Genomic DNA, 67495 nt, shown 5'->3' on the forward strand with positions numbered 1-67495 from the left:
ATTGGGACTGTCTAAAGTGCTGTCCGATTGGCGCCGGAGCAAAAATGGCGTGAAAAAGAAACGGTTACTTACACAGCAGTAAGCCTCGGGTTGGTGTTACCACAATAAAAGGGTGTTCCTATAAAAACTTAGGAACGTCAGACTACTTTTTAAGTTTTGAGCCATGCCTTTAAATTGTAAAGACGCAGTTTTCTGTTATATTACCTAGTTATGTTGTGTTATTAATTCTTAACCCGGATATAACCCATCCTATATACCTAAGTCTTTGAAAATAGACGATCTTGCCTAAATGTAAAAAAAAAAACAAAACAAATTAAATCTAAGTAATTTCTCAAGACAATTAACAGCTCTACAATAAGAAGTGAAAATGGACTAAAATAACCCGTTTATTCTTAGAATTAGCGACAAAGTACATGAGCATTGAGAAAAGAAAGAAAATTGTACCAACATTTAGGGATATTTCAAAATTCGTTGCGTTAACCCCTCGCTCGTCCGATCGTCGGACATTTAGACAGATCCCTGATTGGGTTCTCTGTATTTTCTGCTTTGTACAGACGGACAAAAGCGGACGAAGAAAACTGGAACTGCCAGGTACTGGCGTGAAGCGTTTCAATGGAAATTGTGTTTCCATTCTCTCGGGAGTCGTGTACTAATTTCAATGGTTCGTGCTTACATTGGCAGTAACGTTTGATGTGTATTAGATAGAACACTATGTGCGGTTCTTTTCACATTTTCGCCCGTTTCAATGTTCACCCATTTCTCGGTGTAGTGCAGTACGTCAGCTGTTACTACTAAAATTGTTCGGGGAATGGTATATTTATAGTTTAGTCGGCAATAAAATGCTTCGCTACGTAGAGAGAAATAGAAACGCAGTTCCTCTTGAACTTATAATGAATATGGTGAAATATTGTAAAGAACGAATAGTTAGAGACTTGTTGATTACATAACCTATTTACTCAATAGTAATTAGATTTCATCACGATTTATATTTGCATAATTACAGGGTAGAAGAGTCCACTTGAGCATAATTACAGGGTAGATGAGTCCACTTGAGCAGCAGCCATGTTTGGGCTGTAGCCTTCAATTGCTAATTCTAAGGCTTAGACAGATTGCATTGTTGAAAATAATTTAGAAATAATAACTAAAATAATACATAATATAGAGAAAAAAAACCGCTTCGTTATAATTATAAGATGGAAATAAAATTGAAAGCCTTTTTTGAAACACCTTTACACACTTTTTTACGACTATGTTTAAAATGACAACAATAATTTCAGTCAGACTCTAAAAAGATTCTGAAACAATTAATAACCATAAACCGCTGATGGAACAGGGAACAGTAACACTAAAATCCCATTTTTAAAGATTATGTCTTTTGTCTCGCACCAAAACACTGGAATTTTCTCATACATCACAATGGTCCGAAACATTAAAGAAATGAAACTCGTTAATTAAAGGATAATGGAGTGGCCCTTAATTATTAATTAATTATCGGTACACGTCGACGGCAGAGCTGAGAGACAATGGCCCACTCCCATTTGTGATGAGTGCTCATTGTTGTTAGTGAAAAGATTTCCGCGACCGAAAGAGAGGGAAATGATTAATAGTTGCCGATAATTGAACTATTCGAGTGGTATCGATTAGGAAGGATCGATTATGGATTGTTTCTCCGCTGTGACCGCACTACGGGGACAATTGCAGCCAATAGGAACAATGCTTTTACTTTTTTCTTTGCAAACGCCACGCGCCACAAGCCGCAACCTTTCCGGACAATAGTTTTTTGTTAGAGATAATGACGTTTTAGGATTTGGTAGAAGTCGACCTTTTTGTTTGATTGCGGTTTGTCGTTGACTGCAGGTTCGTCTACAGTTATAAATGAAGTATAATCCTGTTGCGTTTACCGTCTTTCAAAGTCGAAGAAAAGTTAGTAAGCATGCCTTGCCTTCAACTTAAATCTTTTGTAAATACGTATTGCACAACTACATATGAAAACTCTCCTGTCCTAACTCGGGTACCTAACACCTCATACTGGTTAACTGAGTTACGTTACCATCAAAATAATATAATAACACCCAAACAAATCAAAACATTTAAATTGAACACGGCATTTCAAACAAATCTCAACTTTGAGAATTATAATAAGCCATCATTATAACTGAGTTAGTCACATGCCCCCGCAGACTATTATCCGCGGCCGAAACATTTCACGGGCCAACACACACGGTAATGTAAACCCAAAAACTTATTGAATAGGAAATCAGGGATCCAATAAAATGCTGTCAAACCCAACGTATGTGACGAGACAGGTGTACTACAAACGTAATCTTTACTTTTCTTTTCGGATGACATGGGTGCTGGGATTATTTTATAATATAATAAAGGAGCCGTGACGTCATGTCGTTCCTTTGTTTACAAGGGAGTATTGTTATTATAGTTCTTTATTATTATTACTCGTAATGTTATTCGAGGTTTTGTAATGAGGTTGCGTTGTCTTCTGTTTATTTAATTTGTATCTAAAAGTAAACGATGTTTAAATCTAAGTTAACGTAGGTAGGTATGTTGAAATAATGTATTTGATTATAATTATTTACCTTGAAATTATTTAGTAATAATAGCAACTGCAAGTGGATTCTAGTAAGAACCTGGTAGTTAGATCTTTTAGATCGGATTAGGTATCTACCCAACGAGGTGAAGGTACTTATATGTAATTTAGCGTTTTGTAACAACTGTCTGCTATCACCGGACATTGCAGTATTTATTACAATTAAGTCTTAGCAGTTTATTTTATTTTGGGGATAGAAAACGATACACCTACGTTTTTATTTAAAATAAAAGTTTTACTACTACATTGAGGAGTTTAAACAATACATTGCTTTAGTTCTACATGATACAGAGATATTTCAAATTTCGTTAATTCGATGGACCAGACAAAAGTCATGAGGTCTTTCTACCTAAGTCCTTTTTAACCCATTAAAAAGTACATAATATTGAACTACTACACTTGTGTACTAATAATACCAGTCCAGATAGCCTATTGTGGATTTTGACACTGATAGAGCAATTTTGAAGACAGTGGTGAGAAAACAGCAATCCATTGAAGTAGTAAAGAATAAAATAATTAAATCAACCCTGACTGAATAAAAACTAAGCAAAACAGAATATCTTATAGCAGTTTACGGAAATTATTTAGAATTTATTTGCGGCTTAAAAGGCTCGGTTGCAGGTATGAAAAGACACTTGACATTGCTTTGTTATGACAGAATAATGCTGCTACCTTCTAAAATTACCCAGATTCAGGGGATTTAACGAAGAAAAATTGATTGTGACGAAAAGCCGTAAACCATTCATCAACATTTCTCAAAGAGTAGAGAATTTAATCATACTTCTAACCGTTTTTTGAAAAGGACGTGGCATGGTACTGTTGTTTTATCCATAATTTATTGTCTGATTTATTAACTACACACAATGGAAATTAAGATTTTGCGAATGGCAACCCAACAGACCTATCTGTCAAAAACATGTGAATGAATCAAGGCGGAGTTTGCTTTGTGAATGTAGGACGAAAGTAAAAATGTTTCAAAGTCCCGTTAGATGTTATTGGTGTCTCAGAAGTGTTTACAATCACAACACGTAGCGGTCATTACCTTATAGAACACTCAGCATCATGGACGACTTAGACGTTAATATAATTGATTTTATTTTCCTGAGCCTCGCGTTCGCTGTAACATTTACCGGTGTTATCATTAATAATTACGAGAAATATGTGCCAGCGTTCATTATTAAGAGTTACCGATATGGGAGCTTCGCTTACCAAGGCACTGAAGCTAATTTCGTGCAAGCTATCGAGATCCCGAAGGCTTATTACAGACATTTTTATTTATTTTCGACGCTATTCAGTAGTTTGACTTTGTTCTACATGTTTATGGTGTATTTCTTTGAGGTAACCGTAAGTTATCCCGTTCACTTCGTGTTGAAGTTGCTGTTACAGGAAAATGAACCCTCAGGTGAGTAGATTTAAGAATTATTGTTAATTAAACTTATTTGAAACTACTATAGTCAGTCAGTTAAGTTATCCTAGATAATATTCTAGTCGTATCTACAGATTTGAAAGTAAACCGCGGTAACTTTAACTAGCCTGACATACTTTTACATCTATTTATAGCCTTAATTATATATTTAGTTATGATACTCTTGTTAGATAAATATTTACTGTCTTGCACTAATGATTCCTTTTTTATTGCTTTCAATATGTTTTGCATCATATTCTTATCAGAGGACTTACATGCTTATGAGTGTGTGTAATGTGAGTTGGAATTTTTAATTGGAAGTGGTCTTTGATTTGTTAAAACTAAGTGTTATTGTCTTATCCTCTAAATCCCTACCTTTGAAACAGAGAGAGTGGCACAAGTAAATTTAAAATCCCAAAAAATGTCTTCTAGTCCCACAGCCAAAACAGTGAGGTAAACCTATCAGATGATAGGAGGATTAAATTCTTTACTGCTGGAGTCATTTAAAGATAAAAAAAAATAACAACCTTGGGGTTCAAAGAGACAGATGGAAGACTGAGGAGGTACTTGCCCAAGCTTGTTTCAAGCTGCTCATAAACTATTAGCTATCAATAGCACATTTAAATCTTTCATAAGACTATACCAATTAGTATGTACCAAACATACCAACAGCCATTTGTATTCAATCAGTTTGGTCTAACAAGGACAGGTGTTGTTAATGTTTATAGGTGCTTGTGTAGAAAATAATAAGGTACATTGCATAAAGCATCTTTTATTAAATAGTAATAAAAAAAAACTAAAGGTGCAAAAAGGCTAAAGAAAAACAGAAAACTGGGTGAAAAATAAATCTAAGAGAGGGTATATATATATATTATATATTTATTATGAAATACGGCCTGAAGACAAATATGTACAGACAGCAAAGCCTATGTAAAAACTACATAAAAGTCTCAATGATTTTTTTTATAAAATAAACATGCATGAGTATCCGATTACCAAATATTTATATTTTAACCATGTTTAAGACTTTTTCAAGAAGTATTAAGCTGTGTTGTGAAGGTCTATTTGGCTTTACTATAATAAACACTTCACACATTTGAATACTTATCTAATTATTTACTGAATTAAACAGTCTTCATTTTTTGTTAATGTATTTGTTAACTACCACAACTTCTAGGAATCTATTATTTAAATATTATCTCAATGTACATAGCATCAGAATTATAATATTGTTAAAGAACTTATAATAAAAACCTGATTTGTCATTCAAGAAAATTCATATACATAATTAAATTGTATGAAAAAAATAAAATTTGCATAAACCTATTAAACATATTGACCCAACACAAAGAATTAATAATAATAGTATTTACTCATATCATACTTGGCTTCGAAATTGGATGAGTTAAAATACTTTGATGATTCATACTACTTACATAGAATGTACAATGTGTCCCAGAAATGAAAGCCAAGCTTCCAAAAATTTCATTTTATTAAAACTTTTTACTTATATATTATTATTTTTTTCAGTTTCAGTATCTGCAGCTTTATTAGCTCTGTCCTTACTGACAATACAATGCGTAAGGAGGTTCTACGAGACATACTACCTGCAAGTGTTTGCCAAGTCCAGTAAGATGAACCTGAGCCACTATTTGGCCGGCATCATACACTACTTCGCATGTGTTATAGCTGTGGTTGGACAAGCGCCTCTGTTTTGCGGTGAGTTTACAAAAAAGTAACATTAGTAATGAATATGAATCTTATGTGTTGAGCATAAGGTTTAAGATGATGCGTATGTATTCAGTTTAAGTATTAATAAATACTTGATACAGTATGTTATGAATAGTAAGTTATAGGTTTTATAGTGTAATTCATTAAACTTAAAATTCATTTAACTTAAATCAAGGAAAATAATATTACTTTACCAATAATGCTTGAAAAATTTGAAAAATAAAAATTGCAAAGTTAAAAATCGTATTTTTTACTGTGAGACTACGTACTAAGATTTCCTTAACAATATTTTATGACGATGTAAATCCTGAAAAACTTTATACCTACATAACATAAAGAATGTTCCTATCCAAAAATTCCAGGTCACCAAAACCGCAACAGCATAGTATGGAACGACTACCGTACCACCATCCTGGCTATCCCATGCTCCGTAATCTTCCTTGCTATGTGGTACGAACAGTACAGGACCAACATTATCTTCGCCAATCTCCGGAAGGACAAGAAGTCTGGGGAGGTGGTGACAGAAGAACACAAGATACCCCACGGAAGGATGTTTGAACATGTCTCCAGCCCGCACAGAATGTGTGAGATTGTCTTGTACACGGTCCTGTTGATGCTGGTTCCAACGAAGACTTTCTTCTGTATTTATTTGTGGGTTTTAGGAAATCAGGTGAGGATATTTGTGTATTAATTTGGCTATAATACTTTTTCGTACAGAGAGTCTATTGCCTTTAAAGCACAATGTGAAAAAGAGACGCCGTTGCGAATTGGATCACGCTGTCACGCTTTAAAAAAATCGTAGTTAGCAATTGGGCTCTGTATAAACTAGGTTTCTATATAGAGTACCAGTCTTGTGCTAATGATAACCATTAAAAAAGAAGTCGATCTAAGCGCTCTGTCTCTCTAACCCTTGTCCTTCAGAGCATTCCGGAATACATTTTGAATTGAATTCACGCAATGGTAATTAATTTGCAACGGTTTTTGGCAGTAGTAGTAGTTAAGTTGGAATCAAATAAGCTTATTTCCTTAATAAATTGAGCAATCAAAGAAAAAAGTGTTAGAAACATCGGATGCTATAAATAATAATCATTTTTCCTGCAGTTTCTATTGAAATGTAGTCGAATGGCCCATTTCATGTTCATGATTTAGCACCTATGCAATGATGTTAATGGATTAATTTTGCTAATGCTTTCAAATGCAAACGTACCTACAAAATATTCATTATCGACCTAGCCTTTTCCCAACTATGTTGGGGTCGGCTACCAGTCTAACCGGTTTAAGCTAAGTACCAGTGTTTTACAAGGAGCGATCTGACCTCCTCAACCCAGTTACCTAGGCAACACGATACCCCTTTAGACTGATTGTCACACTTTTTAGTACCTACAAAATATTACTTATCCGAATTTCAATTGAAATCGATCGTGTATTAATAAATTGAACTTCTGTTTCAGATTCAAACTGCGATTCAAGCTCATGAATGGTACAAAAAGACATTTGACAAATACCCCTCGAACAGATTCGCGATTTTCCCGCGCTTATTGTAATGGCGCATAGTTTAAATTAAGAAGACTGAAGCATTTATTTTCTCTGTATTTATTGGAATTAGAAATATAAGTGTTAAATTATTGATTTGTAATTTTAAATTAAATAACGAAAATGTTTCGGCACTTTTGTGTAAGAAAATGAATTACCTAACTATATTCTGAGGCTAACTTTTTTTCAACCTTAACACATTATTTAAGAGCTAACTATATTATGGATCGAATTTAATAGATGTATTTTTATTAATAAGGCTTTTATTTTACCCTAATTTTACTTTAAAATATAGATGGACTTTTAAATGAGAATGGCGGTGGTCGTATAGCATAATTTTGTTGTTGTTTAGTATAAGAATTTGTTTCATTTATTTAGGTAACTGTGCCATTCCTACTCCTGCAAATACAGATTATTACGTGGTGGTAATTAATTATTAGTTATATTGATAAAAAGATTTGAATAAAGGGAACAAATTCCTAAACTAAACGGAATAATGTTTCGAAAAATCATTTAAACAACTTTTTCGTCTGAGCTTTTAAAAATCTATGAATTATAAATGGCTTATTTATCATATTAACTACGAATTAAAACGCGTAAATATCCCCAACATTAACTTTTATCAGCGGTACAAAATTCCAATACAAGACTTTTCTTTACACTTAAAGGTTACCCTCAGGTTGGAGGGCAAAAAACGAAACACGAAATAATAAATAAAAACACGTTTATTGACCAACTGAGGAACATCAGACACTCATTTATTATGTAAAACAATTGCACGTACACTATAACCTCACACACACGTCGGTCTTCTTATTAACTACTATTCGATACCTCTCACTTGAATAGGAAGCTGTGGAGAAAAAATAATAATATTTAGATTTTTGTGATACTATTAGCACTTATTTTACACTACTTACGATTTCAGAAAATTACGCTCAGATTTTCCTGAATTCATAAAATTAACTAGAACTAACCATAACATCAATTGCAATGTAACACGAAGTCATACATTTTGGACACTGACTAAGTAATTTTCTATAACTATGTATTTTGTGCTCTTATCAGTTTAGTTCATATCAGCGAACCTATACTAATAAGTACTCCAAAAGCAATCTTGAGAGTCAGTAAGTACGTAGTACCTTGAGCAGTTATTTAATTCGGTTTTAATTTGATTGCTGAAGGTCGCGATATTCAATCACCTTTTCCTATTTTAGCATCATGAACCTTGGTACCCAACAATTCGACAATTAATATCCTTGTACAGAAAGTAAGTACTTACCTATAAGGATATCCCTGCGTCTTAGCCCTGAACACGGACAGCAATAGGGAGAAGAAGACACAGACTAATATCAGTCCGACTATAGACTGGAACCTGCGTCGCTTGCCCTCGGCCTGGGAGCGGACCACCTCAGTGTTCTTGACGCCGCCAGCCGCCTCGATCATAAGGATCATACCGACTACCACAGCGCCATCTGTGTGAAGCTCAGGATATTGTTGGATATAGAATTATAATGGAGTATTACCAGCCCATGAATGTCCTATAGCTGGGCAAGGAACGCTTTATATAAAAAAAGCATTGAAGTTCCAGGGCTCAAACGCAACGTGCCATGTTGCACGACACATCGCCGTGACATAAAATCTCACAAAAACAATATGGAACACAGAAGTAATCATGTCTCGTTGTGATAAACATCTTTGAATTGGTGTACTTACGAAATAAGCCAGGGTAAGCTTAGTAACACACAAACATGCCTTATACTTGTAGTTCCTGTAAAACCAATATCGAAATTGAACTCTATACCATCAAACACTAAAACTATTTTTAAAGGATACTCAAAATAGCCACAATGTAGCTCTCCAGCACAAACTGTCCGTGAGACCCTCCATTAATGTAAACCGGTCCATTCTTAGTTCTATGGAAGAAGGGTGGCCCTCGGATGTGGTTCCACATCTGCCCGGAGACCAGGGCGAAACAGAAGAAGACGGCGGCAACAGCCCACATCTGCTTGTTGTAGAGGAACTCCAAATTGTTCCTCCGAAGGTACAGGAAACCAGCGACTAAGATGAACAGCATAAAGAATGCCACTGCACCCGAGTAGTTTGGCGGACGGAATACTCTTATCTGGGGAAAAAAAGTAATATTTTTAATCACCCTTTTTTATTACACATGACATTAAATTCTTAGCGCACATTCAGAATAAAAGTAGGTATAGTGAGAAGATTGTTGTTAAATTGTAGATTGTACAAAGATTCTTTTTATAAAAAACTCCTTGGATACAACACTACTGCATTTTTAGTGTAGTATCAATAGAAAAGAGTATTTTAGTAAAATATCACACAAAATATTTAAAAAATTTATTCACCTGAACATCAGTTCTATCTTGAATCCATTTGGCAATGGCCTCAGCATGAATTCCTGCTCTCTCAAAGTCCATAGAATCAGCAGGCTTAGGCTTGCCTTTGGCTGGGAAGTGCATAATAACTGGTGCTGTGTTTAGACGCAGCTGAAAATATACAATCAGGAAGTTGAAAACATAATACCTTATGTTTTTGCATAAATAATTATAATCACACAATCCAATATTTTTTCATATTTGGTTATGAAATTCAAGGTATATAAAACAATTTAAATGCTTCCTTATATTTTGGCAAATAAAAAAAAAGTTATACTAACAAATTTTAATATTTTGATTGTTTTTAATGGCTACCCTGTAAAATAAGCTTTTTAGGTTTCTGTACCCTAATACTGGGTAAAATGGAACCCTAATACCGAGGTTTTGGTGTCCATCCATCTGTCTCTCCTGACTGGAAGAGTTTACATTACGCACCTAATTTTAAATTGGGTGCATATTGGACTATATCACTCAAAGCCTATTAAAATATGCTGTACTTTTTGATGAATGTTGAATTTTTTGATTATTGGACACAAAATGTTTCTAGTATAATGTCCTGTTTTTAGTATCATACATGTTTGTAAACACAAAAATACTGCTTTGCTAACATCAACAAAATTCCTTTCTAGTTATTTACTAATTCAGGATACATAACAGGACCTGTTTCTCAATCACAGTAAACTTTAGTTCGCTATGACCTGAGCTTGCTAAGCTCAACTACACACAATATAATTGTAAATACAAGTCTGAAGTTTTCTTACTTAACTTACCATTTGGAAGATATCGGAACCCTCATCAAAATCAACCATACCGAAAAACAGCTTGTTGTTATAAGCTGGTGAGAATCTGAATGAGTTGGCTACAATCAGGTACTCATCATACACATGCTGGCAAATGGCACAGCGTCTTGATGGAGCCATCGCTGTAAACATTACAACAAAGGAATAGTCCCTGGGTGGAGATTTTACATAGTCCTTAAATTTGTTAAGGTTTAAGGGTACTATTGACTTCTTTGCTGTCATGTCTGTAAGCTGTTGGACTTTGTCTTCCAGCTGAAATTAGAAACAATTTTATGATAAAAAGACTGGCCACTTAATTTTTGGTTATGCAAACATTTCGTTAACAATTGCAGTTGAGTTTATCAGGTTCTAGTCTTTCTTTTGGCGACAAAAATCTTTGTTTTGCGTAATTATCTGTAAATAGAAGAACCTTTCACAAATGAACAGTACTATTGAAGGATTATGGTCTCATGTTTTCAATTAAAATTGAATTGTTGTTAAGTCCTTGACAACTACAAATCAAAATGTATTTGTATGTACAGGTAGGTCAGTACCACAAATATTACAGTAATAGTTGACCGATTAATAGTTAGATACCGATTATGTATAAACATGCGTAATCTAATTAGAAGTGCATGTTAAGTTGTTTTGGATAACAATCTTAAAGAACTTTGGTGTCAAATATATAAAATTCATTTAGAAGAAATCTATGGGTATTCGAGTAGGCATTATAATAGAAAAGTGCCGGTACGCTTCTTGAAGTGTTTTACTGAAACTTACCCCTTTCCCTCGAGTCTGAGCCTCTCCTTCATAGTAAGTAAGGATTATGGTAAGAAATAATAAGAGTTTAAATTTCATTGCTAAAAGTTATTTATTATCGCTAGTTCTCAAATAAAGTAAAAGGTAAATCGGAAATATTTAGTCTAGGTTGACGTCTGCCACCTCAAAACAAATGTCAAATCTACAGAAATGAGTGACGTGTACCATAACTAGTGTTCATAAAGCACGTTTATTCAATTTTAATCAAAGTTTTGTTCAGATTTTTTGTAAATTATGTTATCAGCTATTATGCTGAATGATTAGGCTATTTAACTAGCCACCTAGCTAACTACTAATTTTTGCTCTGGAATAGTTTAACACGATATTTTTTTTTAGATTGTTGTACCTATAAGTTAAAAAAAGTAGATACTCTCGTAATTTTCTTAACTTATTTCTCTAGGTCCCAATATTTTAACCGCATCTATACACGTGCATAGGAATTCCACATAATTAAAAGATCTACAGCGACTACAATGTAATCTATACTCCTAATATATAAAGCTGAAGAGTTTGTTTGTTTGAACGCGCTAATCTCAGGAACTACTGGTCCAAATTGAAAAAAATCTTTTTGCGTTGAATAGACCATTCATCGAGGAAGGCTTTAGACTATAAACCACCACGCTGCGACTAATAGGAGCGAAGATAAAATGAAAAATATGAAACATCAGGGCAGGTTTAAATCATTACTTATATCTTCTAACCACGGGGACGAAGTCGCGGGCAACAGCTAGTTAATATTAGATAGGATTAGGTGTATAGCCATCTTTATCCTCGGGTATTTAATTAATTACCAAATTTTCTCTGAACGTTGTCGTATTGCAGACCTAGTATTCACACTACGTTTTAAGAAATACTCCCTTCCCATCTTCCACTTCCTATTACAAGTCGGGGAGAAAATACAACGAAAATTTATACTCTTGGAACCTTAATGGTTTATGAAGATTCCAAGACTCCATTATTATTATATTTCATCGGTTCTTTTTTAAGGCGGGAAATTTTCAGCAGCCACTTGACCTTAAAACGATTTTCAACCGCGATGCAGGATTCTCATCTTTCTTGATGCGACACACGCTTATCGGCTTCCACGTTAAAAACGAGCCATGTCTGGGCTAGTGCGGCATTCAATGAGTTAAATCATTCCGTAGATTATTGCTACTGATAAACTGACAAATCAATATCTGTAGCCTCTTAAAAAGCATCTCAACAGCTGCAGCTGTGCAAGGGTTTGAGAACTTTGTTATCTTATATTGGTTATTTGGGTGCTCTTTAGTGGGTGGGTTTTGCGGTTTTTGTGGGTGGTCTAGAAAACAGTTGCATAAAGCCTGCATCAGTATCAGCAGCTTTAGCCTCGAATAGATTTCATTAGTAAATCAAAAGGGAGCTCCTAATCCTAATGGATATCATCCAGATACAGCATCAGTTTAGATCCATGTCAGCAGGGCCGGATCTAGAGGCCCAGGGGCCCCGAGGCAACAAAGGAGTGGGGGCCCCCTTGGTTCAAGTTGCGAAATTTACCACTGAAGAGCAGCGACTACAGTTACTACAAGGCACCACGTGCTGCTAATCGGCTCGAGCAACCTCGCTTGATTCCACCTATTTGCAGTGTCCGTTTTGATTAAGGAGCAACATCAAAATTAAATCATTTCATGATTACAATTCAGTAGTATTTCGCAGAAGAATTCTAGATTTCGCAGCAAATATACAACAAGTTATACAAAAAGGTACTCAAGAGATTTATTCTATTGTATGTGAGAGTCTAATGATATAGGTATTCGAATGATCATGGGCTGGGTCCTAGGATTCTTATTTCGCGAATTCCCAGTGTGGTCCCTCAGTTCACACGCACATCCCGATTCTGCTATTTACAGCGGTGCTGTTTGTAGGAACAAAATAGCAAATATTTTATATGAGAGCATTTCTTTGGCTCCTCAAGCCTGCCGTTCCAATTAAGTTTGATTGTAGCCACCTGATATCTTCACGGATACTAAATGATTCGATCTTTTCATTCATTTCGATAACTCGTAGTGTGAAGACCTCTACCACTGACCTTTCGATGTGAAAAAAATCTTGTTTCACATCGAAAGGTCTGCCCGTAAATCAAATCTTGTTGTTACTAGATAGTGTGACGTGACAGTGACATGTAGACATAGCGTGTGACGGGGTCATCAACATCATAATACTTACGCTTTGTAACAGAATGGTTCCTTAGCATCCTAAGTTAATCCTTAGTGTTGAGACCCACTCCTTTCATAGTAGTAGCGAAGTGTTACCTTTAGGTGAGCTTCGAGAAGCGAGAAAGGAGTTCAAGATCGAGCAGAAAGTTACAAAATTTCTTATTTGAGCCCTTTTGCGTTATGTTAATTGTGTATCAATAATTTCTTCAAACTGCTTTGAAATCTGTTTCCTTTACAAAAAAAACTTATTGGAGACTTAAACCCAAGATGTATTTGAATTTATTAATGAAATATTAATCAAAGACTTCAAAGCAGCACATTGTACCCGTTCAGAGTATAAATACTGGTAAAACAAAAGAATGGTCTAAGAGTGAAACAATTGATTCATAATTTACATTAGTTGTTTTCAAAATATTTTATTAACACAATTCATTCAATAACACCAAAGATTATAACATTCTCTAACATGAAACCTAAAATAAAATACAATTTTACCTATATGTATTTTACTTACCAATTTATAATCATTCAAACATCATTTCGACTATGAGGTATACAGAATAAATATTTTTTGAAATATTTTTTTTTCACATTATAAGTCGTCAGAAATGTAATAATACTATTCAATATTTATTTATTATAATAAAGTTATAATTTGATTGCGATAGTAGCTATATAATGTCATGAAAGCATTCGCCTTCCGAATAGTTTGTTTATATTGCTCGCATGAAGATCGAAAAGGAAAATAAAACACACAGTATAATCAAGTAGAAACAAAATAATATGGAATGTACAAACCATGTTTATTTACTGATTCCTGGCAATACAATGTTTGTGACTCGCTTTTGAATTTATCAATAGCCACTCGAAAGAGGATAACATTTACAGGCCCATAACAGTATGATAAGGACACAATATATATATCCACTATAACACTGAAAGCTATATAGCATGGTACATAAGCCAGTTAACCTTAACATTCTCAGCGATAGAAATCGGTACACAGTACCCTGGGGGTTTAACGGTTTCATAAATTATTAAGATAACTTGTTTGGACTTAAATTTCTACTCTAACTGTACATTAGTTTCGCCTTAACGCTAAAATAATCTAAAAGTGATATCGTCGGATGGTACGAAGATACGTTCGCGAGGGGGTGTAAACGCGCAAATAATCTGATATGTCGATAGGTGAAACAAAATCATCTCCTGTCACCGAAAATCAAAATAAAAATGCGGTAATAAATTAAGAAATAAATTACGCCGTCATCGCACGGTAGCGTTTATATTATAAAACCATGATTGGGATTCGAAAATAGTGATCGTTATATTTATAAAATTGAAATAGAAAAATTATTTATACAGTTCGCGTCTCTAGGCGCGGTGCGGCCGCAGCATCGAGGCGGCACCGGGCCGGAGATATGCGAAAACATATAAATGATTAACGTTCAAGTAATCAACAAGTACTATACAAGGTGTTATGAGGTGCTCCGAGGCCCTATGCGGGTCGTTTCGCTACCGGCGACGACTTCCCTGTGCGCGACTGAGTGACTGAGCAGATTCTGTAGCATAGAAACTCGGAGCACGGGCGACGGGAGTAAGAGTGTGCTTAATGCGTTTACTGTTTCGTGTAAAGGTAGATGGCGACGATGAGACCGTAAAGACCCAATACTTCGGCGAAAATGAGGATAAGAATCATTCCGACGAATAACCTGGGCTGTTGCGCGGTACCACGGACACCAGCGTCACCAACGATGCCTATGGCGAAACCGGCCGCTAGACCGGAGAATCCTACAGCGAGACCAGCTCCCAGGTGGATGAAGCCCCTGTAAGTACAAACAGCGAAAATGAGTACATGTTGTTGAAAAATAGGCAATTTACATTGTTAAGGTGAATCCAAAAAATAAACTTGACGACATTTTGTATACAAATAATAACAGCAAATTAAAGTTTTACTGATAATCATGTGATAACCAAAGTACGTTCTGAAAACGAGTGTGTCCAACCTACTAAACATTTTATCACATTGTGACATTAATACTGACAAACATTTAATTTGTACATGATACAAGCCGACGTTGTACAAAAAAATAGTCTCGAGGTCAATAGCTATGAGCGTACTACGTCAGTGTCGAAAGCAATTATGAAATGAAAAATTTCCCGAACGTTCAAATAATGCGCAACTACCATGGATGTAATTATCCTTAATCATTCTCAACAGTGGCGTGACTTCGCCTCGAATTGGAATAGATTTTTCCAAGCTATGTGGGAACTGATTAATATAGGTTAAGCTCAATATAATACGTCTGACGTCACCGGTGTGCCCAAGAAGTAGGACAATAAGTAATGAATATGGATTTCTGACAGAAAGCTTTACGTACACCGAAGGAGCTACGGATAAATGAACTTGTGGAATTGCAATATAAAAATCTTGTAAGAGTTATACGAGTATATTGAATAAATTTTGGCTTATCAATTTGATTGATCGTTTGTTATCTACAGAGAGTGGATTCTTCCATATCTCTGAAACCCAAAATGGATAAATATGTTTGTAGTATGGAAAGATCGTTTTATAGGCTAGCTCATACTCATGATATTATTGAATCCTTGCACACACTACACAGTATTTACTCAACTGTGAGAAAGCTTTACAGAAAGGCATCTAAATTTATTAACAGTATAAAAAGAAAGCAGGTTATGCAGAATACTTATGAAATAAAACCAGATCAAATGTTGAACTAAGTTAAATTAAAATAAAAATAACGTCGAGAAACCGTGGACGACGCAGACACCGAAGCTATATATTTGCCTATTGGGGACATAATAGACCAGACTAAGTGAGCTAGACTGCGTCGGGAAGATCCTGGCACCAGGCCAAGATATGTAATACTAAAAACTAGGATACCGATATTGACCAATAAGTTGTCGAGCGCAATGTCTGTTGTGAGAACTATTTACGTAATATTTCGTCTCGATTCAACATTGGTTTGACGCAGCACTGAAATATGTATCAATGAATGAGCTACTTTGGTCTTGTACTGGAATGTATTTCGTAGGCCAAAATACACGCTATTAAAAGTACGCAAATATACGATAGGCTACCGATTATTCCTACAACAAAAATTCTAGGAACAAGCAACTCAACATTTTTCTGTCACAGTTATATTGTATCAAAAGCAACAATGCTTTACTATGAATAGCCTTGCTTATGTAACCTTGTTGAAGTCTAACAGGAAACCAGTGAACCATTGATGTTCGCAAAAAGTGACACTCAATAAAATATTATTTTTGTATTTTTCAGTGCAGGCAATACAAATAAAGTAAGTGTTTATTATTTAAGATCAGGTAGGTGCACCTTACTTTAAAATTATTGGTAAGTCATACCAATAAATAAAATGTCTAAAATATAATTATTGCAAAGCAATATTCAGTGTGTTAGCAACTTGTTCATCAAATACTTTAAAATGTTTTGACATTCTAGAGTCTCAAGTCTAGCGAGTAATTGTACTTACTTGTAGAGGGTGTAGTTGTTGGAGGGTGAGTCCAGGGACCCGGCAATCAGGACAGCTACGACCAGCCCGTAGATGGCAATGATACCCGCCATGACAACGGGAATGATGGACTTCATGATGAGTTCAGGCCGCATCACCGACATGGCGGCAATACCGGTACCTGACTTGGCGGTTCCATAGGCAGCTCCCAGCGCTGGAACATTCAAAGTTCATTTATGAGTGTTGGATGAAAGTTATGAATCATAATGAATGTCTGAGTGTTCAAGTAGCATGTGTTTGTTGGATTTTTATGAAAACTGAATAACCCTGTTATAATAAATTAGCTTCTGTATGAGATCCTATTAATTTAAGAGTAACTATAGGCTTCATAGGCAAAATTCGAAGCAGGTACCCACCCTCATTTTATATTCAAGTAAGTTGAGGGTACCTTTATTCCTTCTCCCCAGGGAGATTGTAGATTCTGCAGCCTCTGTGTACATCCTAACTTTAGGAGGATTAACATTTTTCTTACTCTGTTACTAAGTATGAGGATTTCTTTGTGATTTTAAAGTTGTTCTACTAATTAAACCGAGACCAATCTTTATTCATTAATCATTGTTGTTGCAGAAGTATAATCCTATAGTTAGCTTTAGTTGCAAGATAAAACTTTGATTGCAATGCCACACCCACTACAGATTTGACCTTATTTAGGAAAAATTCAATATTCAGAAAGAATCACAGAGCAGAGTAGGCATATAAAATGGAAAATCCTTATTATCAATTAAGTCACATGATTAGATTTATAAGTACTTGATATAAATCATGTTTTTCATTGCAATTTCGATATTAAAACATTCCATTACATTCTTTGTGCTTTATGCAGGATGCTGAATGTAATAATTAGAATGCAATATAAAGGATGTTAACATTTTATGTTAAGTTGGCAAGTCAATGACATAACCTATATCCTTCAAGTGTCATGTGATCTGATCATTCACACTTTTCCTTGTGATGTTGTACTACACAACTCCATTGTTACTGGTGTTGTAATTATAAAGTATTGATTGTTATCTTTATAAAAACCTATACAAGTTGCATGTACTTGTAGTGGTCACATGCCTTGAAAGCGGATTTTTTCTTCAAGTTGTAATGTTAACTGAATTATATCATGTATTGAAGTTATATTAGAGCATGATTGAATAATATTTAACTTAGTACTGGTTAAGTAAGGACATGAACAGATGACTGGAACAGATGACTGGATCACATGATTGCTAAGTTGGTCATGTGATGATCAAAAATCATACATTTTAGATATTTTGATACTTTTTACTTGAGATCATTCCTGATAATCCCATTGTAATCTTTAAAAGTGTTCTGGACATACCATATTGAAGTAACATTCAAACTTAGTATAAGACTAGTACTTCAATACTAGTCTTGTGAAATTAATGAATTCTTCATGTTTCATTACTGCCAAGTACACAAATAATGGGTAATAACATTCTACATGCCGAAAAGTATGAGTTGTTAGCATAATCATCGGTTAACGTGAGGTTATCATCTCACCCTTACTTGTGGATTTATCAGATCCATGTCTTACAAGCCTTCAAATACTCAAGCAATGAACCCTGCTCATGTTAATTTGTAAGAACCTTCCGTTGAAGTCGATTCAGCCATTAAAACAGTGCTACCAACCGAAAGTGACTGCCTATCAATCACATGACTAATGATTCACATTATGTTCTCAAAAAACAACGCCCCGAAAACCATCCCTTTACATTACCCGAATCATCAAATTGAATCATTCCGTCATGTAGATATATCTACATATTTATGTTGGGATAACGTAAAGAACAAGGTGCGGCTACTACTATAATTAGTGCTCCTAAAATAACCAGATTTGAACTGATTTAATAGAGCAACATCATAAAAATTGTTTACTGCTTGCATTCCCTACATTCTATGATTGAATCTTAAATGCCCGTAACCCACATTGAAAGATCGATAATCGTTCAAGACAGCCATTTCTACAGTAATGGACCACATAAAATACTTACCGCTAAAGATGATAGCAGACGCCGCCCCCATAACTCCAAAGAAGGGTCCGTAAATCGGGTTTTCGGCCGACATTTTGTAGGTTTATTGAGGGAGTATTTACAGGTCCCAAAAACTGTGATGACTATCTGCACACACTCACTCCACGGAACTACTTTTGCACAGACAAATATGGCCCAAGCTTTGCAGACTCGATAGAATGGGTCATATGACGATTGATGTTCAAGGCAGTGCTCGATATGACCTAAGTTCTGATTGGTTTTGCTACGTCACATCCGAAATGCGCGACCAATCCTGAGCTAAAGATCTGCCTGCGCTATGACGTAGAACATTGATGTGGATCGCTGGCCAGCACTTTCCTTGTGCGCATGTACTGTTTAATCTTTTCACAACTTTTAATGTTTCCACCTTACTTGAAAAAGATTTTACATTAAAGATCCCCCAATTTGTTTGATCTAAAGAAAAGTCAAAAAAGTATTTTAAGGCTAAAACTTCTCACGTTAAGTACAAATATACATTTATTTATAAAAAAGTATTCTTTTATCGATCTAGATTTAATGGTGCCAGACTTAAGAAGCTACTAAATGGTATATTTTTAGAACAGTGTGTTGTACATGGCATATTATATTAACTAGCGTTATGGAGAAGACTTTACGTTGATGTTATAATTATTATTGAGGGCAATATTGTATGCACTCATATAACTCTTGCAACATCCAGCAAAGTTTCTTTAGCTTATGTTGAGTCCGAGACTGTAACCATTTTTAATGGATCTTACGTTCCATAATTAGTTTAAATTCAGATCATGCTTGTACTGCGGTAGAACTGATATCTATAATATATAATTGGAAATTATAAGAATTTTGCTATTTCAAAGATTCGTAGGACCCGATGCAAATGAAAGTTAGAAAACGAATAAAGCTAAAAAAACCATCTCACAAGACATAAGGCCTATTGATCAAGTCGACAATCAATAGTATTTTCACACGTAAAGTTGACATTCCTATTTTTTCCATCTTGACAATCATTAAGTTATAACAGTTACGTTCACCAGTCCTACACACAAGAATTCCGTGGCTGTGTGATTTTACTCAATTTTGTTATTTTCGACCGATGTACAATTACAAATTATAAAAGTAGATCCCCGATATCAGCATAAAAAACGATAGGCAGATGTACCTAAGTTTTCGTTAGTAGTGAAATATTTTCCTTGAAGTTGTCATAAAACACATTGCATAAAAATATACATAGTAAACATAACACATTGATTGATTGCATGAAAACAGAATACAAAACAAATATCAAGACTCTGCTAAAATGACGTTGATAAAAGGCGGTTGATATTTGAATTTGGTAATGTTAGAAAAGACCTTTGAAAAGTGGTATTACTTAACTGTCAAAAGTTGGTACTGTTTCTATACATTTCCGAATCCTTTGGATTTAATATTTCAATTTCTTGATGTTTCCGAACGTTGTCAGCTGTCAACCACGTCTTGTCACATGGTTTGGTCTGATGTTTTGTCTCTTTCTGTCTTTAGACGTTTTACATATTTCTGGTTCATTGCAATGCTAAAATTTAAATTGATTTGCGAACCGTAAGTTTATTATGACAGGAGCTGTCAAACCTCACGTTGCCCGGTTGCCCATGCTGCTTGGTCGCAAGTTCAATAGTGTTTCAAAACAAAATAATCATTATTCTGTAATGTGGTGAGAGGTATGAGTGGCTGAATATATGAATATATCTTTAAAGAGTGTACTGCATTAACCCATTCACAATGAAGTTTCATTACAAGGTAATTAAGTAAACTATTTAATAAAGTAGACTTGTTTTGTAGTTTTATTTTTCATCAAACAAAATATGTTTCTTTAAAAAGAGAATTGTTCGATAGTTCTTTTATGTATGTTTATTATTGTTTTTAAAGACTTTGACAACTAACGTAGTGTAGTTCAAGTAAATTATTGAGTTTCTCATTTCATTATCATCATAGAAACACTTGTTATTGTCAACATAACCTTTTTATTTTCAGTTTCAAAATTTACTCGGCACGGTGTACAGAAAGGGAGACATACTGTTTTCGAACGATGGAAACAGTGTTATAAGTCCTGTGGGAAATAAAATTACTGTATACAACCTTAAACAGTAAGTACTCATACTCTTTTAAAATAACATGAAAAACAAATAATAAATTATATTAGATATCACTTAGTTCATGTTGATCAGAAATACAATTGCATAACAGAGAAGTGATCCATTACCTACTGTGACTAAGTCGGAATAGCATTAGGTCAACCGAAGAAATTCATTTTTAATAACTAATATTAATTATACAAAAACTTAAGTTTATTAATAGTAAGAACTTAACTAAATAGTAAGAAAGATGTACCAAATAAATATGCTTAAGAATATTATGTAAAAGATAAACGTTATAATTTAAAATAGTACAATAAAATTGAATTACTCATAGATTGTTAAAAAAAAAAAACATAGTACAAAATAAATTAGGATAGATAAAACTAATATAACCATTAATTAAAGGAAATTATATACAAATACGCAATTCACAACATTAAAATATATCATAATACATATGTCATAAATTTACTTAATAAATAGCATTATCCTCCTCTCTCCTGCTTTTGCTGTGCCAGACAGGGTCCATAATGAGCTGTGAACCTAGTTATAATTTACCACCTATGTAACATTATGGTATGCAATAAAGATTTACTTACTTACTTACTTACTAAGAGACAAGTTTATGTATGATGAAATAAAATTATAAATAAACATGTGTTACTTTTTTAAACTAACACAGTACCAAAATTGGTCTATCATCTGTTGCCAAGCCTCTGCAGCCTTACACTTATAAAGAAAGAACAAGATAATCACTATACTTCCCACTTAATTTGCACAAGCACAATAATAAAACATAAAGAACTAGCTTAGGAAATAATAAAAAAACATGGCAATATTATTATAAAAGAAAACTATTTTCAAATTAAAGTAAAAAATTCAAAAATTTTATATTTCATGAAAATTAACACTGTAAAAAAATCATTTATAACCAATTGTAAGTTTCCAAAGTGTCTGAAATGTATATTGGCTACTTCTTTTATTTTTTTAGGAACAAAAGTAACACATTGGCTTTTGAAAGCTGCTATAACTACACTGCCATTGACGTGTCCCCAAATGGATCTACACTCATAGCTGTTAATGAAAGTAAGTGCATCTTAAGTATTTTGAAATTATATGTTTACTAGCTGCTGCCCGCAACTTCGTCCGCATGGTTAGTAGAAATTGTGACTATAACTTGAGATTTAAACTATCCTATCTCTCAAGTTGGATCGAACTGCACATGGTGTGCGAATTTTATTATAATCGGTTTAGTGGTTTAGGAGTCCATTGAGGACAAACATTGTGACACGAGATTTATATATATTAAGATATTGAACAAGAAGTTTTCAATATGATATGCTATATATGCTTCTTCTTCTAACCATACACTAATGTGTTACCATTCTTAAAAATGTTTCTATATTCAATGATATGTTTAATTGTAAGTTTGCATTAAGTAAGACCATGGGTGTGTTGTTTCCTACAAATGCTTGTTTCTATAACATTAAAAACAAGCATTTGTACTAAACATTAAATTCATCTAAATCATCATCATTCACTAAGTTTATCTCATTAGTATGATGTATCTTATAACTAGTTAGATTAAGGGATGTGCAAAACAATATAAGCCATCATTTTAAAGACCTGGAAGTAAAAAAAACATATACATATCCTTGCTTATTATAAACATCTTTTATCTTGTTCTAGAGGGAGAGGCACAGATGATCAGTCTTCTAACATGTACTGTGATACACAAGTATAAGTTTAAGCAAGAAGTCAATGCTGTCAAGTTCAGTCCCGATGGCAAATACTTTGCGGCTTGCTGTGATGATACAGGTACTGTGTTTTATTTCTATGCTGTTCTTTCAAATTTTTTTGATTATATACATTATAGAGTGAAAATAAAATATTTAGTAAATGTAAATGAAATTAAATGTAAAGTAATGGTAATTTGTAAGTGAAAAATAGTTGCAATTCTGTGCCAGGCCCAGAACATATTATTTTTCTAGTTATAAATGCAAAGCGAAAGTGCACAATTTTTCGTTTATTTTCGTAATTTGTATAAACATACATGGAGAAATATTTGATTTCATTTCGAAAAAAAAATGGTGAGCTACAAAGCGACAGTCCTGTGTCTTATCCATAAGTTTAGTATACCATGAATTGATTATTTATTCCAGTATTCATAATGACTGCACCCTGCACATTCACCGGCGAGTTCCGTTCCTTTATTATGAAGAGAGTCTTCAAGAAATCCAGAGATCAAGTCACTTGCTTAGACTGGTCATCATGTTCCAAACTCCTTGCTGTCGGCTCCAAAGACACTACAACAAAAATATACACAGTAGACTACCTAGACAACCTCAATATGTACTCCATGGGTGGTCACACAGACAAAGTTGTTGGCGTTTTCTTTGAGAAAAAGAGTTTGGACTTGATAACTGTGAGTAGGAACGGCCAGGTGTGTTTATGGGAGGCTAATATTGATATTGACGATCTGGTCGTGTCGGACGTTCAGATATCTCATAGAAAGAAGCGGAGGTTACAGAAGAAGGAGGAAAGTGAGGATGAAATTGATGAGAAGGCGGTTATTGAGAAGGATAAGGAATATGTAAGTATAGTAATTAGATGGTGCGTCTTTTCCTTTGATTTATCTTCGATGAAGCGAGCCCTTTTCGTTTGGCGTTATTTTTGGGGTAATATAAAATTTTAAGACACGTAAACACACTTTGTTTCACACTGAAATTGTTTTAAAATAAACATAAAAATAGTTCAGTTCATCCTAAGATTTAATACTTCTTACACAATCAAGGAAAATGGTGGACATAATGCCAGACATTCATTTGATTACCTCCACAAAGTGATAAACTTTGCCTCTATAATATTTTTAAAAGTTTCAGAGAGTACTGTCTTTAATCCTATTATTATGATTAATACTGATGCAAAAAGTTTATTTTCTTTTCCAATTTTTGTGAACCTAATATTTTTTTTACCACCTTTCACCTTTAATTCTTCTCATATTCCAGGAAAGTGATGATGAAGAAGAATTAGTCAAGACAGAGGTGAAAACAGAAGACGATCAGAGACTGTTGTACAAGAAGTTGGGCCGACACTACATAGGAGATGAGATAAGGAGGGCGCATCACAAGGTCAAGCTGACCTCCGCTCAGTACCATAAGGAGACTAAAATGTTGGTCACAGGTAAGTTCTGACTAAAATGGTAAATTTAATGCATATTTAACGATGTAAAGATTAACAGTTACAGATAGTATAACAAATATTATGTGAAAATCAATAGCGACTGTTTTTTCAACACTGAATCGATTGGAATCACAAATCATTATTTTTTGTATTGTAATCGATATAGTTTCTAATGTGGAGAAAGCAATCGATTTAGTTTCAATGAAAATATCGATTAGATAATCGATAAACCTCCGATTATTTTTAAATAAAATATTTAAAATTGCAGGTTTTTCAACCGGAATATTCTTCTTGCATGAGATGCCGGATGTGAATCTTATTCACACGCTGAGTATATCTGAACATAGGATTAGCAGTATAGCTATATCTGCACCCGGTGATTGGATAGCCTTTGGCTGTCCTAATATTGGACAGTTGCTTGTTTGGGAGTGGCAGAGTAAGTCAAAATATATATTTTAAACTAGTGTCAAGAATGACTATAGTGTGTGATAATCTTAACGAAAAATATATTCGAGTTTACACTGTCCCATTGCTGTGAAAAGCCCTCTACCTGGTCCTATAAAACGATAACACCTCTACGCTCCTCGGGCCAGTCCATAGTTATAAACATATTCGTCTTAATAGTTTTATCGCACATTGTTGAGAATAGTCTCAACAATGTACCATTACACAATAAACCATTTATTTTTGTTACACATAAATAAGTTCTTACGGAAATAATAAATAAATAAATGCAGACAACATTACATACATTATTCTGAACCCAAAGTAAGTTGCTAAAGCACTTGTGTTATGGAATTCAGATACAACGAAGGTACCACAAACACCCAGACCAAAAACATCACAAATTATTATATTACAAGACGACTTATTAATTAGTGTAACAAGGATCCATCTCAGTATAAGCTGTGCACAGCTCTGATTTTCAGATGGCACCTGATTTACAACTTAATACAAAGATTAACTTTATTGACTGTCAATTTTTCTTAATGTCGTTTTAAAGAACGCCGCTAGTTTATAAGTCCAACTTAAGTGTCATTATATCTTTTTCTGTCAAGTATTTCTACCCCTTCTTAGCAAGTTTCACTCTTATAAGCTGCCATTAATGAAACTATACACAAAAATCAACTTTATTCACCACCACTAGAACTCTTTTTCCCACAGGCGAACAATACGTGATGAAGCAACAAGGCCACTCGCTAGACATGACTTGCCTCGCGTATTCCCCCGACGGTCTCTACATAGTGACGGGCGGCTACGACGGGAAAGTGAAGGTGTGGAACACGACCAACGGCTTCTGTTTCGTGACCTTCAATGAACACAAGTCATCAGTGACTAGTATTGTGTTTAGTGCGAATAAGAAGTTCTTCGTGTCAGCTTCTTTGGATGGGACAGTGCGGTGCTATGATTTGACTAGGTGAGTATCATATGATTTTTTCAGGCCAGTGGCGTGTGGTCCATAGAGACAAAAAGACATTGCCTTTTCCGTATTATAACCTTATTGTCCATAAAATGAATCAATGCTATCTGTCGTACACTGTCTAAAGTATAATGAATAAAATTTACCTTTTTTTTGACATATGACTGTAAAGACATCTCAAGATTTCTCTCAGTTTGAAGTACATAGTTCAATAATATAAATCTGAAATGAATATAATTTATTTTTTATGCAGAAAATAAGTAAACTTTACACAAGTAGGGTCACCACGCCAAACCCACAGAGCGCTACGTGTCGCATTTTTTATCTGCACGTAGTAAAAGCATTTGTGAGATCCACGAATTCTTGTCCTGAGTCTGGGAGAGTGACTTGAATGTTTGTGAAACTCCCGATGTCACAAGGATTGAATTCCTTAATGCTGGAGTCGTTTTTCTTTTTAAATAGCTTGTATGATATGACGCAGCCCCTTGTCCCCGCAGATACCGCAACTTCCGCACGCTGCTGTCCCCGAGCCTGGTGCAGTTCAGCAGCGCGGCGCTGGACGCCAGCAGCGAGCTGTGCGCGGCCGCGGGGCAGGACGTCTTCGACATCTACCTCTGGTCCGTCAAGTTCGGCAAGCTGCTGGATGTGAGTACATACTACTGGGTTGATTACGTAGATACTCCACGGTAAAGGAATAAGTGCAGTTGTAGGCTGTAAGAAGTATGGAATAGAATGTTGTACTTCTTGGACTTCATTTGCGCAATGGACTTTTAATATTAACTGATGAGGTTTCATTTCAAAAATCTGCTAGTCATTTTTTAATGCCTTATTTGCGCCAAACGCCATATTTGCCTCTTAGGAAGAAAAACTCCAGTCACTACTTTTAGAATTATAGGCATCCTTTTTTTTTCGAAATACCTACATGTTGTCATTCTGACAATGATTTCTGGGAAACCATTGTGAATAATTATAAGATTTAAGTTTAAAAAACAATTGCAGTGTCATCATCATCAGCCATTATTCGTCCACTACTACAGTGCTACCATTGCCAACTTGCCTTCTTTTAAAAAAAACCCTTACAGAAACCTAATTCATGTTTACAGCAAGCCCGTTAACTCGTGTGTATCATTTTACTTTATTTATACCCAAACAACAAACCACCTTTCCCAATCCCCAGGTACTAGGAGGCCATGAAGCGCCAGTATCGTGCATTTCGTTCAGCCCGACGCTGGCGAGCTCGCGCCTGGTGTCGGCCAGCTGGGACAAGTCCGTCAAGATATGGAACTGCATCGAGACCAGCGCCGAGTGCGAGACCATACAGCTGTCGTCGGATGCTCTGCAAGTTACCTTCAGGCCGGATGGGGAAGAGGTGAGGGCTTTTTGGAAGTAACTCAAGATGTGAAGTGAATCAAAGTTAAAACAACCTTAAAATAAAAATATAAATAAATATTTTTAGGATTTTTGGATAAAACTTCAATTTTAGCTGTTACCCTTACTATCAATTCGGTAAATCTGGTCTAAACTTCCTACAATCCACGCAGAAACGATCTCTCTTCCATAATTTAGCGATGATGTGAACTCATATTAATTTGTCCCGTTTTATCCTTCTACCGAGAACATTATATGTTTGGAGACCACTGTGTGTTTTCCTTCACCTATACCTTCACCTCCCGTATTTAATTCTTCTTTGGCTGGTCTCAAAATTAAAAGAGAATTTCATACATCCTTTCAGATCGCAGTATCAACATTAGACGGTAACATAACGTTCTTCAACGTCACCACTGGAGACCAGACCGGCTCTATTGAAGGCAGGAACGATTTGGGATCGGGGAAGTCTGATACTGATCTCATTACCCCTGAGAAGATGCTAAAGACCAAGTAAGTTGTCGAATTATATTTTATGTAATATGGCTTTTGATCAAATATATCCAAAATATGGTTTATTTGTGATAAACTATATCAAAATCGAAAACACATATTTTTTTAGTTAATTATACCTGCAACAGAGTAATTAAATTAAATTAAAATATAAATAGTTTTTCCATAAAAAAAACTACGCTGGCGGCAGAAGCCATTTTTTTGGCAATATCCTAGTTCAGATTTACATCATTGGCAAAAAAAAAATATATCGAGATTGGCTTAGGAGCAGTGACCATGTAATGTTGTCTTCGGAATAATAGCGATATTACAGACATTTTTTTATTAATATACTATATTGTGTAATAGTTTTCCTTATCCAATATTCCACATTCCTTACTCTTTCCAGAGCATTCACAACTATATGCTACTCAGCCGACGGTTCCTGCATACTAGGCGGCGGTAACTCCAAGCACGTGTGTCTCTACAGCGTGCAAGAGTCCATACTTATTAAGAAGTTTGTTATCACACAGAACAGGTCTTTAGATGCTGTTAATGTGAGTATAATGTTGTTTCGTTTTTATGTATTGATTGTAGTCGTGATAAATTCAGATTGACGCTCGTGTATACTGAGTTTGTTGTAAAGACTGAAAGCATAAAATCCTTCAGAAGTAATGCAATTTAAGTCTGCGATAAATAGTTAATAGTTTCCAACCGCACACACTTGTGTTTGAATCTCTTTGAATACATATACAGTTAGGTGGTTGGAGTCTTAGTTGTCTATCATACTTTGCAACATATAGTTACGTCAATAGTTTATAAAATGACTAGAAAAAAGTTTTTGATCAATCTAAACCTATCCCCCACCAAACCTGAATCTTATTCTACGATACATTTCTCTTACAGGACTTTATAAACCGTCGCCTGATGACGGAGTTCGGCAACATGGCGCTGATAGAGGAGAGGGGGGATCTGGAGGGCGGGGACGTCAGCGTGAGGCTGCCCGGCGTCAAGCAGGGCGACATGGCCGACAGGAAGGTTAAACCTGAGGTAAGTTAATAATTATGATATTGTAAATCCAACAAGACAACCAGACGAAGACGAATGATTGGAACCGGACTCGTCTAAATGTCAAGCTCGGATGTTTAGCTCTTAAGTTGGACTCATTAAGAGGTCCTTCAAACTAATTGTGAAATCCAGTGCTAAATGGGCCATAACAAAATTCAAAATTTTCTTCAGCAAACACGATATGCAAATGGGTTGATGCCTCCAATACGGCAATACTTTTATTCCTTTCCAACTGACCCAGCAAATGGTGTTTTGCCATGAAAAAAAATCCTTGGGTGGCTGAGAAATAGCAACACGAGAATCGGTCAATCCGTTTAAGAGGAGCTTAACGACAAACATCGCGACACGAGAATTTTCTATATTAAATAAAATTTACTCTTCCATTTCATACAGGGTCTATCTCAATATTTTTTTATATGTACATTTAAAAATGATTACCTTTTTGTGTTCTTTATTTCCTTAGGTGCGAGTCCACTGCGTGAGGTTCTCTCCCACTGGCGACAGCTTCGCGGTGGCCGCTACCGAGGGGTTACTCATGTACAGCCAGAATGCTGGCATTGATGGAACATTCAGGTAACAAATAATGTGACATGGTATAGGTACATACATTATAAGTTCACTGATTGGTAGTGATTTCAAGTGTAATTACCTCACCTTGGAATAATTTATCTTTAATTTAACATCTACTTAAAGTTCAATCATTGATATGTATAGGGCGGGGTCGCAAGTCCCCCGTTCGACTCGCGACACCCCGTCGCCCCCGTAGTTGGAAAATCTCAATGATGAAATGAAAGTTACTATAAAAATATTATATACTTATGATATATTAATTAATGTATAATATCGATTACATTTCACAATACACCATCAAATTTCATTTTACTACATACAAGCTACACAAAATCCTCTACCACAAGTTTACCTACCCATTATTTGTTCAGGCCATACCGTCTAGAAGCAAGTTCAACCCCATACGCAGTAAAGCAGCTGCTGTCGCAAGGCGAGTGGGGCTCGGCGCTGGTGGGCGGCCTGCAACTCAACGAGCTGGCCGTCATACAGCAGTGTGTGGAGGCCGTGCCACCTGCCGACAGTGAGTACAGTCTTCAATATCAGCTATAGAAATTGATGACCGACTTTGATCGCGTAGAAATGTTTATCGGCTGATTTTTTTGTATTTTCTATATACATAGATATATGTATGTTTTGAATAAGTATCTTGCCGATTCTTCTCCATTCTGGAACCGCGCACCTGATTGCACTAGATTATAATTTAACTTTTAATCTTTAACGTATTTATGTATGATCCGATTGATGTGGTATATTGAACGTTACATAGAGCTAACAACAATACATTAGAGAGCACCATAGTTGAATCGGATAAGCCGTTGCTGAAAATACATAAACAGACAAAAATGTATTTTGTTTTTCTCTTTATTTCGACTTCCTCCTTATTGTTCGGATAAAGGCTGAAACACGTTTCTCATATTTTTTGATCATCTAAAACTATTTCTACTTCCAGTTAACCTGACAGTATCCAACCTGGACGATGACTACGCGGCCCGGCTGCTGGGCTGGGTGTCGCGCCTGCTGGAGGACAGCCGCCACCTGGAGCACCTGCTGCTGTGGGTGAGGGCCGCGGTCACCGTCAAGCGGAGGAAGTTCCCTCACAGCGTACTGCTGGCGCTCGAGAAAGTACTCACGGTTAAATATTCGCAGATTAGTAAGATGTGAGTATTGGAAATAGTATTTTTTTGTTTTCTATAAGTACTAATATTATAAAGAAGAAAGATTTGTTCGTTTGTTTGACACGCATAGGCTTCGAAACTACTGGTCCGATTTGAAAAATTCTTTCACTGTTGAGAAGTTACATTATCCCCGCTGAACATAGGCTATATTTTATTTCGAAATATTAGGGTTCCGTAAGAACATTGCGATATTGTAACCCAAGGTGTTAAAACTTATATCATTTAACCACGCGGACGAAGTCGCGGGCAACTGCTAGTTGCTAATAATAATAATATTTATTGTCATATATTATGTAAGCAGGTTGTCAGTTAGATATGGTGCGGAGATCAGTTAAAATATAGGTAGGTATAGGTATAGCTAAAATTAATAATGAACAGAATACTTATTGTAATGTATTTGGCAAGAAAGAATTGCTTGATTTGAGCTCATGTTTTTGGGAATTTTATCATTGCTCGAAATCAGAAATTTCATGACTATGATTAAGGACTACGTGTCCGAAACTGGAATTTTAAACCTAAAAGCGTGGTTGTCAAGTCTTGATTGACATTTATTAAATAAGATTTTGTCCAGTAGTGTGATAAAATATAAAAAATAATTAAAACGCGGTGAATATGTAGAATATAAAATATTTGTATAATATAACTTCATATTATTATAAACACTTTTCTCCCTGCTGGTGTAGGGTTGTTACACTTTCAAAGCAAAGTCAAATTAAAGATGAAATACTTTATCTTCGTAATATCAGATTATTCAACGACGTTAGTCATTTTTAGTTCAGACATGTGGTACAGTTCGCAAGACATTTAGTTAATTCTCTTAACACCAAAATTTATTTTATGTCAACAATAAAAAAAAAATCTTTTCATTCTTAAGTTTAAAATGTAGTTGGCCAAATACCTTTAAATCCATTAATAGCGTTGTGGAGGGGCGGTTAAAATGTATAGATTTGTATTTTTCTGTCTGTACACCGATATATCATGCATCGTGTCGGTTGTAAGATCAAGTGTATGATAACATGACACGTTCTCTTTCAAGGCCGTCACGATTTATTTATGGAGGTTTCAGTAAAACTTCCAGACAGGTAATGATTTAAACTAAAAACGATCTCACGATCGTTAATACGTTAAACCCGTAGGACAAGCAATTGAAACACGATATCTTGTTCCGATCCAGACTGACTTTATGCATGGGCCTTAAATGTCATATCCCCCGAGACAATCATTAAATTTATTTGCGGGAGCTGTTTTATTAAATAAAAAAATAACGATAAAAAAAGAACTGACATTTGTACCTCCTGTGTTTATTTGAATGCCAATACAATAAGGCATTTTTTAGAGAAATCAAGATATAAGAGTTCTATAAGAACTTACGCAGGGTCCAACTGGGATTGGTTATAAAAGATTAATTCTTCTTCTAGACCCCTGAGGAAATGGATGTTAATCTCCATCTTTGTCTTTTACCCTTGTCCTGAACGTTTCAATCCCAAACGGCCGAAAAATATACTTCCTATAATGTTACTATATTTTTGCCGTTTTAGAGTGTACGTGGCTTAAGCAGCAGAGCGCCCATTTAATTGAAATAAGAACACCAATATTCAGCTTACGCTAATGAAAAGTAAGCAAAACATAATTCTGTCCCTTTGAAGAATATGAGAATTACTAATATACAAGATACACACTGTTTTGTGATAACAATAGCCTCCCAGGCAAAATTAATACTTAGTTGTTTCATGAGATTAAAGAGAATGTAAATATGATACATCAAGAAAATTTAATTAAATTTCTTGCTCTATTTATGATTTAAGCCTTAGGGGGCATGAAATTGGCTTGCAAATTAGATGAAATAAAACATTATAGTGTTTCATTGTGTTCTCTACTGTTATTATTTACGAGAAAGTTTGTACCGATGTCTGTTACTCTTTGACGAAAAAACTTCGGAACGGATTAGGACAAAATTTGGTACATATATAGTTTATAACCTCTATTAACACATTGGATAGTTTTTAGTTCCCGCGGTATCATTTTCGATTCTTAGCGGGCGGAGCGCTAACAACCGCGAGTATTTCATTAACAAAGTGGACGTAATACTAATCTAGAATACTAAAAATTAAAAGCTATTTAATTACGATCCTTAGTTTTCATTACATCTGTTTTATTCGAATCTTTCGTTGCCGTCTTTCGCGTTTAGATATGGCTGAGAACTGATTTATGTTATCAGATACATAAAGATAGATCGGTAGATAGGCGTTCATAGTGTTACCTACACATATTTTTAGTGTTGTGTCATACAACAGCTCAAATATTGAGGTTCCATTATGAAATTATGTTTTATTATTATTTGTAATTTTTAGTCGACTTCAAAAAGGAGGCGGTTCTCAATTCAATTGTATTTTTTACTTGTTACTTGGGCTGAATTAACCGATTTTGTTGAACCGTTTTTCTTAACGTGAAGCAATTGATTTTAACACCTTAAAATCCATTGCTTCAGGTTTATAATGACTTGAATTATCCTGTTTCCTGTGTCAAAGGAGTCAAAGGTTCTATATTTTCGTCATGATATTGTAGTGTTAGATAATGCCAACATAATGATTGTATTGTGTGACGTCACGCTACGTAATAGGCGTCTATAGAGATCACGTTCCGCCTCAGATGACTCTTAAAATTAGCACGTGACAAGTCAGCTGGCAATAGTGCGCGAATAAACGAAATCAGCTGAGTGCGGTTTGAACGAAAAAGAACAAATCGTTATGATATATTTTTCTTGTAAAGAATTTATGATTTTGAATTGATTAAAAGCTATTTTATGGTTAAAAACATAATTATACATATTTTAAGGGAGTCGTTTGGGTATGAAAATTGTTTAATTGTTTTAAGTACGTTATTATACGAGATTAATTATTAATCGTCTCTTTCTAAAATATTAATGGCAATTTTTTACACACTTTATATCTATAAGAAAAAGACGACTGTACTTAGGATTTTAATCTTTGATCAAACAAATGCTTGTCCAACGGAGATAATATCCACGACACCCCTTACAGTGGGCTAAGCGTTATGACCTTTACTACTCGGCTGTCCGTGCAGTCGAAATTTTTTAATCTAATAAGGAAAACTATGCTAGGCCACAATAAAGTTATCGTTCTACTGTAGTCTTAGTTTATGCGTAATCGTGATTACAACATTAACAATGAGGTACCACACAACTACACATCTCCTATATGTATGTAAATTGGATTCTTGTGTCACGATGTTTGTTATCATTTACCGTACTCCTCCGAAACAGCTGAACCGATTTTTATGAAATATTCTACATCGGCTATTATTTATTTTTTATACCTAATTGGTAAGAGTTTTTCACCCCAGCGTTTTTTTTAAATTCGTGTAGTTTTTCTTCTATACTTACCGAAAATTCCCTAGAAATAATTTATATGACCAAATAAGGTTTGCTGGGTCAGTTAGTTTGCTTAAAAAAAATGCAGTAGTTATGTGATAAGATAACGTCAGCTGTTTGTCATTACGTAAAATGGAATCGAGGTCACAAGTTACTATGGAGATCTTGTGACGATTCATCATCGGTTTGATTCCAAAATCTGAGATAAGAATGGTCTAAATGCAATGTAATATGAAAATCACGTTTTTGTTTTCAATACTATTATAACAGCCTGTCACAGGCAGTGACAGAACTTATAAATGAATGTTTACTTAGCTCTTTATGTAAGACTACAGCGTTAAGTGTACGTTAACAATTTTTCTGTATATTCCAATTTAAAGAGTTTGAGATACAATCAATCTTAAAAGGGAAGATTTAACACGTCTTAAATTGTTATTAACTGATGTAACGGTTTTGCTCACGCGTATTTATCGGGAGTGCAACTAGTTTCGGTTTCAACCGGAGTCCTTAATCATGAGCTGACGGCGAAGCCGCGAAGTTACATCATTTAATAATGAATCAGTCTCACGATAGTTATTATAAGAATCTTAAATTGTATTCTCGTTTCTTCTCACCACATTTATTAATTGAGTATCTCTCACCATTATTCTTCTTGCCACCCAATAACTTGTAAAATAAAATCTCTCTTACTCTTAAACAAAATTCTATGATTTTGCCCCGTGTTAATAAGTAAACTCGAACGACTATGCTGATAGGCACCATCTTTAGATTTAATTATTCTAATCTTTATTTATCTTTGTACACAGATGTGACTTCAACAAATACACAATACGATGCATCAAGACGGTCGGGAACTTAGCGCCTAAGATGGATGTCGACGAAGCTATGGACAGTGACAACGAATCCAGTGGCAGAGGAACATTCTCAGATTCTGATTAATGTTTAATAAAATAATTCTATAAAGTATCTGTTTTATTAATAACACCATCTTCTGACAATACAACAGCGGTCCGTAACGCTGTTGTATTGTCAGAAGGAGAAATTGGATTAAATTGGCATAATTCGTATTCTCGTAAGCATTTTGGCAACAAAATAATTGGCCCGTAAATCTGCCCCGTTATGAATTTCCAATTGTTGTTGTTCAAATACGAATATTTAGTGTCAAATTTAATCCGATTTCCATTCATCAATCGGCCATTGAAAGTATCGGAATTGGGTTGCCCCAATATCTTGTTTGGTCCAGCCGACTTGACACCAGTTCGGACTATTATATCCGAGGCCAGTGCTGTGTTAATAGTATTTGTCTAACTTTTGCTTTAGACTAACTGATGCGCAACACAGCATATAAAACGTTCTCCATGGTCAGACTAACGTAAAGAGGCCTAATGGTCAGTTGAAACGCATGAGCGACGTTCTATTGTTTGTTTTAAGGATGAAAACAAACAATAGAACGTCGGATTATAATGAATGGTCATTGTGACAAGTTTGTTTAGCATCACTTTTGTTCCTGTTCTTGGCCACCAGACTCTTGTTTCCGTATTTGATTATGCTTTTATTGTCATTTTAAGCTAGTGATTTTTGCCTATAACCTTTTTGAGTCACTATTTCTTTATACGGCGACAGAGTATTTTTTTTAAATCTCTGTGGTCCTAGAAGATGGAAGTGGAAGCCTGACAATTTTAAGAGCACTAATCTATATCAAAGGATTATTGCTTGGAAATTAAGGAAAGTGAAACAACGCCTACAATGATCTGCCATTCTTCTTCTTCTTCTTCTTTTCGTATGGTTAATGTACATCTTGTGTCAGAGTTAGTAAGACCGGCATTAATTCGAAAAGATATTTGTGCATGCCGCATACACTTTTGGATTCGAAGTAAAACATTTGGCTTGGCAATTCAACACTCATATCACTAGAAAATCAGTTTCCCATAAACACATAAGAAAATAAAACAACAAAATCCCATCAATGTCCTTTATTAGCCGCCACATTGTGGCCCAGTATGAAACTAACGGAGTTACTGTTGCGGGGCCACGGGATGAGCGCGTTGGACCGCGCGACCGCCACCGCCGACACGACGACCGCGACTACCGCGAGCGCTAGGAACATCCACCGCGCTACTTGTACGTAGCTCAGGAGCTTGTGCGAGTCTTTCAGCTCTTGCTGAATTGATTCTGGTATTGATGCTCCCTGGAACAAATTGTGTAGGTTAGCCTTGAGGAAAGTGAAGGTGTCGGAAAATGGAAATAAATTTGGTGGAAGAAAATCCTCAGATTTTTCTTTTTTTGTAGAATTACTTTCTCTGTAAAATATATGATATTTCATTCTTCTAGAAAGTTATAGATTAGAATGTATTTTTAGGTCCATTGAGTGTTTTTGCTCTTTTTATCTATCTGTATCCCGCTGTTGGGATAAGGCTTCCTATAAATCATCCCACAATGAAATTATGCTGATGCGGTCCTTGAAGGGCCTTTTGGAACCTGCTCACGCGGTATGCCACAGCTCCCTAGGAAGACCACAGCGCTGTGGTGCGGGGGGCGGTGCCGTCATTTCGCCGGTTTCCTTTGTGTGGTGACCTTTGCTCAGCGGACACTCCATGCAGCTGACTTGACCCGCCCAATCTCATTTTGTATGCCTATTATATTTTTTGCCTATTCATTTACATACGTAATTGTAATCGTATATCGTGATGTAATAAGCGATATTATAACAGACATAACAACAGTGGATTATTCACTTCGTCTACGGCTGATAGAGTAAGTCTAACTAACTAGCCAAAATTGTAAACTTGAATTTACTATCTACAATCGCTGTTTTCATGGCTTCACGGCCTCTTTATCATATCACGTCTCTCTGATATCTTAAAGATACATCACAAGAGTCTTCTGAATACATTTTACATGTTTTATGAATATTATAACTCGTCAAGCGTTGATACAAATGGCACTTGTTTCAATTATTGGATAACATGAGAATCAGAAAATTGAAGGAGAATAAAATATTGGTGAGATGAAAGGGCGTTATTGCGATTGATTTTATATCAGATGGTATAAAATCTTGTTTCACTTAAGTAGGTATACTTGGAAAAAGATCTTAGTGAATATTGGATACAAGACTATGTTATAGGGTACAATAATGAATATACTATTGTGTTATAATGTCAGGGAGAAATAAAAACCGGTCAAGTGCGAGTCCCACTCGCTATACTTACTCAAAAGTTTTATACATCCGCTAAAGATGAACAAATCGGTTGCACGACAATTCCTACATCGTCTTTTATTTTGTAAGTTTGCCCAAACCTGAATATCTAATCTGACTAAGCAACAGAAGTGGAAAGTCAAGAAATGGAATTTAACGAAAAAGGTTTCGATTGATGACTAGTTGTATTTTTGAATAAGGGACACGGTACTATATACAAAGGACACATTTTCCTTTGCGTGTTTAGGTATCTACCAATTTAAAAATGAAAATAAGGAACATTAAAAAAATAATGTGATAATACTATTCTCTACACATTCAAATTGTATGGAAATATGTAACCTTTTTATGTTGGTACACCGTCATATGATGGCATCCAACAAACTGATAAAAGATAGGCTGCGATATCAGATAACAGCTGCCATTGATCCGAATAACTTTCCGTTGTGATATCAAATAGGAAAGAAGTTTGCCTATTCAGTTTTATAGTCGGGCTTCGAATATAAAAATGAATAAAAGTTTTGAAATTAAATCTAGGTAAAGGAAAATTCCCGAAAAAAATGTTTTGTTATATTTTTTAGGATTTTATAAGGAAATGGTAAAAACGGAATCAAACTATTGAGGCTCCGCGGTTTTTCCGACTTTTAGTGACTATGAACCTTGATAGCCATATATTTCCATAGATGATTAATTCAATTGTCACTAAAATAATAAATAATGAAAATGAACATTGAGGTTAAGTAACAGTTGCTGCGGTCATAAATTTGATGTCATTGTTTGTAAATTGGTTTTTCTTTAGCCTATGCGTACGGAATACTTAGTGACGCGAGTACGACTTCCACATGACCAGTTTTAAAGACTAAATGAAGGAATGATGAAGTACAGAAGGTAGTAGACGAAATTTGAAATTGAAATTAATGGACCAAGGTTTTTAATAGTTCAGCAGTTTTCGGTTGGCTTTCAAAGGGAAAAGCAACAACATTATAATTCCTCTACTTTTCTTAATAATCGCGTGCTTCCTTCTCTAGTAAACAGTTCAGTCTAGAATATCTCACCTCTTCAAGCCACAGCATAGGGAACAGTCCAGTAGGAACGTTGCTCAGCTGAGGAATATTCTCAATCTTCCGCAGTTCAATGTTAAACTGTAGTCGTTTAACACCGCTGAGGACGACTCCAGTTATCTATGGAAAGCATTACTATTGTTAACTGAGTATTTAGCTTATTAGATCGTCCATGTGATCGGGATGGAGTTCATCTTCTTTATTGTGAGGATTAAGCAAATATCCAAAATACTGAATTGGTTGAAAATTTATAGAAATTGATAAAAATCATTACTAATAATGTAATACTGAAGAGTTTGGTTCTTTGACACGCTAATTTAATATGTCATGTAACATGACCGATTTAAAGAAATATTTTGATACAAAATTACAGATCGAATTGAAGTTTGCTGATGACATATCTGTGATAGTTCCTGATCTCACCACCACATCTGATTACAAGCGAATCTTGAATGATACGGTGGAAAATATTATGCGTTGGCTCGATCAAAATAACCTTACAGCCAATATATCCAAGACTAAAGTAATAAAATTTCGAAATTATAATAGTGTGGCCTCAAGTGTTAAATTAGAATACTGCGGACAAAACATAGAAGAATTGGACACAACCAAATTTCTAGGAGTGTTACTGGATAAAAATGTGAACTGGAAAGCTCAAGTAGCGAGTGTCTGCTCTCGTATAAATAAATTTGTTTATGCCCTTCGGAAAATTAGAAAGCTTACTTGTGAAAAAACGGCTTTACTAGCGTATCACGGTTATGTAAGTTCGGTACTCCGGTATGGGTTAATATTATGGGGTAATTCTACAGAAGTCAGTAGGGCATTCATATCTCAAAAAAAATGTATCCGGGCTATCTGTGGAGCTAGTCCAACAGAGTCGTGCAGACCACTATTTAGAAGATTAAATATATTAACCTTAAGTAGCCTTTATATTTATGAAATCGGAGTATTTGTTAAAAAGCACAGTCAGTTGTTTGAAAAAGTGAATGATAATAAAAGGTACCAATCACGCGACATAACAAAATTAGCTCTGCCGAGAATTCTAACTACTTTGTACAAATAAAACTGTAGCTGCATGACGATCCATATTTTTAACAAAATTCCTAAATCAATTAGAGAACTCCCATTATCCAAATTCAAAATCAAACTTAAAAAGTGGTTACTAGACAAATGTTTTTATACGGTTTCTGAATTTATTAAACACAAAAACGCATGATACAATGTGTAAGTAGTGTCTAACACACTATGATGATTGTTTGTAAGTAATGTTAAAAAGATTATAATTTAATAATGTTTAATTTAATATTTTGTGTTATTTGTAATTAAATAGATTTTAATTGTATTATCTCGATTGTTGTAATTTTATTGAATTGTCTGAGATAACACTTTTGTATGTGTATGACACTGTAATATTTATTTTTTATTTTATGTCAATGTAGTATGTACCAGTGTCTACTCGAAATTTGCATACCGATTGAGCGGTGAGATATGCATGTACGTTATGTAATTTACCAAAACACCTGTACCTAATACCGTGTCTCTGCAAATAAAGATTCTTATTCTTATTCTTCTTATTCTTCTTAAAAAAATCTTTCAGAGTTAGGCTTTAAAAAATCATCAAGTTTGGATCAGTAGTTTTCTATTTAAAGTCGGTTGTATGTTTTTGTTGTTAAAAAGCATTATAACATATCACAACTTGTTTAACAAAAACTTACCGGATCAATATGAACAAAAGTATTATGCTTCTCCTTGTCAGGCTTGATGCCTGCTTGGAAGAACTCGAGCAGTTCCTCCGAGCCGAGGTAGAAGTGCGGCAGCGACGCGATGGCCGGCGCGCCCTGGCACGGCATCAGGTTCAGGAGGCCCATCAGCAGGCAGCCGTCGTGGTTAGCACTCCAGTTCCTGAGGGACAGGATGTTGGAGTAAGGAGATGTTTTGATGTATTTTTTTTGCTTAAGGGAAGTGTTATTTGAGTTATGGGCTAAAGTTTCCGATGAATGTATACTGAAAATTATGATGCTGCAAATGCGGAAAATCTTTGGTGTTATTCTAGGTATGTGGAAAGAAGAATTATGATTAATATCATCATATTAAAGTGTTTCAGAGTGTTTCAAATTAGCATAAAAAATGATTTCTTTTTTAATTTTGCATTACACCTCACTGTTAGGCAAATTCCCCTGTTTTCCCTTTTTTATCTTTCTAACTTTCTCTAATACATGTCACGCTCCGCATATCTAAAATATCACGCCCTTTATTTCCCCGTACACTCTTAAGTTGGATCTAGAGCAGGCTAAAAGGCAAAAACCCCATACAATGACACTCAATACTCAGCTAAGACTCCGGTACTAGGTTAATGCATGACTTTGGTCATATTTCATCTGCCCCGAGCACTAATAGCTCTTCGACTTTATTTTCTCAGGCTGTGCTATTTGGCACATTATCAAATTCATGTTGGCATAGCTGCAGCATAAGAAAGATCGAAAATGCAGAGTGGGACAAATTCGACTAACGAACAAAAAAGAGTCGATGTTTTTGTGGACAGTCATATGCAACCCCTTTACATAAAGATTCAGAAGTATAAATTAAAGCTCATTTCAAAATGGTTTTGACTATTAAAACTGGCAACGTTTAAATGAGGGTAATTTTCAGTGAATTCCACCATCATTTTGAGAGATTGTTTTTTGAACATTGCGAACGTTCATGAATAATTTCCATTTTAAACGAGGAAGCTAACGCTAACAAAACACTCAGAATTAAAATGAAAAAAGCGTTACTGTTTTAATATTTTAATATTTGTGCTTCTTTAAATTCATAATTCCAGAAAAAAAACTAAATTAGTTCAAAATAACATTTCATCTGTCTGCCATTAAGATCGTTAAATAACACAAATTCTTTCAAGAATTAGGGTATTTGATGAAATCGAAGTTAGTCCGTCAGGTCATTCAAAAAATATTGAATACATATTTTCGTTTTTATCATTTCATTTCAAAGTTAGGAAGATTAAAAGCATTTAAATTATATGGTAGCGGGACTGGTAACGTCACTTGCTGGTAAAAAGCGTACTGTTAAGTGACGTCACACTAAATTTAATCTGTATGTACATATTATGTAGTAACAAATGCAACCTTTTTTTGCTTCCTACAAATAATTTAACGGGTATATCTAACTTCGCTACGAAACTTTCTGGCTGATGAATATCTAGACTACCACAACAGCAGTAATAAGACAGGACAGACCTCGCTATCTAACATGAAAATAGTGTAGAAAGTCTCCTTGTGAATAAATCTGGTACGATCATCTCGTAGCTTACCCATTAATCCTATTTTGTCGCGAACACTTCTCTGCTCTACAATCACGATCAACGATGCGAGCTGGTGCGGATAAGTTAAAACCACGAGAAGCACTTGAAAAGCACCTCTATCGCAAAGGCTTTAAGTTCATTTTAGATTTAGTGATGTTGCTGGTTAAACTTACTTTCTACAAAAACATTTGTTGTCAGGATTGGCGCTCTTCGCTCCGAAAACTAGCGGCGATATCTCGTAGTAATAAGAGCTGATGTTAAACAATTCACTCTTCCCAACCAAATCCACGTAAACTGATCTGTAAGGAGGTATTGTTACTCGTTATACAGGCGTTCCACAAAGTACGGTAAATATTGCGTTGAATAAAAGAGATAGGTCAACATGCTTTGCAACAAAAAGTAGAGTTATTAAATATTCTCACACGGCGTAGTCTATGAAAGGGGAACAGGAAAGACTTTCACAATATTTCGAGCACTTAATTAGGAGTACATTCGCGCGTATAATTAGCATCCTTAACAATATAATGAAGTGCTGCCATGCGTTATAAGGAACAGAACATGTAAGGATTAATACCGAAATGGAACCGTGTAAATTGTTGAAGTATTTACGAATTTAGACAAACAAAAAACAGGAAAGTAAGCGGCTTTCCGAATATAAATTACCGATTTAAATTAAGTAAAAGAGTACAAAAAGAAAAAAAAAATGTTCAAGCTTAGGTATTAAGACGATGCGAGAAATGACATACAAGTTGTAATACATTGCTGGGTGGTAGGGCAACAGCAACAGAAGTCGCTGACCATTGACGTCAATGTACCGCAACTTGCATGATATTTCACGGCTTTTAGTCTAAGCCACAACTCACCTGCAAATATCAGGTTCGAAAGTATAAAGTTTCTTTGGTACATTGTTCGGGTTGATGGGGGGGAATATTGAGGAGTCGGAGCCGTTGATCTTGCCGCAGTACTTGTCCCCCCACATGGGCATCACCTCCTTACCCTTATACGACACCACATTACCTAAATCGTATACATTCTCTCTACCTCGCTTCATTTCCCATGGGCCAGACTCTGATCTGTTCATCTGGAAAGGAGGAAATGATTTCAAATTTTTGTTTAATGATAACAATAATTATTGTTCTACCATTTTCACACAACGCCATCTAGTCTCAAACTCTGCGAAGCTTGTATAATGAGTGCCAGGCAACTGATAAACATACTTATACATTTAAAAATACATGCTTATTAAAGATAAAATAATCCCAGACACAGAACAAATGATCGTGCTCATCATACAAACATTTGTCCTGGATGCAAATCGAACCCACGACCTCCAGTATAACAGTAATTTTTAACGACATTTATAAGCTTGTTATTAGGAAGAAATCAACGAAAGCTTGAAATATAAAACCATTAACATCCTTAAGATAAAATAAGCTGCTTACTTGGTAAGTAGTAGAATTCACCATACTAAGTTACTTTAGTAAGAAGTTGATAACTAAAACACAACTCTACAGATTCAGAAAGGACAAGTTTCACAGCAAACAGACCTCAATCGTACACAACCAATATATTTGTCCAGTTGCAAATGATGCAGTAAACTTTAGAACCTGCCAAATTGTAAAGCGAGATATAAATTATTCAGGACTTACATGAGAAAACATTGAGAAGTAGAATCCGTTTGAGGTTTCGGAGGCTCGCATCGTTGGAGGGGTCTCGGTTTTAATTTTTCCACACACGAGTCCTGAAAACGAGATGGAGAGCCTTCATTGTCTTGACATTTTACATTTTCATGTTTTTGTTGCTATACCTCACGTTCGATTTGGGCCCAAGTTTACCGACGGACATGCTTTCTAGTGGATTTAGTACGTTCTTGTTTACAGGGTGCCTCAAGAATATGAAAGCGTATGGTTTTCTCTTTTAGTTTTAATTTCTATTTGGAAATTGTTTGCATGCAAGCTTTATTAACATTTACAGGGTAATTTAAATTAGCGACAGTTTTTATGAGGAGAGTTTATCAAACGAAACGTTGAAGTAAGGTTATGTTTTGCACCTATAATCGACATTCAGGCGAGCGAAGTCGCGAGAATCAGCTAGTTTTTTCATAATTTAATAAGCCAAAACGAAACAATATTTTTTTATATATAATGTTGTCTGGTATTACACGTGTTTTATTTACATCCACATGTAGTATATCAAAATTTGTAAACGGATGAATCCTGAACCTACATAAAACTCAAACCTGACTCTTTAAGGCATCCCTCAAATGTTAACCTGACCTAAGAAAATACTTTCCATTCTAGAAACCTTTTCATTTTACTGATGCCGAGAAACATGGCCAATACACATCGACTATATGTATTTCATCTATATTTCAATTGGTTTAAAAAGCATACACGTAAACGTTTCAGTTGTCATTTCATTGACGGTTTCTTTATTTTTGTTTAGTAAGGTGCCTACTGCCTACCCTTCAATCACAAAATTGGACATTTTATAACACAGTAATGTGTTTCTATGGTTTAAAATGTACCGACGGCGACGTTGCTAAATTTTTGCATTTATTGGATCTCCAACATAAACACATAAACAGTCAAAATAAAAGTGTACATTTGTATTGAGTTATTCCATTAGCTTGCAACACAAACTCACCCAAAGCAGCATTATCTCCATCGCAGCTGAGGTAGATTCCGTCAAACAGTAAGTCCCTCACTCTGACCCTCAGGAAGCCATCCTCAAGGTTTGGGAAGAACTGTTCCAACGCTTTGTTTATTACTCCGACCAGACTTGGCATCATGTCGTGGATCGTGAGCAGAGCTGCCTGAAAATCAATAACAGTTAGGAAAGCTTAAGACATTTTTAATGGTCTATCGCTATAAGACCTACGCTATGGCTCTTTGGGAGGCCTGCGTTCAGCAGTGGACGGCAGTAGGCCGAGATGATGATGATGATCGCTATAAGTCTTAGGGCCTGTGCATACTAAGGTTTCTAAGCGCGTCGTTGATGCGCGTTTGTGTGCTACGGATGCGATACAAACGTGTGTGTTAGAGGTACAAACGAGCTGGCATTTTCCTTTTTTAAGCGGAACCTCGTCAAGAGTAGCAGGATAGCGTTGTTCGAGACAGCACTGATTGCAGATTGATTACGTTTGTTCCATACAATCGAAAACAAACTGCAATCAATGCTGTCTCGAACGACGGCGCCATACAAACGCGTACGACGGTGCCACGCGGTTCTAAAATGCGCGTCGACGGCGTTCAGAAAAAGGGGTGTGCATAAGGCCTTATACAGAAAATGACAGCACGTTTGTCTGAGTTTTTATTTTTTATAAGTTACAGCTATTTTCATTACCTAATATTTTTAATAGCAAAGGTTTTAACAGGTACCTCGCAAATAAAGTCAGAGATAAGAAACATTTTCCTGTAAAAAGGTATTGACATGAGCACAGTTCAGTAGCGATTTCACGCAGCCTTGAACGATATTCTGGATATTAACATAACAGTGACGTACTAGGAACCTGATAAGGAATAACTGACGCAAAACCTATCAGTGTAGAGATTTGTAGGTCGATGTTTTCAGTCTAGACTTAAGCGAGATTTAGCATAACATGAATACTTTAGATGCTTTTAAGTAAAGGTCTGGTTGGATATCCCGTAATTGAGTTGGAATATAAACGTTAAATGTTATGTAGTCAGTTTCTAGTATAGTACAGTAAATGTCTAAAGTCATACTATGTACGAAATATTACTGGATTAGTACATTACACATTTTGTAATAAGATTAGAAATTCTTTTCTAATGCCATTTTTACAGAGATTCCAGTCCAGTTTTTCTTTTTCCTATTTCTGATTAATGCGGACAACATCATACATTGTTCTGAATCCAAAGTAAGTTGCTAAAGCACTTGTGTTATGGAATTCAGATACAACGAAGGTACCACAAACACCCAGACTTGAGACAATGTAGAAATGTGAATTTTTACATTGACCGGACCGGGGATCGAACCCAGTCCTCCGGACCTCCCTCCACGGACCTCAAATCTAGCGACACCTTGAAACTGGTGCGTACGCCACTCGACCACGGAGGTCGTCAATTTCGTTGCGGGTGCCAGTTCCAAGGTAATTAATAATTCCCATGGGAAACTCCGAGCTTTAGTGTTTCGGTGGTTTTGGTTGGTTTCAATTTAGGCTTACAGGAGTTGCAATGACAGACAGATGCGGCGCGCTGGCACCATTAAAAAAAATTACTACATATTCTTTCTGTACTACGTGTGTAATATCTACTAGCGTTTTTTTTTAAAAAACCTGTTGTTGTTCTTACCAAATAAGAGAAATGTATAACAGTGACTTCGTCATCTTCTGTGAGGTCTCCTGACGCTACAGGATCGAACTCGAAGCGCTTGCGCAGCATGTACTTGATTGTGTCGTTGGGTCCATAACCTAAAATTGTCTTCTCACGATATTGTCTGTGAAAAAAACACAGATGATGTTAAAGACAAGATATATTTAAGGCAGGTATAAAAAGTTGTTGTTGAGATATTTTACTGTTCTTCATTTAGGAGACAAAATCTTTTTATCAATTCAGAAACTTTTTTTAATAATATCAAATTACTAGCTATTTGAGTGAGTAAATGTGTGAACACATGTCATCTGAAAAAACCTATTAGTTGTATTAGAATCATTCCATTTCGTGAAAACTGTATTTTATTTTATTCATTTTTTGTTTTCCGAGTTGAAGCACTAATGACTTCAACCCACGTCGGTAAAATGGCGTGGGGATATATCAGAATTCTACTCACTAAGCATCCCTACTAGTCATTCAGCCAGAATAACAAGATCGTAACCAATACGTAGTAAAATATTTTTTTAACAACATTTTTGAATATACCTGTAATTGGCTACATAGTAACAGACCACTTTTATAAGATACCAAGTTCAAGTCCAAGAAATGAGCATAAATACAAATAATGATAACTCCGGCAGTTATTATAGTAATTATGTATACTTAACTTATTGAATTATACTTATGTGTATGACCTTTACACTTGGCTTCACACAAAGTGGACTTTAATGACGCATGTGAAACAACACAGACTTACATACAATTTAACTAATCATACCTCAAAGACAAGGAAAGATCGTGAGTTATATGCGAATGTTCTAAACAGGGATAAAAAATGGTAGAAGTTTTATAAAGATTTAAGATAACCATTGGAGATTTCGTGCAATTGGGGAGGCCTATGTCCAGCAGTGGGCTGATGATGATGATAGGAATTATCGTTCGCCGCGTCAGCTCATGATTAAGTACTCCGGTTGAGTCCGAAGCTAGTCTGGCAATCTCGATAAATATGCGTGAAGAAACCGTTCCATCATTTAATAAATACCCGGGAAAATCGTGTGCCAATTGGAGGAATGGAATGATTTTCCAATTTTTACTTCGGGGGTTTTCCGATTTCCCGTTTGAGAAGATGGTTGTTCAATTTTGGTAAGTTTTAGTTGAGGAGACGAAGAAGTTTAAGTTATGTAGGTATGTCATTAAAAAGTGTTTATTCTACGTTTTTATTCCCATACATTAATAAGAGAGCGCGAAAGAAGTCTTGCTTCTAGAATGACTAAAGCTGACCGAACTCTAGAATAGCTATTTGTACAATGAGCTTGCTTCAACAGAAACTTAGAGACCTGAACTTCGTTTAATTAGAACTTTTGCCATAGTGAAAGCGAGATAGCAGACTGCATTATGCATTATGCGTTTCGTTTCCACAACTTGAACAGTAAGTGAACGGGTCATGTACTGAATAGTTTGAAGGAACTTAGTATGTTCTAGGAGTTAGGGAATGTTACGCTGACTGTGTTTAGTTTATTTGTTTGGGTCAAACTCTCTCTCCGTAACTAGTTTAAAAATTTAAACTTTTCACTTATATCTATAGCTTGAGTGCTGTTTTCCATGGACTCGTAATGAAGAGTTGAGTTAATTAATCTGCTAGATCTGGTTGAACTTGTAACGATTATACATTGAATTTACTTCTGCGTTGGGGAATTAAACAATAGGCTTGTAATAACACTATACGCTGGTTATTATATAGTGGGGACCACATTTAATACTTAGGCATTAACAGTGTTTTTACTGTCAGCCTTTGAAGCAATACTTTGTTTACGTTTAAACAACGGCAACTTGATTTAGTCCCATTTACACAGTAACACGCAGAAATCCATTGCAAACACGCCTATCTCTTGAACCTATACACAATTTAAAACCTCTTTGCAGTTTCATCCTAGACCATTTAAAACCAGCTTATCCGGGTTGGACGTAAAAGCAAACCCTTCACAAAGACCGGACCTTTACACCGTTTTACTTTTTAAACTGGTACCTACCTCCTTTGTGAACACCTTTTGATGAATATATTTCAAGATCAAAGTCACAACATAATTGGTACTTTATATGCATTGGTCGTTGATATATGAAACTGTATAGATATTGAGGCTGTGGCAATTTACTACATATAAAAATGAAATGGATGTGTGTTGTAACTTTAGGTGGGCGTTTTTGATTAAAAGTAACATGTTAAATTTTACAAGTTCAAAATAGGAAACGGAAAAAAAGGTTTTGCTCGTCTTAAAGATAAACTCTAAACTTTTCACATCGAAAAAGGAAGTAAATGGTTTTTTTATATAACCTTTGCAAAATTCCTGATCATTTTTCTTCCGGACCTCTCTATCTTTTGCGAATTCTGCCCAATGTTTCAATTGTCAACAAATTAGTTTCCTAGGTAGAATAGTAAGAATTAAAATACCAATTTAAAACCACTTAGGAAGACGTTTACCGTGGGACGGACAGAACAATGTGTTAATATTTATATGGCATTGTGATTAATATCGTAATTAATGCTAGAAGCTAATGTTTATCGTATGATAAAAGATACTGGATTCTATCTGGGTCTAATTATAGAGGAATTTTAATTGCGTGGTTAATTACAGTTAAGATTTTTTTTTAACTTTGACTTCTGTTTTAATGTACTTGTTTATTATATTTTTAAAGATATACACAGATTTTTCTTTTTTTTTTTTGTCCCGAAAATTTCAAAATGCTCCATGGTCTCGTTTAATTTTAAACTTTGCCGTTGATTTAAATTGTTTGGCACCCGCCTCTTGTGGCCCTACGTAGGGAAAGTTTCAGCATTGATCACCACGCTTGTTCTCTGCGGGTTTTTGATCACAGATTTCCTGCACCATTTATCAGTGATGTCTCAGAATTATTGAAGAAATATTTTGAATGGTCACATTGGTACTCGTCTGCGTTGTGCATAACTTTGCGCTTTGCTAAACTTTGCGCATAGAAATACAAAACCACTTACTTATAGACATAAGGCCCTATCTCGTTGAGTATAGGTTTTTTCCCCCGGTTCACTTCGTCCACGTTGCTCACGTTGAATAGATACACTTTGAAGTCTAGCGGCATCGGCAGCTTCTGCCATTTGTCGAACATCAACGAGTTGTTCTCTAGCTGTACATTCTGAAACAAATTATAGGTAAAATGTATTGTTGGTTTCGTATGAGAATATTTGAAAGTTTTAGCAGCTTTTTTCAGAAAAAAAAAACATTTTAATTACTATTGATTGGGTCTGATTGTGACATTTTAGGGTCTCATACCAGCGTCGTGGAGTTTAAACGGGTTTGCCTCAACCCTTTTTTTAAAAGACTCCCGCTCTAAGCAATTATTCCTTGAGACGCAGTATCAGAACGCGTATGCGTAATTCATACCAAACGCCCGTATAATGCACGGTTCCGTACAACGCGAACAATTTATGTCTGTACAGCTATGTACTCAGGGACATATTTAACTAAACATGTCTATTTATCCAAGTCGTTTACCGATTCCTTTTGTAATTACAAATCTGAGAAGAAAATGCTTATGCGTATGACCTTATTAATCATTCATAAGTAGCTACAAGGTCTGAGTTATGGTTTGAAATGATCTTATTTTATGTTAAATAGGCATTTTGAGATGTCTATGACTAGCCAATGCCGTTGGAGTAGTAATAAACTGCGGAAATCGTTTCAATTATTGTTTAAGAATCATACGAAACTTTGCTTCCAAAGGCACTTATTAATTTAAAAAAAAACGACTTACGCTTTAAGGCTATTCCAAGGGGTTTCACAAATTTCCGCATAACTCACCTAGACTCAGAACAAGCATTCGTGGATCACACAAATGCTTGTCCTAGGCGTTGATCGATCTAATTCGCGTACATTGGAATAGGCGTTATGACTTTTGTCACTCGGCTGTCCATGCAATGACTATAGGTACTCGGTATGTCTGTTAGGTTAATTTAAAATTAAATATTTGGAAAGTATAGTTGGGAAGATATTAAAATGAATCAAAAAATATCCGTAAGGAGTTAATATATTTTTTACTTGATTTTCTATAAAAATAGGATGAAAACTTCCACTCAATGCGCATATTGCGTAAATGGGGACTGATTTATGAAATATTTTGCCCCCGATGGTGAGCCGAATCTGCTTCAAAAGCTGTCTATATTTTGAATATTATTTATCAGTGTTTAAATTTAGATAAAGGTTTTAATTTATTCGTTTACCAAAAATAAAATAATAAGTAAAAGATACTTGACCCTTTTTAGAAGTGCAAGGGGTCTTTGCACTTTAAATATAGGTTGTTGTCAGTTTGTATGTTATTTAACCTTTGTAAGATTGTATCAGGGAACAATGACCTTGATATTAACATTATTTGTGACAATTACCAAAACGCAAAAATTAACATAAATCAGTAATTATTTTTATCTTTATTTTAACCTAAAAATACTTAATTTTGGATATTCAGAATTAAGTTTTGAAGATAAAATTTTATTTTTTCTTTCCTTGTTTGTTTTTATTGTCAGCTTCATAGCGAGGCCGAGAGCTAGAAAAAGAGAACTTTATATCTGGAATGTTACCTCTTGAAGTATTTGTCACAGCTTAAAGTGTGTTCCAGCAATTGTGGAAGTAAGACTTTGCTCTATATAATAATATTTTTATTTATTTATTTATTAACCAACTTAAAACTATCCTTACAGGCAATACCTAATTCGACAGTTAAGCACTCACAACTATATCTATAACACATTACAAAAAAACAGTATGCTTAATTCTATTTAAATAATTATTTATACGTTAATTCTTTGTTTCTTAACTAAACTTATATCTACCCATGAACACAATATTATTTTTATTTATGTATGTATTACTTAATACCTATTATTATTATTATCTATTCATTTTTATAACAAAGTATAAACAATAAGTTTTTATTAAAATCACTTAAGCTACCTACAAATATGTCAGTCTTAAGGTGCAGTTCGTTAATAATCCTAATTGCTCGGGTCACAGCCGATTTGGCGAGTAAGTTAGTTCTGGCTGTTGGTACTAGCAGCAATGGTGGACGCCGTCGTCTCCAGATGTACCGATCCGGAACACTCAGACTCATTTGCTGCAGAACTCCCGGATTACACAATATTCCCCTCAGTACTTTTACTAGGTACGTAACAAGTGTAAACTCGCGACGTACTCTAAGTTCGTTGTACCCGACCATCCCTAATACAAATAAGGTAGGGTACATTAAAGGGTAAAATGGATATACCCCATATAATTTGTAGTACAAGTGCCTCGTAAACTTGTTTTGCACACGTTCCAGCATGACGTTGTACTTAGCCTCGTGCGGGGCCCATATGACAGCGCTGTGCTCCAGGTGACTCCTAACCAGTGCGTCATACAAGACCTTAATTGCCGCAACGTTAGAAAACCCTTGAGATTGTCTTAACACTAAACCCAGATTCCTATAGGCCTTTTTACATATTTTGACAATATGTTCCCGAAAGTGTAACTCCGGTGTAACAATCACCCCTAGATCCCTTACCTGCGAGACTCGTTGTAATGGTGCGGCTTCTATCTTGTACTCGTAGCATATTGGCGTCCGTGCGCGAGTGAATGACATAACTGAGCACTTGGATACATTAAAGTAGAGTTTATTATTAAAACTCCACTCCACCAAACTGTTAATGTCATCCTGCAATCGTTCGCAGTCAGAAGTACTTTTAACCTCAAGCAGCAATTTAAGGTCATCTGCAAATAGTAAACATGCCCCGTGTCTAACAACCTTCGGTAGGTCGTTTACCATTATAATAAATTCAAGAGGCCCTAAATTGCTGCCTTGACTTACGCCGGACCTCGTAAAATACGGTTCTGATTCGCACCCATTGACGTCTACATACTGCTGTCGATCCTTCATGTAGCTGACAAAGAATCGCAACAGGTGTGGAGTACATCCGACCGCTGCCAGCTTCCTTAAAAGTATGTCGTTATCAACCTTATCGAATGCCTTCTGGAAATCGAAGTAGGCCGCGTCCACCTGAACACCTGCATCCACAGCTGGCACTACCTGCCCCATGAAGTTTAGTAAGTTTGTAGCAGTGCTGCGCTCGGGCCGGAATCCATGTTGTGAGTCTGACAGCTGCACCTTAACTTGCCTTTGTATGCAGCGTTGAATGGCAGACTCAAACACTTTGGCCGCTGTTGACAGTACTGCTACTGGCCTATAATTCGTGACATCTGGACCTAACTTACCTTTAGGTACGGGAATAACACGTGTGGTCTTCCACCTCGCATGAAAGATCTCCTTTTCTAAACAGTTGTTAAAAATATATTGAAGCGGTTCTGCTAGTACCCTGCCACAATCTCGGAATAGAAATGCTGGTATTCCGTCGGGGCCAGATGATCGTTTCGCTTTAAGATTCATGAGAGCTTCCCGTACCTCTTTGATACCTAAAGTCCCTATATGAACGCGCGCACTAGTCGCGCCCGCCTCCGCCGCCGCCGCCTGCGCATCTAATCTAGGTCGGTCTTTTGTATAAACCGACTCAAAAAATTCTGCAAAATGTTTTGCACATTCATAGTCACTCAGATGTTGACCATCCTTTATGATACTCTGCCTATTAATTCTATTTCTCTTTGTCCTGATGTATTGCCAAAACGATTTGGGATCTTTTGAAAATTGATTTTGAATTTTGTGCTTGTGTTCATTGTGAGCTATTTCTATTGCTTTTTTAATATGGGCTCTATACTTCGAAAATTCTGAGTAATCGCTAGCTAACTTTGTTTTTTTGTATTTCTTATGAATCTGAGCCTTAATTCTTAAATCTCGAATTATGTCGGAAGAGTACCATTCTGGGTATATAAATCTGGAACTAACCCGATTTGGTTTTTTTCTAGGTACACACAAGTCTAATATACCGTACAGAGTATCATAGAAGAAATTCAACACCTCATCCACATCTTGCAAATCATACATTAAACTCCAGTCTGTTGTCATTAACGTACTATATAACAATTGATAATCTGCCTTAAAAAAGTTCCACTGCGGTCTATCGCTTGTACGAACACTATCGACGTTGGCGGCGGGACACGCGGGCGCGCGGGCGAGACGCACACTCACCGCGAGCGGCGGGTGGTGCGGGTCCACCGGCACGAGCGCGTCGTCCGCCGCCTCCACCGATATGCTACCACTAAACCCTGCACTCAAAACCAAATCCAACTGCCTACCCAAGCAATTAGGAACTGTGTTACTCTGACTGAATTCACAATATGATACAAAACATTCATAATAGTTAATAACATTTAAATTACAAGAATATAAATTAAAATCACCAATTACAATTATTTCCTTATATCTATCACTTAATTTTTCTATTAAACTAAATAAAGTCATGTACTCATTCTCCGAACTACCCGGAGGAATATAAACAGCACAACACAAAAATAAAAACCGATTATTTAAATGCACTGTCGCGCAAACCATTTCAAATGTGTTCGTCGATAAGTCCGGCACGCACACTTGTCTAAGCTCGAAACGGTGCGTGGCCACGAGAAGCGCGCCGCCTTGCTTTCTTCCATCCGCTCGGTCGCAACGTAGTATGTTATATCCTTGCGGGACAATTTCCGCGTCTTGAATAGATGTATTGCATCCTGATTCGGTGATAACATACAGATCGGAATTAAATGATAGTATGTTATTTCTGAATTGTTCTAATTTAGTTCTTAAGCCTCTTGTGTTTTGATAAAAAATTTCTAACTTATTATTGTTTGTTGACATTATTTTTGGGTGATCTACGAAACCAAATCCACTCACAAAATTCCGCATGCACAGGCCATATTTCTGCATTATACAGACCATCATACATTTCTTCCGGTACACCAATTACAAATGATGAATAATCCCTCTCTATTTTGTGTTTTATTTTCTCCACCTTCAACGTCATATCTGCAGCACATACCTTTTTTACATGTTCCGTAATAGCTTCCACGGTAGTGTCCGGATGCAAACGCCATACATGTAGATATTTATTTCTCTGAGTCGCAACTATAGCCTTCAACTCCGTGTTATTACCAACTTTGACATCTTTAGATAAACGTCTAGGTTTCTTCTTTTTCACATCAGTCCAGCCATCTTCCTCTTTCTGTACAGTTTGGTCTTCATTAGTTGGTAACTGTTCAATAACATTTACTTGTTCTGGTTGAATAGCAGTTTTCGTGGCCCCACGTTTGTTTACATTTTGCGTTGCGGTCGCGGTAGTATGTTGCCTATTAGCATTTATTTTAGTTTTGCTGGTTTTAATATTTTGCTTAACAGTGTCTGAATAAGTACAAGGGATCTTCTCTGGTATCTCATTCGGTAACTCCTGTACATCCTGTGGTTGACTATGCTGTGGCATTTTAAAACTGACTTTTTCTTCTACTACCGCAATTATTTTTACCAGATGATCAAGGTCATTCTTTGTTTGTACAAATTGTTGTTGCAAGTGTTGTATAGCATTTGACTGACTATCCAAGCGGGCAATAATATCGGAACGAAATTGTTTTAGTTCGTTCAGTAAAAGGGACTCCATGCCTGAATCATCGTAATCATCATAGCGCCATCTCCCTCGCGACGGCAGGAGTCTTACATACAATTGTGGTATAATAGGCTTCCCTAAACATGTTCATAACCCTTCTCGTAATATGTATAGATTTAGTATCTAACTTCAAAACATTATGGCAACATGATTGAGATAGAAATAATTACTCATATTTTTTGTCGAATATGATCAAGACTTGGTAAAATTATGATTAGGTATAATCATGTATGTATGCGTAATTTCTGCTTAAATAATGTTTAATCGCTTTAGAAAAATGTACATTACATTGCACAAGTTTATGGCAGCACTATTGTATCTGATGAGGCGACTAAGATTTGTGTATTTACTATCCAAGCAAATGTAACCACAATTAAAAATTAACACTTAGATCATTAACAGTTGAAAACAAAAGTGTATGGTTAAAAAAACACTTATTGCGGCGATGAATCCTTTTTCTAAAGGAAACATTTTGTCCATCACACCAATGCTTGTCCTTTGCGGGAATTGAACCCGGCTCAGGATTGACCCTTATACAACTCGGCTATCTACCACAGGAACCTTTATATAAATTTAAATATCTTTAAATACCTAGTAATGTATTCCTTGTGGAACGGGTATACATCACATGCACAAAGAATCAAGAATCAAGAACAATCCTTTGTGGATCACACAAATGCTTGTCCTAAACCACTAGGGCATCCCTGTTGTCAACTTTAACTTCTCCACATTTATCTTAATTTCTCTTCAAAGATTCACAAAATATTGTATTAGAAAATCTATGATAGTGCTTTGCGGTTTTATATATGAATTTGTATACATAAGATGCGGATTCCATCCCAAAGTAGGCAAAGAAACACTGACTTTTTAAATGATTTTTTTTTGAATTCTTTTAAATTATTGTATAACTTTACATTATCTAGGATATAGAATTACAAATGAGTTATGCAAGTGTCTGTTCTTAGTATATTGCTTAATCGAATAATCACTCTAAGCATAGCTCACATATCTAATGTTTAATTAATATATTACCGACACCAACACTTAATTTATGGAATATCATTCCGTTACGTACTTCTTAGTAAGGCATGTACCATAATATAAAGGCATTTATCTATTTTTTTAATTAGAATTACGACTCTTTGCTAACGCATGTTTTTACAATAAATTAATAGAATAAACGTGTCATGTTATAAAAACGTTTTGTAGATCAGTTCATTAAGATATATGATGCGTATTTATTTTGCCTTGCAATGTAAAATTAGCAAGGTTCGGGTATATAGGTAATAGAATTTTGCGTGATGTCTTTCCTTGCTTCATTTATATAGCCGAATAGCCGACAATAATACTCGGCTATTCTGAGACCATCACGCCAAAACCCACAGCGCAATGTATCACGGGTTCGATCCTACACATAGCACAAGCATTTTTGTAATCCACGAATGCTAGCTCTGAGTGGCTCCGTACAAGTTGTTGAAAACTTGAAACCCCCGACACAAAAATTTAATGCCTAAGATCTGGAGCAGAATTTTTTCTTTTCGAGATTTATACTTTTTGTAACGTAAATTCACACAAAATAAAAAGTATGAAGTAAAAAGTAAAAAATATTTTGCATAGCGGAATACCTAAGAAAAACTCGGATCAAGAGAACTTAGCCTTTGTAAACAATGTTAAATGAGTAATTAAACAACAATACTTTGTTCGAAGGGTCAAACACGTGACCGTTGACTATCGGTTAACCCTTCTCAAACAATTTCACACATTGTAACATATCTCAGAAAATACAATAAGTTATGACTATAAACACTTCATGCTTATTATCGTCGTGGAAACGAGACGCAGCTATGCACAAACTCTTGCCGTCTCCCTTTCACACTGACAACGGTCATTCTTTGAGAGAATATGTACGTGGTATTGTGTTTAGGTTAAGAGCTTTCGCGATCTTTTAGGTTTCTTGAGTTACTTACATAAACAATGGTGCCTTTGTTCTATGGTTTTACTAATCTAAGACGACTTAAGGATCATTGGCATGGTGTACGTTTAAACTAACAAAGGTTTGTGTATTGTAAATGTTTGATATTTATTTATGAATATGTACTGTAAACAAATGTCGGAAATTGACACTAAATATAGAAAGGATCCTACTTTAATTTTTGTTCTTCGTCAACATTCAGTATAAAATTGGACTATAAAGACGACACGGAATGCTTAAAAAATTAAAATCGCAACTATAACTAAACTACAGACAAAGAGTATGTATAGTTCAAGTATAAGGAAAACGTCTACTAAAGGTCTTTTGTATTCAAGACAACGCAAGTTAGGGATAAGCAACGAGTTACGTCTTCAACGAGACGTGCCTATTTACGAACTTTTAAACGTTTACATGTCGATTGTCGCTTGGCAACTTGTCGGTTGGTATCAGAAACTTGTGTTGCTCATTGTACGAAAACGATACAGTTTAAGGCTATAATGTTTAGTGTCGCTTTAGGCATGATCAGTGACTGCATTAGGCACTATCGGCTCAAGGGCATCTGGTTTTACATCGTTATATGATAGACATAACTAAGTAAGTATGCGCAGTTGTATTATTTTTAAGGCTGTGTTCTAATCAGTGCCTTCATCGTCATGTGTTTCATCCTTTTTTTGACAGTATATTTCTCTTTACAACTAGCGCTGTCGTAGAGAACGCTCTGTCATACTAAAATTTCGCTTCTCTCTGCTATTTTTTTATATTTTTAATCGTCTTCTATTCAATTCTATTTTTTATTTGATTTTAATTCTTACCAGTGTCGTAACGTAAATTGACTTAGGAAGCAGGAACGGAATAGCAAGAGCTGTTTACTGTAGAACCAGAAGTACTGCTTTATTTTCACAGACTCTATAGACACAGCGATTTCGTTGGTTTCTAAAAACATAGTCCTCACTTCAGTTATCTGATACTAGCGCCTGTTAAACTGATATAACTGTGGACGCATGTCGGCGAGTCCTTTCTTTGTGTTACTATTTTGTGACTTTCAGAGATTTTGGTAGGATCTCTGGTAGAAATGATAATAAGCCATACTGGCGCGTATGCGTATACTACTACATTCGCAAGTATTAGTAACTTATTTTATCAATATGATGAATATGATATTTAGTTTGCAGTAATATTATTGCAATTGTTGAAGAGAGCGATGTAGAGTGCTGACACATTTCTTATGTAATTATTTAGCAGTAAAATGAAAAATGGATAAATTAAATTAAAAATGATATACACTTATCAGTTACTGATTGCTTCGCTGTACCGCCAATAGACTCAATATATAAACAATAGAAATGTTCACATATGACTCACAGGACAGGGAAATGGTTAAAACTTGTATGTAAACGAACATTTACGATATATATTCATTAACCTGTGCCTTTCAGAATTTAATAAAAAATGACTTCGACTATCTTTTAAGTGTAATGAAACTCTTTGTTAAATGAAATGTAGAGACAAATTTTGTTTCATTTATCACAAAAATATCTCTTTTCGCGTTATTGATCACAATCAAACGATTATTTATATAAGAAAAGGTCTGCAGGACGTTTAAGCTGGTACTATACCCAGATTAAAGACCTACCAGTTACCAAGGTACGAGGAAGGTATGTTTCATCTGTTGGTATTCGTTTTAAAACTGCTCTACTTTAACTGTACGTACACAGAGCGGGGTACTTCTTACAATAAAGGAATAATAGCATGTTTCTTAATGCTGAGAACTTAAACAAAAATATGTCTTTTCTTTTCATAGAATTCAATTGATAATCGTGGGAATACGTTTGTCTGAAGGCATTAAAGGTAAACTCGCTATACTAAAGGAAGTAGGTTGCTCTCGTCTGGTTTCTCTTTAGTATTTTTGTTATTTCCGTCACAGTCCACAATAATTATCCAATTATTTTGTACGTCCTTTATGCATTGTGGAATGCGAAAGTTATCTGTAGGTTTCTAAGCTCAAATAATCGTAGCCAAAATGGAGGATTAAGTCCTATAGTTTTTAAACGTTCTATTCTACGTTTAAAAATGAGAGTTTGGAACTGTGCCAGTATAAATGTTGAAATTGCTAAAGTGCCTGAAAGTGGCCAAATTAAAGTACCTATAAACTTCTGATTTTGAATTTAGTGGATTTTTTTCTTTGCTTTAAACCAACGTATTTGAATCTCATAGCATCACTGTTCAGCTGTGTTTGATTACAGACGACAAACATGACCCCTCAGATGATAATAATAAACTGTGTATATAGTAGAGTATAAGCAGGATAAAAATAAATAACTGGGATGTCACAAGTTGTTTAAGTGCTAAGTTTGTGAGGGAGCAAAATATTATTAGAGAACTTTCATTCTTTTATTGCATTTTTGTTTTTTTGCCATAATTTCGGTAAAAATCACCTCGTTTAACTCTTGTTTACGTGCGCTTTGTCTACATATACCTGTTCTAATATGTTCACTACTACATATACGTTCTAATAACTAAATAATAGTAGATTTAAATTATTCTATGGTCAGAAAACTATGTATGTAACTGAAAAGGAGAGTTTGTACAACTATTCTTCTTAATTTTCTTGTTTAAGACGTTAATTTCGAAACTAAATTTGAAAATTTGATGGAACAATACTATTTAATTTTATAATGTAAACAACTTTAAAACCTAAACTAAAATAATTACATGAAATAGTCAAAAAATATTTTCCCGCTTAAATTAAATAGAAAGAAAATGGTGTGTAATCGTTGGTTAAATATGTTTCGAGCGGACGTCATGTGTGGCGTTATTTTATTGTTTAGTTTATTACACTATCCAGCCCACAACTGTACAAATTAAATTTCATTTAAATTGTTTTACAACGTTTCAGTAAATGGCGTATTCGGTTAAATGGTTACCGCTGTTAACAAACCTCAAAACGGTTACAAATTCGATTATTCATAATTTTAATGTATTTTTATATGTTTGTTTTTGTGCATATTATAAATAGTTAAAATAGATTGTATTAAAATAGACTTATATTAACAAGTTTATGCAATAGAAAAACTAGACACAAAACAGTAACACAAACAAAAATAAATAGCAAATCAATAATAAAAACACTCATTCTTGTCTAAACTATTTAACAATAGTGAAAAACACATGTTTACCGTGGAAGCACACCTTTCTACGTCAATAACAGAATAAATAAACAAAAATAAACTCACTTTCTGTATTTGTTTGTCAACGATTTTCTGAAATCCCCATGCGGCTAAAACTATAGCTACCACCAACACCACCATAGACACTAAAAAAAACAACTTCGAATGTTTTCCGAACATTTTCACTCCGTCCTTAGTCCAACACTTTTATTTTTATTTAATTTTATAGGTCCGACATAAGACCTCCTTCATAACCAACTGAACTATAATTGTAAAGGATTATTCTCACTCTGTTACCTTGTGACGTTTTTTTTCTAAACGATCGTCATTAAGAACAGGTTTCTTTTTGTTAATGATTCGTTATTTAAATTATTTTTGTCATTTAATCGTAATTATAAGTTTGGAATTGTTCAATTTTTATTATTAATTGCGTAAAATATATTTTTTATTTTAAAATTTGTTCGATTTTTATTTTTATTCTTTTATTAAATGAACGTGTTTACGTTTTCGTGTTGCCAGTGTTTAGTGGTTGTATGGCTGCAGTTTTATGCATTTTTTATAGTGAATTGTGAATGATAAGAAGCCCATAGAGAGATAGTCGCAACTATTGCTACTAAACGTTATGAAAATGGAAAACAATTGACGACTGTCGTGTATTGTATGAGGTAGGTATCTCATAAATTGATATCTTTGCTCTTTAGAACAATAACTAGTATGTATTATTCAGACAATATTGTACCGTAATGTTATTTTTTTTCTTTGTATCCTATCTTAAGCTAAGCGCAGACGTGACGCTAAGGTTTAATGAAGCACGTCTTTTTAAACGTTGTTTCGATAATACAAACATGAAAATACCCGTAGTATAAATAGAAAATATTATTTATTTTAAAGACAGCGGTAAAAATAAACTGTCTGAAGTTGTGATTAACTGTCTTATTGTAAGGAAATTAATTTTTTCTTGCGGAAATTGAAATTTTTTGTAAAACTTAAATAAGAGAGACTGGCATGTTTCGGTGCAAAGTATTCAGTATCACTTGAGTGTCAACATTTAAAACTAAATACATTTAAGCCTAAATTACTTTGAATTGTATTTTTTTTTTTTTTTGTTTCTCAACATTTATGATAAACTCATCAAATCGCACCAAAATTTAGATAGTGCTATTTAAATCTATTAATAAAAATATAATAGTTTAAATAGAATGGTTTCTTAAAAAAAAAATCAAATTCAAAACAATTAAAAGAAAAACAATCTTTAAAAGCATAGGAGCTGATAAATACTTAAATAAATTTTAAAATAAACCTCAATATTACAAAATGTATTGAGCAATTGAACGGGAAGCAAAAATAGAATAATTAACAAATGACAGTCTATAAAAAGCCCTATAATGAGAAATACATTATCTTTACGTAATATTTCTCACGGCATCTATTGTTTGCTAATAGGTTACTTATAAGTATTTTCAAAGTATTTAACTTATTACCTAAGTAACGAGTACCAATAGGTACCTATTATGATAATCACACATAATATTTTCGTAGAACAAGGTCCCAATTCTGCTATTTGAAATGGGCGATGAATGAATGAAAATTGCCTCAAACTTACACTTTTCGCATGCTCTTAAGCATTTTTCCTAAACAATAATTGGAAATTCAGTACGTGACGGTACACTCAAGGTTAATATAATGAATTCCCAATTATTGTGTTGGCAAATTGCTTAAGAGATTAGGAGTAATTTCAAATTTAATCTAATTGCTATTCATTCATCGGCCATTGTAAATAGCAGAATAGGGGCCCAGTACGCAATAAGCAAGGCTTAAGAATACGTCTAAAGTTTTGGAGTTGAGGAAAAGGGATGTCGATCTTATCCCTGTAGTGCGCTGTCACTCTTCCACGAGTAGTAAACAATAATATTACTTCAGGACGTGACGTGAAGGTAGGCCTATTATAGAGTGGGTGGAGTGGACGTCGCCGAGTTGTCGGCTGTCATCGCTGCAGCGATCGGCAGCCGGGCGGCGTGGGATGCATTGGCCTCCTTCTGTGAAACAGTGATGTCACAGAAGGAGGCGGCGGAGCGCGTTCGGGAAACTGACCCCAGCGCGCCCGCCATACGCCGACGTCGAGTGGGGCGGCGCAGAGCCGCGCATGAGCGCGCTCTCCCGCCCTAACTAGGGTTCTGGGCGACGGCACGGGGGTGTCTGTCGTCCGAGTATATTACCCACGGCGGGGGGCCACATTCGGTGCTATGGATGCGGTCCCAATATGAGGCGAGGAGGCCGACGCTCTTTACACGTCGGCCTCCACACAACACAAGAAAGTGACCTACCGGCCCACATTACTGGCCGGTGGAAGCCCGCGGTCGGTGTATGAAGGATTGCAACGCATTGCCATACACCGACACAAAAACGCGGATGACGTAGCACGGCGGTTCAGGTTTAGTCAGTAAAAGTCTGACACTACCCATTTCCTCCCCCGAGGGAGTGGGTGTCCATGAGGATTCCCCCGCCTAAACAAAAAAAAAAAAAAAAAAAGGCCTATTATAGAGGCTTATTGCAGACTCTTGGTGTGACAGCAGACACGTGGTGATAATGATCAAAATTCTATATATCTAGTAGGTTTTTGCCACGCTAATCGTCTTTTGCATAACTTTAGGACATACACATATTTTAAAATGTTTTATTTGGACTCGTGAGGACTTAAGTGACCTTTGGATATCGTTTAAATTCTTCTCATTTTTTCGAACTCTTAAAATATTAATTTATATTAATAGATAAAATCGTGGGATTTAATCAAAGGCTGAACAATGTTACAAAAGATGTCTAACAATATTAGTGGAATCAGCTGACTTATAGTTTGATGAATAGAATTGAATAAAAAATATAATGAATTAATGAATACTATTTGACTTGCTTAATTGAATGCATAATTAACTTTTTGTCATGTTTCAAAACTGAAGATTTGTATTAAAAAAGACACTGCTAAGTGACGTTCGTAAATATCTATTTGTGTATTTATTCTACTTGACAGTTAATGACACTTAAAAGGCGACTTTTATTTAGGTAATGTCCTTATAACGTCAAATATGGTTTCTGAAATAAACACAAAAAAAGCCTAAATGAGGAATACGATCTATTGTCAGAGTTAGTTATTACTTTTAAATTGTTGGTATTTATAAGTTATACAACTACAACAAATCAAACTAAATTTAAATTTCCTTAGAATTTTCAATCTTTTAAGTTTTAATTTAATTTTATTATTTTCGTACTTCATTTATGTTGAAATAACAGTATAATATCATTTTGTCTTTAAAGTAAAATTTAAAACACTAAATTAATCAACTTGTAAATTTAAAACAATACTAGTAATTAAATAACGTTTTGGCCAAATTGAAATACGTTTCACGTTACAATTTTATTAATATAATTTTTAAAGCAACTTTTGAGTTTTATTCTATAACCATTTTAAGGCAATTCGTAATTCGATTTCTTTCGTTGACATTTTTACTTTTTAATTTGTTTCTTTATTTTGATTTTTTTCTTTTTTTTTTATTGAACACAACACAACACTGCACCTGTTATTCGGTCACACGTATACTAAGTACATGGAACAGACGTTTGGACCAAACATGGGATCGTATGGCCAATGCCGCTGAAACACCATAGTCACGCTATACTCATTGTCACACATAATTGCACACTACCGAGTATTAGGCTGATTACTAGTGGTGGACCCGTAATGGATATTAGTTTAATTCGAGGTATTTAGAGGTTTTAATATTCGGTTTTGTCAATCCTTTACCAAGGAGTTCTGTAATGTCTTAGTTTTATACAACCTCTTTTCTCAATATCAAAAAGTCCACACATAAGTAACTTCTTAGTTTTTTTACACTGTAAAACAAGTGAATATGTAATCAGTAGTCCACTTTTTTCAGGTTACTTTCTTAGTTTGTAATTTTCCTTTGCGAATAAAGTCTCTCTTCTTTCCAGTTGTTTTTATTTCCTTTTCTAGCTTGCAACACGTGTATACTCCTTTTATTATTTCAAATTTATCTTCTTTTAAATCATCTTTCCATGAACTAAGTTTCTCAAGCAGATGCTCGTTTCGTTTCTGTAGTAAAAAGAAAATGCAAGCCGTTTAAAATCCATTGAATTGTGTTTAATAGTCCAATTCCAATGTCAACTATTACTGATAAACCGTACTGTTATACATTTTTATGATTCAGATGGTGCTATTATATTGTTACTAGTGGTAAATATTGCATAAATATGTTTTCGTATGACAAACGTTATGTGTATAGTTAATAATATATATATTTTTACACATTTTTGGGGAGAAAATATACTGATATGTTTGGCAGTGATGACAATGAGTATATATATACTTCTTATAGAATTGTCCTTAAGCAAGTGTTAGTGGTGGAGGGTGCTGTCGTCATCTCCTAAAGTTATATTACTGTAAGGGTGCCTAGTCCATATGCGTCCAGCATCCTTTTTCTAGTACGACACTGTCTTACGACAACAAATATTCTCAGCAAGTATTAGTATCAATTTTCCCCACACTAGTATTACCCCCACAATACTTTTCTTTCAGTGTGTGTTTAAACGTACATGTAAATCTCACGTATGCACACAATAAGACACGGAAGCTTTTTTGTAGACAAAACAATAGGAAATATTCCCGAAGTAATTTGCATAGCAACTAGCTAACCTTTATTAGATTTACGTAAATACTAGCTTTTTTCCCGCGGTTATTCTCGCGAGATCTTTGGGGGTATCCGTTAGCCTGTTTGTGCGTTTCTGATAATCTAATGTTAACTTGTTCCAAACCACACATCATCAAAATCATCACACGACGTCCTCCGTGGTCGAGTGGCGTACGCACCGGTTTCAAGGTGTCGCTAGCTCTGAGGTCCCGGGTTCGATCCCCGGTCGGGTCAATGTAAAAATTCACATTTCTACATTGTCTCGGGTCTGGGTGTTTGTGGTACCTTCGTTGTATCTGAATTCCATAACACAAGTGCTTTAGCAACTTACTTTGGGTTCAGAACAATGTATGTGATGTTGTCCGCATTTATTTATTTATTTATTAAAATTGGTTTTGTGGCTTAAGAGTAAAAAGAGGTTACAAAAACACTTACGCCTTTATAATATTAGGGTGGTAAAGCACCTAATAAATACTTGTGGTAATAACTGAGTGCAACTAAAGAGCAGACATATAAACTTTCCAAAAGATCTATGTAATTAACCTGCAACGCATGGTTTTACTGCTTCATCAGTCAAATATTATTTAGATTTTTGAAACAAACTTAACTTTATGTTTTGTAGCTTTAATTAACTAATTGATGGAATTTAAAATTGATTGAATTCAAATAAGAATATTTTAGCTCACGCAAAGAGGACAGAATTCAGTTCAATTATGATTGTATTAAATATGAAATTCCCTTAATATTTTTTATCCGTATTCAAGTCTGATACTCCCTAGAGCACTTTTCCAATCCGGCTTGTTATTAAACTCAGTTCGAGTATTCTCAATCAAAAACGTTCTACAGATTTATATTGGCAATCAATTAATAAGTATATTCAAATATTTCCTATCAGATTATTTGTCTAGCTACAATAAATGAAACGTCAGTTTATATATTTTTTCCTATTCAGTTCAATACTTCTTTTTCGAAAATTAATGATCTTAAAATTGACAGTGTTTAATAAGTGTTTGCAAGTCATTCTAAATATTGCTTTTCGGTACCATCTATACATATAATAAAATTGTAGAAAAGTGAAAACTGTACATTGAATATTTTTTAAAAAGAATAATTGGAGGGTGGTCTACGAACGATTCCGATGCCGAAAATATGATTTTTAGAATTTTTGTCTGTTTGTCTGTTTGTCTGTTTGTCTGTATGTATGTCCGGAAAGATCTCGGAAAGTACTGGATAGATTTGATTCATATTTTCAGAGAATATCAACAAGAGGTCCGGTCAACATACTTTTTACTTATTATCTCGCTTTTCGTTACAGGGGGTGAGCAGGAGCCTTTTATATCTATACACAAATATCAAATTATCTCATAAACTACTGAATATATTTCGTTCAAATTTTGCACGAAGCTTATCGTACACATGATACAACAAATATACAAAAACCATAACACTACTATGCAGGGGGCATGAGCAGTAAAGTATTAAATTTTTAGACTCACCCGTAACATCGGGTAATACAATTATGAAGTGTATTTTCACCCCATTGAGTAGTAGGCAGCACGGTCATCAATTTACTCAAAAAACATCACGCTATTTATCTTAAGACTTTTGGCAGAGCAATAATATATTTTTTCGAAAGTAAATCATTTTCACAAAATCAGTCATTTTATTCTCTTTCAAGTCTAATGTAGACCTAGCGCGACAATAATTAAAATAAAAGAAACATAAACTATTAATACTTTTATTACTATTCTTTTGATGCAAATGTTACTTCGTAATCGGTACATTCTTGAAACAAAGGAACTTAAATTATTTTTATTTTTATTGGTGTACTAAAATTACTCAAGTTCAAATGTGGTATGCCGTAATATGATTTTGTGTTTATTTACGGTAGGTGTAGGATACCTATGTTTTTAGCTCGGTAATGTTGGCGATGCTACTTCAAGATAAAAGAATTCGTAGTGACACTCAACCCAAAGTTGCATGTAGTTCACATTGATCTCATCTATAATTATGCATAACAATAAATTACTGAACGACACAGTTAATTATATTACCTTGGTTCATCTGTAACAACTAGCAACAAAAATATAAACTTTCAAACAAAAAAAAGCCTTTCAAACAATGAAATAAAGTTTTCTTAAATTTGCAACATTACATAAGCCAAAAGTATTTCGGATAGAAAAGCCCAGAAATCTTGCATAAAAACTCCATAATAGGTATGCAATGTGAAAGATCTATAAGACCAAAGCTATCAATTAATAAGAGCGTACGCTAGACGGTTTTTGACATTACGTATCTATTGATAGAACAATGTCTACTGATACCTGGGATTTTTCAATATTTTAACGATTTGATTGGTCTACATCCGCCATTACAGAGAACGCACACGTGGCCTTTCCAAAGATTCCTTTAACAATTTATTGTAATCTCTACTTATTTAAAATTTTTCTTCTATCGTAGCCTGGTAATCACAGGGGAAGGAACGAGACTGAATGAGTTTTTGAGATCCCAAAGCTAAGCCGACGAGGATTAGAAACATATTTTTGGAAATTTCTCCAATAAGGCTGATAATAGCGTGTAGCTATCAGCACTTACATCCGTTATACAATGTCTAGAAGATTCATTTTGGTTGTCAGTATCGACAGCGTAACCTCATAACCAACCTCATGTAGCCTTTATTTAAGTTCCATTTATGCAGTAGAGATGACGGTATTTTACTTCAATGATCGTCAGGTAGGTTAACGAATAAAATACGTATTTTTCTTTGTAAATTGGTACAGTAAATAGAACTCATGCGCATGAAGTCACTTTTATGTTCTTTTTTTGTTTTGTCGTAACATCACAAATTACTCATATCCTATACTTTAGATTTTTGTCAATGTCAATTAAAAAAAAGGCGTGTCTGATATTTTTTTTTATTATCACGCTATTTATTTAACACCAATTTAAAGGCAAATCATGACCAAAACACCAGGGGGCCAAGATAACACGATTACCAACTTTTTATTTTGGAAATATTCCAAATGTTTGTGAGGAAGATCAGTTTTAATATTAAGAGGACATTCAAAGATAACGTGTTTCAGGAAACCGTTTATCTGGGCGCAATTTTGCAAAATCTTATATCTTATGACACTATGTAAAATCCACAGTTACCGAGCCCGACACTCACTTCACCACCTCCGTCCACAAAAATAATTTGACATCTTATTTATATCGTCAGAAAACATCGTGTGTGAAAATAACAACTGTCTGGCTATCACTGTTCCTGAGAAACAGCCAGGTGACAGACAGACAGACGAACGGACACCGGGGCCTCAGTAATATGGTTCTGGTTTACCTCTTTGGTTACAGTACAATAATAATTTTATGATACCTCATAATCCGTCTA

At 35.1% G+C, this 67495-nt stretch overlaps 5 protein-coding genes across 5 annotated transcripts; 2 read left to right on the plus strand and 3 right to left on the minus strand.

Annotated features, from left to right (window-relative positions):
• The first annotated feature begins 3492 nt into the window (after positions 1-3492).
• LOC113506815 (polyprenol reductase) lies at positions 3493-7526 on the plus strand. The gene is made up of 4 exons (XM_026889653.1): positions 3493-4004; positions 5538-5726; positions 6101-6408; positions 7190-7526. The coding sequence occupies exons 1-4, from the start codon at positions 3665-3667 to the stop codon at positions 7280-7282; spliced, it is 930 nt and encodes a 309-aa protein (XP_026745454.1). The 5' UTR covers positions 3493-3664; the 3' UTR covers positions 7283-7526.
• Positions 7527-7978: 452 nt separating this feature from the next.
• Positions 7979-11417, minus strand: LOC113506805 (tumor suppressor candidate 3). The gene is made up of 6 exons (XM_026889643.1): positions 11227-11417; positions 10438-10719; positions 9638-9778; positions 9108-9396; positions 8554-8746; positions 7979-8124 (listed from the first exon to the last, which is right to left on the minus strand). Exons 1-6 carry the CDS (start codon positions 11302-11304, stop codon positions 8109-8111), a joined length of 999 nt encoding a protein of 332 aa, XP_026745444.1. The 5' UTR covers positions 11305-11417; the 3' UTR covers positions 7979-8108.
• Positions 11418-14199: 2782 nt separating this feature from the next.
• On the minus strand, positions 14200-19207 carry LOC113506850 (V-type proton ATPase 16 kDa proteolipid subunit). Its single transcript, XM_026889689.1, has 3 exons — positions 18988-19207; positions 16949-17141; positions 14200-15262 (listed from the first exon to the last, which is right to left on the minus strand). The coding sequence occupies exons 1-3, from the start codon at positions 19058-19060 to the stop codon at positions 15055-15057; spliced, it is 474 nt and encodes a 157-aa protein (XP_026745490.1). The 5' UTR covers positions 19061-19207; the 3' UTR covers positions 14200-15054.
• Positions 19208-20584: 1377 nt separating this feature from the next.
• LOC113506819 (periodic tryptophan protein 2 homolog) lies at positions 20585-34743 on the plus strand. The gene is made up of 17 exons (XM_026889667.1): positions 20585-20778; positions 21013-21125; positions 22108-22202; positions 22806-22934; positions 23279-23709; positions 24125-24299; positions 24568-24735; positions 25464-25716; positions 26217-26364; positions 26897-27088; positions 27452-27597; positions 27986-28133; positions 28483-28626; positions 29108-29217; positions 29586-29734; positions 30164-30371; positions 34587-34743. The coding sequence occupies exons 1-17, from the start codon at positions 20761-20763 to the stop codon at positions 34717-34719; spliced, it is 2760 nt and encodes a 919-aa protein (XP_026745468.1). The 5' UTR covers positions 20585-20760; the 3' UTR covers positions 34720-34743.
• Positions 34744-35738: 995 nt separating this feature from the next.
• LOC113506829 (sensory neuron membrane protein 2-like) lies at positions 35739-59816 on the minus strand. Its single transcript, XM_026889674.1, has 10 exons — positions 59474-59816; positions 48683-48840; positions 45652-45796; positions 43985-44153; positions 42988-43079; positions 42202-42419; positions 41512-41637; positions 39753-39939; positions 38032-38157; positions 35739-35968 (listed from the first exon to the last, which is right to left on the minus strand). The coding sequence occupies exons 1-10, from the start codon at positions 59585-59587 to the stop codon at positions 35744-35746; spliced, it is 1560 nt and encodes a 519-aa protein (XP_026745475.1). The 5' UTR covers positions 59588-59816; the 3' UTR covers positions 35739-35743.
• Positions 59817-67495: the final 7679 nt, after the last annotated feature.

The sequence above is a fragment of the Trichoplusia ni genome, chromosome 2, assembly GCF_003590095.1.
Source record: "Trichoplusia ni isolate ovarian cell line Hi5 chromosome 2, tn1, whole genome shotgun sequence".
NCBI lineage: Eukaryota > Metazoa > Arthropoda > Insecta > Lepidoptera > Noctuidae > Trichoplusia > Trichoplusia ni.

Coding starts and splice junctions, on each gene's coding strand:
- LOC113506815 (XM_026889653.1), top strand. CDS start 3,665: ATGGACGACTTAGACGTTAATATAATTGATTTTATTTTCCTGAGCCTC. Junction 4,005..5,537: donor ACAGGAAAATGAACCCTCAG/GTGAGTAGATTT, acceptor TATTTTTTTCAG/TTTCAGTATCTGCAGCTTTA. Junction 5,727..6,100: donor ACAAGCGCCTCTGTTTTGCG/GTGAGTTTACAA, acceptor CAAAAATTCCAG/GTCACCAAAACCGCAACAGC.
- LOC113506805 (XM_026889643.1), bottom strand. CDS start 11,304: ATGAAATTTAAACTCTTATTATTTCTTACCATAATCCTTACTTACTAT. Junction 10,720..11,226: donor CTCAGACTCGAGGGAAAGGG/GTAAGTTTCAGT, acceptor TTCTAATTTCAG/CTGGAAGACAAAGTCCAACA. Junction 9,397..9,637: donor AAGATAGAACTGATGTTCAG/GTGAATAAATTT, acceptor TTTTTTCCCCAG/ATAAGAGTATTCCGTCCGCC.
- LOC113506850 (XM_026889689.1), bottom strand. CDS start 19,060: ATGTCGGCCGAAAACCCGATTTACGGACCCTTCTTTGGAGTTATGGGG. Junction 17,142..18,987: donor GTCTGCTATCATCTTTAGCG/GTAAGTATTTTA, acceptor TGAATGTTCCAG/CGCTGGGAGCTGCCTATGGA. Junction 15,263..16,948: donor AACAACTACACCCTCTACAA/GTAAGTACAATT, acceptor TTGTACTTACAG/GGGCTTCATCCACCTGGGAG.
- LOC113506819 (XM_026889667.1), top strand. Junction 21,126..22,107: donor ACTGTATACAACCTTAAACA/GTAAGTACTCAT, acceptor TTATTTTTTTAG/GAACAAAAGTAACACATTGG. Junction 23,710..24,124: donor TTGAGAAGGATAAGGAATAT/GTAAGTATAGTA, acceptor CTCATATTCCAG/GAAAGTGATGATGAAGAAGA.
- LOC113506829 (XM_026889674.1), bottom strand. CDS start 59,587: ATGTTCGGAAAACATTCGAAGTTGTTTTTTTTAGTGTCTATGGTGGTG. Junction 43,080..43,984: donor TGGAGATAATGCTGCTTTGG/GTGAGTTTGTGT, acceptor TCTCGTTTTCAG/GACTCGTGTGTGGAAAAATT. Junction 39,940..41,511: donor AACAAATGTTTTTGTAGAAA/GTAAGTTTAACC, acceptor CCTGTCCCTCAG/GAACTGGAGTGCTAACCACG.